The 72,089-nt window shown below is 36.8% G+C and overlaps 2 long non-coding RNA genes across 3 annotated transcripts in view; both read left to right on the top strand.

Moving 5' to 3' along the window:
* LOC141542548 (uncharacterized) overlaps positions 1-12,742 on the top strand; it is a 13,253-nt gene extending 511 nt beyond the window's left edge. The window contains exons 2-7 of one of the 2 annotated variants that reach the window (XR_012482197.1): positions 1,664-1,822; positions 4,157-4,315; positions 8,776-8,873; positions 9,197-9,499; positions 9,594-9,771; positions 12,221-12,742. This is a non-coding gene — a long non-coding RNA (uncharacterized LOC141542548). Of the gene's footprint in view, positions 1-1,663; positions 1,823-4,156; positions 4,316-8,775; positions 8,874-8,900; positions 8,989-9,196; positions 9,500-9,593; positions 9,772-12,220 lie in introns of both variants that reach the window. The other variant, XR_012482196.1, reaches the window with a different exon arrangement.
* A 38,180-nt stretch (positions 12,743-50,922) lies between these two features.
* Positions 50,923-71,628, top strand: LOC141542546 (uncharacterized). The gene is made up of 2 exons (XR_012482194.1): positions 50,923-51,027; positions 70,969-71,628. It is a non-coding gene; the product is annotated as an uncharacterized LOC141542546 (long non-coding RNA).
* The last annotated feature ends 461 nt before the right edge of the window (positions 71,629-72,089 follow it).

Genomic DNA, 72,089 nt, shown 5'->3' with positions numbered 1-72,089 from the left:
CCAATACCATAAAATAAAGGGTATAGAATAGATCATATCTAAGGTTCTATCTATTATCTTAGGACAAATAAATCTGAATCTTAGTTCCAAAATCCAGTTTCTCCTTAAACATGAGATTAAATGTTAGTCTAACTGAAAAAAAAATACCTATTTTTAAAAGCTTATTTTTTATTGATGTCACTTTTATTTCCAGATAATAGAAGGCTTTGCCTCCACCTAGCCAGTTATCCCTTGTAACAGTGACAAAAGAAAAAAAATTAGCTCACGTAAGCCAATTTTAGCCATCAATTGTGTCTGTCAATATATGTAATATTTTATTTTTATTATTTCCTGTCTTCCAAACAATGGAAGGATAACATTTTTTCATGGCCAAGCTTGGTTAGTATGATTACACAGTGATCAATTTCAATTTTTGTTTAGAAAAACCCACTTTAAGGAAACCTGATCTACTATAGACATATCTCAATTTATAAGATAGATAATTTAGGCAATAATCATCTACAGTGGGAAAGAATTCTTTAATTTAGAAAAAGGGATTCATATAATGGTCTTTTCTTTTTGGAAGCTCTTGTAATCTCCAGATGAGAGTCAAATAAACTTAAGCCTAAAATCTTAGCAGACACTGCCAACTAAGAAGCATTTATGATAGAACAGGGAAAGAAAAGAATCCTGAAATCATAATGGAAATTTATTGGGAAAATAGAATTTGATTTTCAGAAATACTAATTCATATGTAACATATTGGGATCTTCTTTTTGTTTGTTTTTTGCTTATATTTTCCCCAGTTACATTCAAAACAATTAAAAAAAAAAGATTTTTGAGTTCTAGGTTGTCTCCCTTATCCCCACCCCACAATTAAGAAACCACATATGTGGTTATGCAAAACATTTCCATAAAAGTCAAGTTGGAAAAGAAAATATGGATCTCCTACCCTAATGAAAATAAAAACCCTCAAGAAAAAAGAAGTTAAAAATAAAGATAGAGATAGAAAGAGAAATAGAGAATGCTTTGATCTATATTCAGACATAATCAGTTCCTTCTCTGGGTTAGGATGTTTCATAATTAATTCTTCAGAGTAGTTGTGGATGATTATACTACTGAGAATAATAGTCATTTACAGCTGGTCATCTCAGAACATTGCTATTACTTTTTATACAGTATTTTTCACTTTGTTCATAGAGGACTTTCCAGATTTTTTTCCCCTAAGAGCATCTTGTTCATCATTTCCGAACAATAATATTCCATCAAAGAGACTTATTTCAATTTTCTTTTTACAATTACTATTGCTAATTGTATTTCCCCCTATTTATTCTCTTTCTTTTCACCCTGTCCCTCCTCAAAAGTGCTTTGCTACTGACCACTCCTTCTCCCAATATGCCCTCCCCCCTTCCCATATCCTATTCCTATTTTCCTGCATAAATAGATATTCAATATTTCTATTGGATCCTTACTGAGTATGTATGTTGTTTCTTATTTGAGCCAATTCAGATGAGAGTAAGGTTCACTCACACATCCTTTCCTCCCCTTTATCCTCTCCACTGTAAAAGCTTTTCCTTATTTCTTTTTTTATGTCAGATAATTTGCACCATTCCACTTCTTCCTTTCCTTTTCTCCCAGTATATTCCTCTCTCATACTTTAATTTTATCTTTTTTTAAAAAAAAGATATTACAGGATCATATTTATTGAAGGAAATGAGGTATATCAGTATGTTAAATACTTCTAGAACCATCCTGACATTTCCACAGTGCCTGATATAGGAGGGATTGGCGGAGACACATGCTTCATTCCCAAGTCTGCCACTAACCCACTGTGTGTTTTTTGGTAAGTAATGCCATCTCTTTGGGCTTAGTTTTTCTTACCTATTAAATGACAAGATTGGGAGGAGAGAACATCAAAACTCTAAAGTTTTAGACTTTTCTCTGAGATATGACACAGGGTTAAGGAAGAGGAAAGATAGAGAAAGTAGCTCATCGTGGATAAGTACTTCTGGTGATATCAGATGGCTGGAAATCACAGAACACCAATGGCTTTCAAAATTTTAAATTGTGGGTTAAGCCAAGGTCAGTGAAGGTTATATAATGGATATGAATAGGTTACAATACATTTTGAAGGGAGAATTGTGCAAGAGAAACATTGGAAGGAATTTCACATAAAGATATAATTACAGATAAATATATAACTATATGTATATATAATTATATATATGTATATGTTGTAACTATATATAAATCTATAAAACCATATGGAAAAAAGGGTGGGCTTTGAGTGCAAGGTACAACTGGCTGATAGCTCAGATGCTCCATTATTATCTGCACAAAATCAAAAGATCTATAGAAAGCACCTCTTCCAACCCCCACTCCCTTTGGAGAACTGATGGGAAGAAAATGACCAAGACATTTAACATGAAAAGATGGGAATAGGTTGCAATGTGCAATGGTTTACAGTTTGCAATTTCCAGACTCAGCTGGGGTACCACTTTCTACATGAAGTCTTTCTTGATCTCCCCAACTGCTAGTATTCCCCTCCCTGAATCCTCTCACATTCATGTGTATATGTGTGAGCATATGAATAAATACACATATATGTGTGCATATTCCTGTAAGTGGATAATGTATCTCTTATTACAATGTAAGCTCCTTGAAACAGAGGCCATTTCACATTAATTTTTGTATCCCTGATGCTTACTTAATACCTCCCACATAGTAGAGGCAGGTAGGTGGTATAACACAGAGAAGTAGACTGTGTCTTTCTCTTTCTGTCTCTCTGTCTCTCTCTCTCTCTCTGTGTCTCTTTCTCTGTGTGTATGTATATGATATAATCATATACCTACTATATTAGGCACTTAATACTTATTAAGTGAGTGTTTGATTGAATAAGATGTACCCATCTCATTACCTTCTCCTCTTATAAAGATTACTATCTGGCTGCGTTTGGTTAGCACTTCTCATTTATTTTCCCCAGGACATTTTTCACACTCCCAAAATATTGAAGAGTCTTTGTTTACATAAATTATATCTACCAAATTAGACAAATTAGTCATTTTAATTTCATAGACCCTTAAAAGAGTTTTGGGGACTCACACTTTGAAAAACAACTGATTTAGATTAATGATCTTTGTGAGTTACTATGTCTAAAATACCCCATATCCAAGTGGTTGATCTCTCTCCACAAAAGTGGGCTAATTCATATAGGCTGCCCCATACTCTAAAAAGGAGTTTTTAAGCTGGGGTCCACAAACTTTTAAAAATTGATAACTATATTTCACTATAATTTATTTCCTTGTTATTTTATATGTATAAAAAATGGGTAACCAGACCATCAGAGGGAGATATAGAATATAGAAAGTTTTCTTCTGGTAGGACTTGCTACAACTTGTATACTGCTGAGATAGCCTTTGAGAATCTAAGGTCATTTCCATACTGAAAGAAGTCTTTTGATAAAGACAACTTTAAATGAGAGCTGGTTAAGTCAAACTGTCCGTTTCAAACCCAACATTTTCTTTTGCTGTTACTAACAGAACCTAGCTCTCTAAGTATTTGGTCAAGTGGTAGTTTTCATTTCATTAACTCTTCCAATAATGATTCTCCTGAGTTCAAAAGCAACAAGCCTGGAGGCTATCTGGACACCACTTTCTGCTGGTGAAGACAAAGAATCATCTGACAATAAAGAGCCCTGACTAATTTAAAGTCCCACCAAATAAGGATGGGAAAACTTTCAACTTTCTTCCCCTTGGGGAATAAAAGACAGCTGCTTGCAGAAGTTATGCATTCTTACTAAGCAGGGGCCAAGAAGAGTGAAGACAATTATAGCTTGAAGAGGAGCCTAACCACTTAGGTCTTTCAAATTGAGTTTTCTTCCTTTAAAAGAAAAAAATCTCTCTCTCTCTCTCTCTCTCTCTCTCTCTCTCTCTCTCTCTCTCTCTCTCTCTCTCTCTCTCTCTCTCTCTCTCTCTCTCTCTCTCCCCCTTTTCCTTTCCCTCTCTCTCCCACAAATTTAATGACCATCAGATGAAACAAAGTCAAACAAACAAGAGAAAGAAAATGAGATGGCAGATAAAACTAAAAATCTCAAACGGTTTCTATTTTGTCAAAGGGAAAAAATACATGGATAATAACAGCTAAAATTTATATAGTACTTCTCTCCCCACCCCTTTAGTGAGATAATTGGAGTTGTGACTTGCCCAAGATAACATGATAGCTGGTAAGTGTGAAGTGTTGGAACCACATTTGAACTCAGGTCCTCTATCCACTGCATCAAGTAGCCACTTCCTATAGAATTTTTCTTTACAGACATTTGGGCCAAAGACCTTGAGAGGTGAGTGCTATACTTTCCTGTTTTTTTTCCCCTATTTTGTGCTCTTTCTTCTCCTCCTTTTCTTCTTCCTCCTCCTCCTCCTCTTCCTCCTCTTCTTCTTCCTCCTCTTTCTTCTTCTTTGATTTTCTTCTATGCACTTATCCCATTTTATTGGGATAATTTAAGAAAAACACACAATTGGAATCAATATATGTGTTCTTCTGATTTAGTTTTATTAATTTTAGAGGTCCCTAGCATCAAAGATTTATAGGAAAAAGAGACCTCAGAAGGCATTGATCCCAAAGTACTCAATTAATTGATGAGGAATTGAAGAGCTGAGAGGGAAGTTCATTTACCCAGGATGACATAGATAATAGATGACAGAGATGGAATTTGATCCCAGGTTTCTGACTGTATGGGGGATCATGGTGCCATTGGATAGAGCTCCAGGCTTGGAGAGGAAGACCCAAATTCAAATCTTATCTCATATATTTATTAGTTGTGTGATTCTAGGCAAGCTACTTAATGCTGTTTGCCTCAGTTTCCTCATCTGGAAAATGAGCTGGAGGAGGACATAACAAACCACTCCAATGTATTTGCAAAAAAAACCCCAAATAGAGTCATAAAAAATTAGGCATGATTGAAAATGACAACAATCCAGATACCTTCCCACTCTGTTATATGGATCTGTACCTCTTAGCATTGACTTTCCCAAATGTATTTTTCTGTAGAGAGGAGACACAGGAGTTTGTTGAGTAGAGAAGAGTGACAAGGGCAGATCTGAGTTATAGGAAAATGCCTTTGATGGCTGAATGTTGTTGTTCATCCTTCATTCTGGAAAACTAATGTTTGAAAACCAATAATGTCAGGAAGGTGATGACTGGATTTGCATGTGAGTTGGATGGACTGAGTAGGATAAAGATGAGGCAGAGAAACAACCTAACAGGTTACTAAAAATACAATTATTCTTTCTCTATTGCAACTTTCCCCACTTTGGTTTTGATATATCACAGGTCAGCAAGAGAAACTAAATGGAATTTGCAGGGAGTTTTACAGAAGTCAATGACATGAATGACAGCAGATGATGCAAAAAAATTTTTTTTGAAACTCAGAAATGGTAAAATATGTGTATATTATATAATCTCAACCCAAATTTTATACTAAAGCACTGTAAACACACCATAAAAGAAAAAGAAAAAAAGTTTTCTTTCCTTCTTGACTCCCTTTCTCTAGATTGAGGCTAAAGGACTTAAGTCTAGAGGAAGATTAGGAAGTCATCCAGCATGATTTGATAATTTAATGAGAGTCTTGAAAATCTTGATGAGAAGTATTCCATGAGACATCCATGAAGGAAAACCCAAGAGAAAGCTGGAAGGCTCAATTTCAGAGCTTTTAATGATTTGGGGCACCAATGTCCTGGAAAAGTATATGTACATTTTCTAATAAAGAAGGAGCAAATAGCAATATTTTTCACCCAAGTTAAAGAGTGTGTGTGTGTGTGTGTGTGTGTGTGAGTGTGTGTGTGTAATAGATATCACCTAGACTAGAGCCCTGAGGAAAAGAAAAAATAATCAGGAATTTTTGCCTTTGAAAGTGAAGCCACTGAAGGAAATAATCCCACTGCTGGAGGTTAGAGCAGAATTGAGCAGGAAAAGATGGATGCTAGTTCATGAGGTTAGTTATATATATATATATATATATATATATATATATACACACACACACACACACACACACACACACACACACACACACACACCATGATATATGATATCTGTCACCAAGGAGCTGTGTGAATGTTGGTCAAAGCCCTTCACCCTTCTGGATCTCAGTTCCTTCATGTGTAAAGTGAGGAGATGGACTATGTGCTCTCGAACAATCCCTTCTCCCTTTGATCTTATGGTGGGATAATCCTGGAGGTCCTTTCCCTGAGTGATTCTAACTTTCCATTCCCATTTACAAAGCTTTATTCAGTGAACATGCTGATCTCCATTTCAAATTCCCCCAGGCTACACACCAGGCTGTCATATTTAAAAGTATATAAAAGCTCAAAGTGTTTTCTCTAGTTCATGAAAAAGATTAAAACTCTTTGTGAAAGTTGGTTCAAGCCAGCAAAGGAAGCCTTCACACCATGGTCAAGCTCAGACAGCCCCTTCTTGGTCCAGAGGAATGACTCCTTTTTTTATATATTTGGTGCTTGAGAATTAGAGCACAGACTTTAATTATTTTAAGGACCCATCATTAGAATACTGGCCATTAAAGCCAATCTGGTTCAGACCCCCAAAAACACTTATTAAGCATGTATTAAGTGTAATATAAGGCTCTACAGATACAAAAAAACAAGTAAAAAGTTCCTGTCTTCAAGGCACTTTCGTTCTTTTGAAGGGATACATTGTTGATAAGTAAACAGAAACTTCATACAGAGTAATTTTAAGAGGGAGAGAGAACTAACAGCTGGGGGGAAACAGGAAATTTCCTCTTAAAAATCTATTAATCTCTACTTTTGAAACTGCAAAACACAAGGGAGAGTCAAGGACAAAACAATCCCAGCTGGGTATTGATACAATGAACAAAAGCCAGGGGCTGAAGTTGGAAAAAGTTGAGTTCAAATGGGATCTCTTTCACTTAACTGGGCAAGTCACATAACCCTGTTTGCCTCAGTTTCTTCATTTGTAACATGAGCTGAAGAAGGAAATGACAAACCACTCCAGTGTCCTTTCCAAAAAAAAAAAAAACCCAAATGAGGTCATGAAGAGTCAGGAATGCCTGAAAATGATTGAACAATGCTAAACCTTTTACATGACACTTTAAAATTTATAAAACTCTTCATATACATACGTTGTCTCGTTTGATCTTCACAACAACCTGGGAGAAAGTATTATTATCTTTTCTTATTTCTTTTAAAAATAATTTTATTTTATTCTGAACTTAAAAAATAAGTATGTCTATAACATAGTAGAATAGAGGAAAAAAGATGCTTGCATAGGAAACTGCAAATCTATTATGTACAACTTGTTATTCTTTTAAAATATATAATTATTGTATAACCTTTTTTTTTTTGCTTTTTTCTTCTCTTCCCCAACCTAAGAAGGAAGATGCTGTCTGTATCCAGATAAAGAACTGATAGACATATGTATAGAATCTGATAATTGAATTAAATTGAATGATTTTAATTATACATTTATTTATCAGTTCTTTATCTGGGTGCAGATAGCATCTTCCTTCATAGATCTTTTGTAGATAATTTGGGTGTTTATACTATTTTATTATAATAATATAATATTCATCCTATAATTACAAGTATATAACATTACTATTATGCTATTACCTTAAAAAGTATTTCTTAAATTCATATCCATCTTACTACTCTTCCACTAAACAAATGAACACATACACAAATGCCTTAAAACCTATATCTATGAGATATCCAACTCATTGGAAAGATTCTCCTTTGTTTTCCTCCTTCATTTTACATGCTACAGTAGAGAGAGGAAGAAGAGTTCAAATTCAGCTTCAGACATTTATTAGCTATTGGCTTTGGGCAAATCACTTAATTTCTGTTTAGTTCCATTTCCTTATTCATAAAAATTGACATAATACTAATATCTACCTCCCAGGAGTGTTGTGAAGAACAAATGAGATAATATTTGTAAAGTACTTATCATAATGCCTAGAACACAGTAAATACTATATAAATATTAACTATTATTATTTTTATTATTAAACTTGGTTTTGTGATAGCATGAACTGCATGCTAGCAAATGGGAAATTAGATTTAGTTTTTTGAATGGGGAGAAAGAAGGCAATAGGGCAATGTATCCTACAAATGTTTTTCTAGGTTTCCTGGGTAATAGACATGAACTAAGAGTCCCAAAGTGTTCTGGGATCTTTATTTTATGAAAATTTCTAATATATGGATTATGTAGAATTAACACTCTATTTCTTAGCAGCACTTAGTAGTGAGGTCATCAGTTTTAGCCAGAAATGTAGCATAAGAAGAATTCAGAAAAAGATTTACTCTGTAGGCCTAGGAGACCCGAATCATAAAGAATTACCTAATGGGCCAAAAAACCTGATGTTATGGCCATGTGGGAGTTTTAAATTTTCATTGAAAAAACAAGTTATTTCTATAAGCAAAGTTCTAAGGATAGGAAATAAGTCTTAATTTAAGGATTTCAAACTAGTAAAAACTTAATTTCCTTAGGAATATAATCAAGTTTCTATTTTAAGAAATAAATGGGCAGGAGGGAAAAAAACCACAAGGTAGCCCAAAAGTCTTGATGTATTTTAAGTTTTTAGTGACAGAAAATTCCTCTAAAACCTTTGAGAAAAATTCCTCTAAACCTATCTGGTCCATCTTGAAAGGCAGTGTAATTTATGTATCAGGTACAGGATGGCCTTTGGAATAGGAAGATCTAGTTTTAACTCCTGTCTCTGCCTCATATGAGTTATATTAATATTGGTCTCCTTTGTCATCCTAGGTATGTTACCTAGATAATTTATTTTGTACATTTATCAATTTGAAAAAGGGTCCAGAGATTTCACCAGACCACCAAAGGAAACCATGACACATGAAAGGGTAAGACTTTTTGTTTACAAACTTCAGTTTGCAGGTTGGTTGCTAATCTCCATTGGCAGGAGTTTCTAATAGTGAGAAAGTTGGACTCCACACTTGGTTCCCAGGACTCTCATAGGTTAAGTCTTTACTCTTGCCAGCAACTAGGCGTCTGTGGCAGTAATCTCCTCCCCATGGCCCCATGTGGGTCCCCTCTCCCTTTTTCCAGAACCCCTTTGTATATTGTCTTCTGTCACCATATTAGTGCCTCTAACTCTTAGCACAGTGCATGACACATGACGAATACTCATTCTCTCAATTTTCTACCTTTCTCTGTCTCTCTTCAGAAATTCAGATCATTCAGTGACACAGAGGGCACTGAAGGACACTCTAAGTACTGTTAAGGGTTTGTAACATCGATTTCATCATTAACTTTCCCTTTGGCAAACCGTTCCTGCACTTTGTAGATGCAGTGCTAAGTTTCACCCTTTGATCTGGGTCCAGTCAGAGATTGGCTTGGATTTTCCAGGATAGAGTGCCTTACTCAGAGCTTGTCTTGATAGACTTGTGGAATAATACGAGCCTTCTGTAACCAAGCAGACCTTTGAGAAGATAGGATGAAGAGCAACCACTTTAAGTAGAACCCTCTGGTAAGTACATTAAACTGCTGGTTTCACCTAAAGGGCACCATGGTGGATATGGCCCCTCAGCCAAGTGTTGCCTAGTCTTTCTTTTTTTCAACAGAGATAAATTTCAGATTTTCCAGGCCTCTTCCCTATGCCCCAGTTGTTCAGTTGTTTTCCTTCAGTGATGTCTGAATCTTTGTGACCCCATTTGGAGTTTTATTGGCAAAGGTGCTGGGGTGGCTCCCCAATTCCTTCTCCATCTCATTTTACGGATGAAGAAATGGAGGCAAACAGTGGTAAGTGACTTGCCTAGACTCACATAGTTATTAAGTGTCTGAGGCTATATTTGAACTTAGATCTTTCTGACTCCAGGCCATGATGATCTACCCACTGTGCCATCTAGTTGCCCTCGTGTCTTAGATTTCAGACTGGGGAAAGCCCTTAGTGGTATTGTAAGTGGTGAAGGCAAAATTATCCTGTGAAATCCAGTGCTGTAAAAACAAAACTAAAACATGAGATTTCCTCAGCAGGAACCCAATGTTAGGTCACTCAGGGCTATCCATGGCCAAAATGCATGCAAATCAGAGGTGGTCTCTCCAGAGCTCTGCTCTGCAGATAAGAGAGAAAAAGACATTAGCTAAATCAGAGCCAGATGGTGTCTTACTCAAGCAGGTTTCTTAAACACAATGGAGTGTTTAAGAAACCACCAAAGAAAGAAACTTCCCAAACCTGATAGTTTGGAGATGGACTAAATTCAAATGATAAAAGTATTTCACAAAGTTTTGATTTTGTTCTTTTTAAAGGAACACTATTATGCTGCAATAACAGCAAAAGTCGTATAGAAGAAGTCAAGGTTCAAGGTCAAATCCTGATAGCTGTGTGACCTTGTCTAAGTCACCACCATCCAGAGCCATTTTCTCTCATTAAAAATGAACAAAACAGTCTGTGTAACACAGGACAAATGCTTTATAAAATTTAAGTATAAGTTATAGGTATCATTATGATGAACATTATTACATTTAGCTACTATTATATTACACTTATACTATTGAGAGGCTCCCCCTCCCCCCGTTCTACTACGTATTTCTCATGCCAAATGTACAGAGATCATATTAGGCTGACTTTTATTTGCTAATCCCAAGTGACATGACTGGTAAGTGCTAGACTTAAAGCTGATCCCATCTACAACATAAGTTACAATACCTGCCTTACAGGATTATATGGAGATTCAAAATAATAATGGATATAAGAGGATCTGAAAGTGTTTAAATTATATATATATATATGTATATTATTATGTTTCTTATCATTATCATCAAATATCGAGCTCCTATTATATGATGGGCGCTCAATGTTGTAAATACACTTTGTTGTCCAAATTGAAACTTCCCAGAGGAACTTGAAAGTGAATAAATCAAAGATAAAGATGCAAATAATGTAACTGAGAGCATTTGGCCCCATCCTCAGTCAAACAAATTGGGAGAAAAAGTTTCAAAGTGCCAGATGTCTCTGAATGCCAAATTTTATTCTTCCAATACTGACTAGTGTTGGGCCCACAAGAGACACTTAATAAAGGCTTGCTGAATAAGTGAATTAAAATCTCAAGCACTCCCATCACTGAAACTAACCTGAAATCAGATAAGAAAAGATAAGAGGTCTTTTGCCAGAGATGTTAGGGAAACATCTGAATTCTTAAAATAAAAATTGTCTTTTTTCTTCATTAGATTAAAGAGCACAGTTTTAAAAAAAAATGATGAGATGGACATCCTCCAAATGAGATGCCATTCTTGTTATGGAAGGAGAACAATTATTGTACAAGGGATGTTTTGGGACTCTGCCTAAATTGATGAAATATATTTTCAAACTTCACTTCAAAAGCAAAGTCGTGTAATCTGTTTTCCTGACTTGTGACATATTTGCCCATTTAAACAAGACAACAGATGAGTTATTTTAGCAGTTTGATGAAATGGAATATTGTGAAAATGTTAAGGTTTACACCCTCAGGGGATATCTCAGTTCTCAGAGCTATGTAATATTACAATCCTTTAATGGGTCCATAATCTCATTAATAGGTATGCTCCCTCCATTAGTGCAGATGGCAACTCCCTCCTGCTCCTGTCCCCCCAATGCTTGCGCTTTCCATCAGCTACTTTTTATGTTCTGCCATTAGTCTATGTAAGAGGATTCATTCATCCAATGTGGTGAAAGACCTCCTTGGTCAGAGGTTCTTAAATTTGTGTGTGTGTATGTGATGTATCACTTTGGCAGGCTAGACCTTTTAAAATCTATTACTTTCAGAGGAATTTCTGGAGGAACGCAGGGGGGCACCAATAATTGGAGGGGATAGCAAATAGGTGGCCTAAGGAGGTTAAGAACCACACAGTTTTTAGACTATCTGAACTATTAATTTAACTATTGACCTGGAATAGACTTACTTCTGGAAAATTGTAATCAGAGACCCTGACATCAAAATCTACCTCTGACACTTATTAGATTTGTGACTTTGGACAAGTGACTTAATCTTACTAATTCTCAATTTATTCTTTTATTGTATTATATGAATTGAGTCATATCCCTATTGATATTGATGCTGCAAATGAAACCAGAAGGTAACAGTAAGGTACAGCTAAATTATGGGTTGGCTTATAGGTTTTTGGAAAAACCAAGAAAGAAATGAGCTACATTGTTTTTATCTTGTATACAAAAATAATGAGATCTTCATTTCATGTGCTACTTGCCTTGCAGTGTTCATGATGAAGTTACATAAAGACCAATAATGATGATATCAACATCTGCTGTAGAAGATGAGGTGGTAAAAAAAAATTCTGTGAGACACTGCAAAAGAACCTCTAAATTTAATCAACATAAATGTTGATATTCAGGGATTTCATTATATAGGTTGTTAGCAAGAGGACAAATAAAGTAGAAAGTATGGTTCAATTTTAAGAAATGATAGAGGCTAATGGCTTATCAAATGCTCAAAAGGATATCAAATTTTTTTTTTTCAAAATAAGAGTTGAAAAATCACAAAGAAGACAATCACTGAACAATTATTTCAGAAAAGTGAAACTGAGCATTAAATTATAATTAATAAAAAATGACTGGTTACCAATTGATATGATTCCAGCTGTTTGTATCTTCTAGCAAAGGTAAAATGAATAGGAAGACAAATTAGAAGAAAGGATAAAAGTGAGACGGAGACATTGTACAATTATTATATCTCTAGTCTGATGTATTCCAACAAGCTATTGATGTTGCAGGAATGGGAGAAGATGAAACACATTGATTCTGATAATCACAATTATCTACAGATATTTAACCAACACAAAGCAATCACTACAACAAAGAGGCCAAAAGAGTTTAGGAACTCCTTTAGTCAGCCAATATTTGTTCTCTTTGCCAAGTGGAAATATGGTAACGAAAGATTACTGTTATTTAGAATATATCACTTTCAAAGTATTACAAAGACGGATGGCAAAAGATCATAAGCAGCATCACCTCACAACCTAGTGAAGAGCTGTGTGAGAGAAAGAAGTTTGCAGAAAGCTTGGCATGAGAACAAAGCTAGACCATACCAAATGGATTTATTGACAGAGGCAGAAAGACAACAATTAGATGAAAAATGGAGCAGATCTGCCAGTATTTCTATATGGAACTATTTGTAAGAGAAAATTTACAATGAGAGAAACTCTCTCTTTCCTATTTTTTTTTTGAAATTTGAATAGATCTGAAATTTATGTGATTACTCTCTCAACATTAGATATCACATCCTTCCCATATCCTCTCATCTTATATGACTCTTATCCATTCCCTCTTATGAATCTTCCACAGATGGTTCATCCAACATATTAGGGTCCTTCCTGTAATTTTATTTATAATGCATGGATTGAATTTCAGTCTATTCCATTTAACATAGATTTATTTAATAGATACTATATGCCTGGAATTATGATAGGTACTGAGAAGATAGACAAAAAAAATGAGAGTATTTGCTTTCACAAAACTTAATTTGTGGGAAGGGGGAAGAATAACATGTGCACAGATAAATGCAAAATACATACAAAATTGACTTAAAATAATTTTCTTGGGGGATCAGGCACAATCACTAAGAGCCAAGGAAATTAGGAAAGGTCTCTTTTAAGAGCTGGCACAGGAGTTGAGGCTTGAAATGGTGATACCATAGAGTCTCTCCCTCCTTCATATTCCTTCTTCCTCCTCCTTGCCTTAATATAACTCTAGAACTCCCACCCCTGGAGGTTTGAGAGGTGAATGTGAAGCAGGAGGGCATTCTAGAGATGGGGCACAGCTTATGCTAAGACAAGAAAAGGAATGTAATACTTGGGCTACGTTTGGCTAGAATGTAAAGTACCTAAGGAAGACTAAAGTACAATTATCTTGGAAAAGTTGATTGAAGGCCAATTGGGAAGGGATTTAAATGCCAAAAAGAGAAGCTGACATTTTTTCCTAGGGGCAATAGGGAGCCACAGAGGTTTCTTTAGCAGAAGAATGAAATAATCAGATTTACCAAGCATTCAGAGCATATATCTTTGTCCTGTCATAGACCATCCCATTTCTTGGTTGGCAAGATATTGCAGTCTCCTCACATCTTGTGTGTCTTTATCCCTCCTTGGACAATCCTTCACTTTAATTCTCCACAGCCTGTGGTCCCTGATAAATAGAAGGAAAACTCTAGTCTCCAGTCAGAAAAGGAAGTTTTCCAGTGTCTAAAGAAGGATATCTCTGCCAGAAGGCAGAAACAGTCCTGACAACATCCCCAGAGCTTTACAAGAGGTAAATTTCCAAGGAATATCTCCCTGGAGAAGACAGAGTTTTTTTTTTTTTTTTTTTTGAGGTACTTCATTACCTCAAAGATCCGTTGCTTCCCAATATAGAAGCTCCTTCCTCTTTACCATATCACCCCCTCCAGATGTCAGACTTAGAGATGGTTTTTAAGCATTGCTGTGGCTACAATACTTACTGGGTCAACTGGATAATGAACTCCTCAAATTTGGGTAGTCTGGTTCACCAGTCAGTTAAAAAGAACACGAGATTTGATTCAAGGATTTTGAATTTGACTCTTGACATTACCTCAATGCCTGTAAAAGGGGGTGATGAGTAATTAGATTGTTTTTACAATTCTAAATCTATAATTCTATGACAGCATAATTTAGGGGTTCTTAATCTGGGATCCAGAGATTCATGAATAGATTTCAGAGAGTCCAATGACCCTGGATGGTAATTTTGTATTTATCTATACACACATACACAAATACATACATATCCACACATGTATGTATGTTTATAGATATATATATATATATATATGTATATGAATGAGATGAGGTGAGATCTTTCAAGAGAGTTGAGAAAATCGAGTAAGGCTTCATCTACTTCAGAGTTTGAGTAGGCCTGAAGGACTTTGAGGATTGAATCAAGGGCATAATTGAATCCCCTTCCTGCTATCCTCCCATGACACAAATTCCTCCCTATTTCAGTCAAATATGGGCAACTATGTACTTATTGGTCAAGTTCAATTTCATGGGTAGATCTCGAGTTTAGAATGTAAGACTCTCAGCCAGTGAGGATGAGGGTCAGTGGTGGGAGGGGACGTTTTGGGTTAGGGATTAAAGGGGCTGTCCTGCCCACAGGAGGCGCTTCTTCTCTTCCATTGTCTTCTCTCGAGAATGTACAATAAATTTTACTTTATTCTAGAGATCTCTCCAGCTTTTTTATTAAATGGTGTTCCCTCACCATTTCCGTATCACACACACACACACACACACACACACACACACACACACACACACACACATACACATATACACATATAAACTAGACCAGGGCTTCTTAACTTTTTGTGTATCATGGACCCTTTTGGCAATCTATTAAAGCCTATAGAACCTTTTTTAGGATCATTTTTTTCAATAATTAAGGAAAATGCTCAATTTCTGTTAGAACTTAGTGAAATAATATATATATATATATACATATATATATATACAGAGATATACATATGTATATGTGTATATGTGTGTGTGTGTGTGTGTGTTTTGTGTGTGTGTGTGTGATAGTTTATCATTGTCACAAACTTAGGCTAGGATATTGACAGTCTCTCAGTACACATATCTAGGAAGCAAACTGTGAATGGACTTCTATTGAGTGAGAAGAATGTGCTAACTGAAGAACTATTAAGACATATTCTGAAAGGGGAAAATGTCATCTCTAAGGGAAAACTTGTTTCTTCAGGCACAGTCTTAATAGAAGGCAGATAGAAGAATACTCTTATCATGAGAACTCACCTCTTCTGCTCCCATTGTTCCTGACTCAGCTGCAAACTGTTGGAGCAGCTGACTAGGAAGAAAAAAGGCAAATTCAGACAAGAAGGCCAGAGATGTTGGTAATAGAAGGCAGCCAGCTCAGATATGGAGACACCAGCTGTTGCAATCTCACTCGATGCCCAGAAGGCATTCAGCATGATTAAACAGGACTATTTGAGGCAAGTGACTCTCTAGTTTGTATTTCACAAGGCCTTTTATTGAGGGAGATTTTTTTCCCCCTTTTTGCAGCTGCAGGCCTCCCAGAATTAAAGGTGCAGTTTCTGCTGGGCTTTCAATGAAAGGAGAACCTGGCAGGAATTTCCCCCTTTCTCCTCTGACTGGCCTGACTGGGCCTTTCAGCCCCTTCGGCACAATGGTTCAGACTTTTTCCTTAGTAGCCATGACCCCTAGCAGGCTGCTGGGAGCCTGAGGGCTGCACCTGCAGAATAGAACACTAACTGCAGCTGGACGTCTCCAGGCTACAAAGCCTGACTACCCTGAGGAGTGCTGGATGCCGGAAGTAGGGATGGACTTGGAAGTTGGCTTTTGTACAGGACTCTCAAGTCTTGACCCTTGTTGCCTCTCTTTAGACAAATCTCTCCCATGTTTGTTTATTGGCCTACTTCAGATCCAGTCTCCTCCTCATCATGGCTTTCCTGAGCATTGTAGCCCACACTAATCTCTCCCTTCTCTGAGACACCATTCTAATCTTTTTTTTTAATAATTTTTTTCACAGTATATATGCATGAGTAATTTTTTTAAATAATATTATCCCTTGTATTCATTTTTCCAAATTATCCCCTCCCTCCCTCTACTCCCTCCCCTTGATAATAGGCAATCCCATACATTTTACATGTGTTACAATATAATCTAGATACAATATATGTGTGTAAATACCTTTTTCTTGTTGCACATTAAGTATTAGCTTCCGAAGGTATAAGTAACCTGGGTAGATAGACAGTAGTGCTAACAATTTACATTCACTTCCCAGTGTTCCTTCTCTGGGTGTAGTTGTTTCTGTCCATCATTGATCAACTGGAAGTGAGTTGGATCTTCTTTATGTTGAAGATTTCCACTTCCATCAGAATATATCCTCATACAGCATTGTTGTTGAAGTATACAGCAATCTTCTGGTTCTGCTCATTTCACTCAGCATCAGTTGATGTAAGTCTCTCCAGGCCTCTCTGTATTCCTCCTGCTGGTCATTTCTTACAGAGCAATAATATTCCATAACCTTCATATGCCATAATTTACCCAACCATTCTCCAATTGATGGACATCCATTCATCTTCCAGTTTCTAGCTACAACAAAAAAGAGCTGCCACAAACATTTTGGCACATACAGGTCCCTTTCCCCTCTTTAGTATTTCTTTGGGATATAAGCCCAGTAGTAGTATGGCTGGGTCAAAAGGTATGCACAGTTTGATAACTTTTTGGGCATAATTCCAGATTGCTCTCCAGAATGGCTGGATTCTTTCACAACTCCACCAACAATGCATCAGTGTCCCAGTTTTGCCACATCCCCTCCAACATTCATCATTATTTGTTCCTGTCATCTTAGCTAATCTGCCAGGTGTGTAATGATATCTCAGAGTTGTCTTAATTTGCATTTCTCTGATCAGCAGTGATTTGGAACACTCTTTCATATGAGTGGAAATAGTTTCAATTTCATCATCTGAGAATTGTCTGAGACACCATTCTAGGTGGTACAGGATGGCTTACCCTCAGACCTGACCTAATGAATAATTCATTGAACTGAGCACGTTGTTTAAACATTAAGTAATTCTAAAATTTTGATTTTTAAAAGATGAATTTTGAAGAAAGAGAATTACAGATTTGGAGCTGAAAGGGACTTTGGAAATTATCCACTCCAATCATTTTGGAGGGAATTTTAACCTAGAAAAACTGTGAGTTGTACAAGGTCACATATAATTCCAGAATCCGAATTTGGAGCAAGATCTTCAGACTTCAGATACAGAGCTCTTTCCATTGTACTGTACAGCAGGATGATTCTGAAATCATGTTCAGTTTCAAATTTGGGGGTTAATCTTTCCCCACAGATATTGTTAGAAGGGCAATGAAAGCCCAGCCCCAATTCAAAATCCTGCCAATTCTGAATTAGATTGTGATGTATTTAATTCGTTTCCAGTTGAAGGACAATGGCTTTCCATGTGCAGACAATTCAAAGCCTGGAACCAGTTGTTTAGGTTTTTTGTTTGTTCTTCAGGGCAGGGCAGATTGAAACCTGCCAAAAACTCTGCTTTGGAAACACGAAATGATCTGAATAGCAGCTACTGTTCCCCTCTCTTTGATGAGGTGTAGGGAACAAGAATACCAAGACCCACAACAGGTCTTAGTGGGAAAGAATGAAATTCTCAATAGCCCTTTACTCTGAAAACTCTTGGCAGGTTCAATTCTCAAACTGAAAGGCACTCAATCCTAAGCTAATTAACTTTTCCCTTTGCTATTCAGAGAAAGAATTCAGGCAATATTAGACAGAGAGACTTGCATGCTATTTCTCTAGCAGAACTTAGGCTTGTGAATAGATGTTGATCTTAGAAAGAAACACTGGAAAACATTTCTGAGAGTTCTTCTGTATTTGATTCCCTTTTCTGTTTGCTATTAAAGACAGGAGTTTCCTGTCTTGGGAACAAAGTGAAATAATAAATCATCTTTAGACATTAAAAATATGTGTACGTGAATTCAAATCATGAACACCTGAACTGTACCCAAAGGGTCAAGGGGGAAAAACAGGTATTTTCAGTGCACTCTTCTTGCTTTTCTGGAGAAATTATGATTCATTGGGAGTTTTTCCAGTACTTCTAAATTAACTATGGAAAAGGCTTTGGGACACCAGTAGCTGGCATTTGTATGGCACATTAAAAATTCAAAACATTTTATAAATGTTAACTTATGTGGGTTTTAGAATAAACTTGGAAAGTAGGTATCCCAGGCACACCATTTCTGATTTTGTCCACAAAAATAGTGAAACTCAGAAAGTTTCCAAAACAACCCACATGGGATCATAAGGGATGAACAATAATGAAAATAAATGTCTATTTATTAAATGAATGACCTTAAATCTTTATGGGGAAAAGTCCCACCATAACCAAGGCTTCATTTCTCACCTAAAATTCTAGGTTTCAGAACCAAAACACTTTGATTTTGCATCTAGGCTTGGCCCAGGATTATATATAAGGCATCAGACACATGTCAAGTTTGGGACCAATGTGGCAAAGATCATTAATACCACACAATTTGTGGTTTTCGTTTCTTGGGAAACATTTGTGGTTACATCTTGAAAATTCAATAAGCTGTTAAACAACACAAAGAAGTGTAACCAAATTTCTAGTTCTGATCAAATCCAAAACACAATCAGTGCCAAATCCACATAAACTCCAACCAACATGATGTTCTGATGAGAACCACAATAACCAAAACTAGTCTGGCAATTTTTTTTTCAAGAATAAGTTTCCACACAGCTTTGTCAAATGTCTGTTCTTGCTAAAATAATATATGGGGAGGATACAGCTTAGTATTAATGGCAGAAGAGATAGCGTGCTCCTCTCCCCCTTGATTTTTCAGGTAGATTATGATCCTTTAAGTATTTATTCCAGCGTTTCTAATGAGGAGATTCTAAGTTCTTAATAAATAAATAGGCAAGTCATTTTTTAACCTCTGCGACTCAGCTTCCTCATGTGTAAAATAGGAGTAATAAAACTTTGTTCTATGAGCAAAGCAGAATTGAAGTAGCTTAAAAGAAACACAAGATGTATAAAGTTAGAGAATCTACCCCAAATGTTCATGTGGATTATTTGTGTTCAACCTGTGCTAAAGCATTCCAAACTCATATTGGACTGATCAGCCACAGTTGGACATTGTAACTTGACTCTTTCCCCATCTCTACTTAATAGAATTTTTTTTTCCAATTCCATATAGAGATAGTTTTCAACATTTTTGTAAGTTTTTGAACTCCACATTTTTTTCTCTCCTTCCTTCTCTCCTCAAAAAAATAGGCAATTTGATATAGATTATATTTGTACAATTATTTTAAAACATACTTCCAAATTAATACATATTTCTATTAGTCCATTAGTTGCTAAAGGAAAATTAGAGCAAAAGGGAAAAACCCTTAGAAAGAAAAACAACAACAACAACAACAAAAGTAAAAATAGTATGCTTTGATCTGCATTCAATTTCCATAGCTTTTTTCTCTGATTGTGGATGGCATTTTCCATCCCAAGTCTATTTAGAATTATCTTAAATCACTGTTTTGCTGAGAAGTTAAGTCAATCATAGTTGATCATCACACAATCTTGCTGTCACTATGTACACTGTTCTCCTGGTTCTGCTAACTCCATTCAGCATCAGTTCATGTAAGCTTTCCAGGTTTTTCTGAAGTTCTCCTGCTCATCATTTTTTATACTGCAATAGTATTCCATTACATTTATATATAACAGCTTATTCAGGCACTCCCCAATTGGTGGCCATCCTCTCAGTTTCCAGTTCTTTGCCATCATGAAAACAACTGCTACAAACATTTTTACACATATGGGTCTTTCTAACCCCCTTTTTATCTCTTTGGGATACAGATTCATTAGTCACTAGATCATAAGTATGTGTATATATATATATATATATATATATATATATATATACATATATATATATATGTATATATCTTTGGACATAGATGGTAATTTGAGTATAACACAATGATGTCATTTTGATCCTCTTCAAGAATGAAAGACAACCAACCAACCAACCTTCTCCAAGATTTCAGTTGTCTCTCCCCTCTAATTTGAAGGCTGGAGTGGGAGGCACTTAACTCCCCCCAAAGCCTTCCTTTACAGATCAGAGCAGCACTTACCAGGTATTCTTCATTTTTCACCAGCTTTCTGCTTGATTTGGACTCCCTAAAACATTATACTCCTTATGTTCTGTTTTCCACTTCTCCTTTTCAACTATATTTTATGTGTTGCCTTCCCCCATTAGACTGTCAACTCCTTGAAGGCAGAGGCTGTCTTTTGAAAGAAATGATTATTTCTGTCTTAAATTAATAACCAATTATAGAATTAGAATCAAGATTTTCCCCATTTTTTACTTCCTCACTCAAAAATCAGCCCTATAGGGTTACTCAGGCAGCCCTTGAAGTACAGAGCTGATAATGACAGGGAAGACTCAGATTTGTTCAAAAGAAATTTTAGTTTAGGTGAATTGATGGGTTGTTTTTCATTTTATTGTGTTTTACACAGAGAGGTTTGGGAAAATGCAGATTCTCCCTTTTGCCTATATTAGCCAAGATAGGGTAATATGGGTATAGCTAAGTCTCTTTGACCAATATTGAGTGATAAGAATCACCTTCCCTTCTCATTAATCATTAGCCAAACAGACTTGATTGCCATCCTCAGGAGCACCCCTCTTCTAAGAGCACATAAGTATTAAATAGATTCCATGAAGTCTTTGGCATTTGAGAGTATTACTGACCCCTTGTGTTAATTATATGCTAGAAAGATAATTAACTACCCAGAGATTATGTCTCTCAAATTTTTTTATGTGTCACACTTTCTTATTTGTGTCCCCATTGCTTTGCCTGGCAAATAATAGACATTTAATATATCTTTATTGAATTGAATTTATCTAAATGTCAGCTATTATAGCTAACATTTATATATTTATTTAAGTCATTATAATAGTGTTGATTATTATAATGTAATTGTGAAAAATCAGTCTTTTTTTTAACTAAAGGACTTTAAAGAGTAGGCCTTAAAAGAATTTTATTAGGAATACCAGCAGATTCTTTCACAATATGGCTAATATGGAAATATGTTTTATATGATTGTATGTATATGATCTATAACGCATTGCTTATTGTCTTAGGGAGGAGGGAGAAAATTTGGAATGCAAAGTTTTTTTTTTAAAAAAGTGAATATTAAATATTGTGTGATGATCAACCATGATTACTTAGCTCTTCTCAACAATACAATGATCCAAGACAATTCCAAAAGACTCATGATGGAAAATGCTATCCACCTTCAGAGAAAGAACTGATGGAGTCTGAATGCAAATTGAAGCACACTATTTTCTCTCCATTATCTTTGTGCTTTTTTTGCCTTTTGGTTTTTCTCTTTTTTCACAACATGAGAATATGGATTTTTTTTTTACACAATTGCACACATATAACTTATATCAAATGCTCCTTAGGAAGGAGTCAGATAATGAAGGAAGTAAGATGATTTGGAACTCAAAATTGATACTTAAAATAATGTTAAAAATTGTCTTTAAATGTAATTAGAAAAATAAAAAGAGACTTGACATTGATGTCAGAAAACCTGACTCCCTTTGCCATTTATCAGCTCTAAACTTCTGATTTCTGGGCTTTGTGTGGTCTCACAGAAAGCTGTATGATGAATGTGGGGGAGGAGTGGAGAGGGGAAAGTACACTCCCGAGTGCCCAAGGCAAATGCAGAGTTCTTTTAGCCTTCTGATCAAAAGAGGTAGTAATGATTGGGAGTGAGAAATGTAGAACTTTTTATTTACTAATGTTTTAGGCCAACTAGAATTGACATGGCCCAATGATTTAGAGAAATGAGTTTTAATGAAAATTCAACATGTGTAGCCTGGCAGATTGAGTAGCACTGAAGGGAAACCGTGGGATGCTCTGTATTTGGAGATTTAACTCCTGAGTGCTCTCTGAGCTTATGATGTGGCACATATGTAGAGAAACAGAGATGGAGGTGTGATTGGAAAGATCTAGTCCAGAGAGAAGGGGTGAAATTATGAAGCAGATAGGAATTCTCCCCACTGTTTTAGGGGAAAGCCAGACCTCTGATATACTTTTGACTCCCAAATGCCTGCACTTACCAGAGACCTATAGGGGCAGATTTCTCCAGAGAAGGCCATTTTGATCGATCTCAAATGCCAAGAACATCAGAAAGGTATAGTGACTCTGATCAAGGTGGGTATATATCAAAAAAAGTCAGTGAGTTAGCATCAGAATTAAATAGGAATAAAACAGATTGGGTTACTTCTGAGAAACTGCCCACTTCCTTTTTTCTGAAGTTCTCCTGCTCATCATTTCTTATACTGTATTAGTATTCCATTATATTTATACATCGCAGCTTATTCAGCCACTCCCATCTTTTTGACACTAAAATTCTATCAGAGCTATTATGCCTCATCTCAGTAATATAGGATCCAAAGAACTAAATGATAGAATTAATTTTAGAGTTAGAAGATACCTTTGGAGCTCTTTAGTCCATCCCTCTTATTCTATTGTTGAGGTGAATGAAGCTGAGGTGATATGGTATCTATATGACTTGCCAGAGATCATCTCAATTAAAGTTTCTTAAATTGTGGGTCACAACCCATATGGGATCTCATTACAGAATGTGGGGGTTATGAAACTAGGATTTATATTCAGCAAATGTTTTATTTGTATTGTTATTTTATATACCTATATACTCCAGGTGGCATAAACATTTCTCAGAAAAAAAGGGGTCATGAGTGGAAAAAGTTTAAGAAGCTCTGTCCCAGATAATATCTGAGGTAAGATTTGAAGGTAGGTGTTGCTGATTCCACAGTCAGTGCCTTTCCCTCTATAACAAATTGCTTCCAGCACAAGCTACAGTTACTACACTAATTTCAAGGTGGAATTTTTTTTTAATAATAATAGTTTTTATTTACCAGATATTTGCATGGGTAATTTTACAACATTGACAATTGCCAAAACTTTTTTTTCCAATTTTTCCCCTCCCCCCCCACCCCAGATGGCAGGTTGACCAATACATGTTAAATATGTTAAAGTATAAATTAAATACAATATATGTATACCTGTCCAAACAGTTGTTTTGCTGAACAAAAAGAATTGGACTTTGAAATAGTGTACAATTAGCCTGTGAAGGAAATAAAAAATTCAGGTGGACAAAAATAGAGGGATTGGGAATTCTATGTAGTGGTTCAGAGTCATCTCCCAGAGTTCTTTTGCTGGGTGTAGCTGGTTCAGTTCAGTAATGCTCTATTAGAACTGATTTGGTTCATCTCATTGTTGAAGAGGGCTTCATTCATCAGAATTGATCATCATATATTATTGTTGCTGAGGTATACAATGATCTCCTGGTCCTGCTCATTTCACTCTGCATCAGTTCATGTAAGTCTCTCCAGGCCTTTCTGAAATCATCCTGTTGGTAATTTCTTACGGAACAATAATATTCCATAATATTCATATACCACAATTTGTTCAACCAATCGCCCATTGAGGGGCATGCACTCAGTTTCCAGTTTCTGGCCACCACAAAAAGGGCTGTCACAAACATTCTTGCACATACAGGTCCCTTTCCCTCCTTTAAAATCTCTTTGGGATACAAACCCAGTAGCAACGCTGCTGGGTCAAAGGGTATGCACAGTTTGATAACTTTTTGAACATAGTTCCAAATTGCTCTCCAGAATGGCTGGATGTATTCACAGTTCCTCAGAGTGGAAATTTTGAGACAGCTAGATGGTACAGTGGATAGAGCAACAACCTGAGGTCAGGAACCTGAGTTTAAATCCAGTCTCAGACACTTAACACCTGAGCATGTCACTTAACCCCAATTACTTTGCAAAAAATAAACAAATGAATAAAAATCAAAGTGGAAGTTTTTCCTCTCTGAATGTGAGTTTAGATACTGAAAGAATTCTGGTCATTCACTGATTATTGTTATTCTTCAGTCAATTTTAGTTGGATCTAATTCTCTATGATCCAATTTAGGGTTTTCTTGGCAAAAACCCTGCAGAGGTTTGCCATTTACTTCTCCAGCTCAGAAAAGGAAATCGAGGCAAACAGGGTAAAATTGTGGAGAGTCTTACAGCCAGTAAATGAGTCCATGAATTCAGGAAGATGAGTCTTCTTGACTCCAGGTCCAGTGTTCTATGCACTATGGTGCTGTCTACTTGCTCTGGTATACTGATTTTGGAATAGCCTACTAGCATCTCTCTCAACCTTGACCATAATTCTGCCGCTTTCATTTTCTTTCAGATCAATCTTCCTTTTCTAACTCATTTGCCCCAGGCTTTTTCCCCAGATACTTTGTGGTGAGGATTTGCCTGGTGAATTGTGGGTGAGCATCCTGATGCTTTGGCATAGGTCCAGAAGGGGCCAGAACTTAGACTCTCCCTGGAGATATCGACCCGGGGCAACCCTGCCAGGAGGCCAGATGTTACGCCATCCATCACTAGACACTCCTGTCCTCAACTCCATCATGATTGGTTCCTCCCTTACTTTGTATAAACATGCCGTTCAGCCTGCTGATCTCGTTTGCTCAACTACAGATACCTCCAAACTCAGCAATATTTTACAAAAATCAACATGCAGGGTATTCCAAAGTCTTAGTTGTTAAATTTCTCTGGCCTTGGTTTCTTCATTTGTAAAATGAGGGGGTTGAACTACATGTCTTCTAAGATCCCCTTCAGCTCAAATCTACGATTAAAAGGTTGCCTTACACTCTAACAACACCTGAGTCCCTTCCCCCGCTCAGGCAAGGCTCAATTAGAGTAACCCTTGCTTGCAACTCCAAGGACCTCTGAAGTTTCTGGGAAGATGGGTCTCCCTGGAGGGAAAAACTCATTAATGTTTTTCCTTTTGTGTGGAATGTGATAGACAACACACTAGAAAGGAACAAAATTTGAATCCAACAGTGAAAACAACTCTCCTTTTCTCTTCATTTCCCTCTTTTACTTTTTTATTGAGATAATGTTGTAAGGATATTAATATCTGCAAAGAGCTGTAGCACACTGTCTGGAGATATAGTAGGTGCTATATAAATACTAGGTATTATTATGTTGTATGGGATAAAGCCTGTCCTATTTTCCATTATTTTGTAGAAACTTTGACATGACAAATGCTGATAATCTCAGAGGAATTCCTTGAGTGGGATAAAATAGACCAAAATCTAAGTGCTCTCAAGGGAAAATGTGGAAGGAGTGCCATAAGCCAAAGAAATATTTTTGAGAGACAAATGTCTGAACCTCCTTTGTGTAATGTAAAGTTGCAGTTATGGGATATGGGTTATAGATAAAAGTTGACTATGAAATGGACTCTTTTGAAGAAGGCAAAATTAAAGCCCAACACTCTTGCTTCCCCAACCTTAGCTCCATTATAAATGAATTAACATGAACAAGAAAACCTCCCAAGAAAAAAATTATATATCTCAAACAGGGACTCTCCTGGCAGTCTAATGAAGATTTTGGACTCCTCAGAAAAATGTTTTTTTTTAAATGCCTATAAAAATACCCACAATCGCAAAGGAGACAAATTGTATTGAAATTACAGTTATAAAAATATTTACATAGCCAGTTCATGGACTCCAGGTTAAGAACCCTTATTCTAAAAGATGATTTGGTATCATATTACCAACTAATAAAAATAATATCTGACATTTAAATAGTACTTTTAAGGTTTAGAAAACACTAGACAAATTATCTCTATAAATCATCACAATAATCCTACAAGTTAGGTATAATTATCCTCATTTTATGAGTGAAGAAACCTAATTGGCTAAGGGACTTACACATTACTACACAAATAGGAAATATCAGTGGCAGCACTTGAGCTCAGATATTCAAGATTCAGCACTTTAGCTTTTATACTATACTGCCTGTCTATGAGATTAAGGTTTTTCCTTAAAGTCCCAACTAAAATATTTTTACTTCTATACCCCCAAATGGCTGTAATTTTGGGCATTTAACTGTCCTTTCTCTTGCTATCCCTTTCCTTTTTTTTACATAAGGCTTTTTATTTTCAAAACATATGCATAGTTTTCAACATTCACCCTTGCAAAACTTTGTGTTCCAAATTTTTCTCCCTCCCTTCACTCCGCTCTACCCACTCCCTTAGATGGCAAGTAATCCAATATATGTTAAATATGTGCAATTCTTCTATTTCCACATTTATCATGCTGCATAAGTAAAATCAGATCAAAAAGGGAAAAATGAGAAAGAAAATATAATGCAAATAAGCAAGAACAACAAAAAAGTGAAAATGCTATGTTGTGATCCACACTTAGTCCCCACGGCCCTCTCTTTGGGTGCAAATGGCTCTCTCCGTCACAAGACTATTGGAACTGGCTCTAAAAACCTTGCTTTTGAAAAGAGCCACGTCCATCAGAATTGATCATGGTATGATCTTGTTACTGTGTATAATGATCTCCTGTTCTGCTTACTTCATTCAGCATCAGTTCATGTAAAGTCTCTCCAGGCCTTTCTGAAATCATCCTGGTGATCATTTTTATAGAATAATAATATTCCATAACATTTATAAACCATAATTTATTCAGCCATTCCACAACTGATGGGCATCCAATTAGTTTCCAGTTTCTGGCCACTACAAAGAGAGCTGCCACAAATATTCTTGCATATACAGGTCCCTTTCCCTCCTTTAAGATCTCTATGGGATATAAGCCCAGTAGAAATACTGCTGGGTAGGTACTGATAGGCCTTTGGGCATAGTTCCATATTGCTCTCCAGAATGGTTTTCCCATCCCTTTCAATCCAATCTTTCCCCATCTTCATTCCAACATTACACTCTAAAGCTACCCAATCCTTTCTGGGATTTCTGCAGCACAGTTAATAAACCAATTTTCATTATGAACCTTTTCTTCTCCCTGCTCCCCATTTTCTCAGTCTGCTTATATTCACTGAGACCTGTCTTCCTCCTGGTGAAACTGCTTCCTTGTCTATTCGCGCTGGGTATACTTTTGCTCGTACCCTCAATTCATTGGAAGGATGGTGAGTGACAGATTTAGAATCTTCTTCCCCTCTTCCCCCCATTACCATTTCTGTTTTTTTTTCCTCTACTGCCATTACTGAGTAATTTCTCATCCATTTTTATTACCAGTCAAGATTCTGGTTGCCTATCAACTTCTTCAGGGCACTCTCTCCTTCCTCAGTGAGTTTAATGTGGCTCACAGTCTTTCCTTCTTCCCCAACTCCTGTTCTGCTAGGGGACTTCAACAACTCAAACATATTAACCTTCCAAATTCTCAACTCATTCATTGCCTATGACTTACTTATCCACCATGCCACAGCTGCACACAGAGATGGTTCTATGCCTTGGTCTTGCCCTCCTCAAAGTAGTTTCATTTCCATCTTCATGAACTCTGAGAGTCCTTTATTTGATCACAGTCTGTGGTTAAGCCACTTCTCCTTCTGCTTTGCAATCCAAATGCTGTTTTTTATACTTAAGATATCATCTAACCTCTCCACTTCCAAGTTCTTTCTATTACTCCTGCATTGGTCACATTCCCTTCAATTCCCCATGTTGCCAAATTGGTGAACCAGTTCAATCCTACACTGTCCTCTTCACTGGAATCCCTTGCCCCTTTATTCTATCAAATATCTTGCCCTGCCAAAGGCCAGTCTTGGACTGCTTCCACCATCTATTTCCTTTGCTGCTGAACAAAGCTATTGAAAATCATAAAACCATGCTGAATGGGTCCACTACAAATTTATATTACATAATCTTACCAAAACAATGTAATCCTTTTATACCTCCCTAATCAATCTGCCATTCCACTGACTAGAGTGAATTTTATAAATCTTTGCATTCTTCAAATCTCCCAAAGCTCCTTCTTTCTAATTCTCTCATCTGAGAACTTTGCTTCATATTTCACTGAAAAAAAACTGAGGCTGTTAACCGAAAGACTTCATCCACATCTCATATCACTCAGATGCTTTCCATTACTATCTCCTACATCTCTGTTTCATATTAAAGAGGTGATCCTCTTCCTTTCCAAGACAATTCCCTCCTCACATACAAATGATCCTTTTTATCCCATCTCTCCAGCAGATTGCTCCTTTTATCATCCCTATTCTCTCACTAATCTTCAATCTAATTCCCACTAACTGTGTGTATCCCCCAAAGTTCTCTCCTGAACCTTTTACTCTTCTCCCTCTATTACTTTGTTTGGTGATCTCATAAACTTCCACGAATTTAATTACTGTGTTTATGCAGTTTCAGATCTATTTGTCCAAGTCTAATATCCCTCCTGATCCCCAGTCTTGCATCTCCAGATGCTTAATGGACATCTTGAATTGGATGTCCTGTAGTATTTTAAAATTAACATGTTATAACATGAACCCATTATTTTTCCCCAAATAGTCCTTTATTCCTAACTTCCTTATTACTACAGCAGGGCTTCTTAAATTTTTCCCATTCACGACTATTTTTCGCCTGAAAATTTTTTAAGTGACCCTGGGTATATTGGTATATAAAATTGGTATACAAATAAAATATTTTCTGATAATAAATCATAATTTTATAACCTCCAGTTTACTTATGAGACTCTATATAGGATCATGAACCACAGATTAAGAAGCGTGGCTATAAAGATCACCACCATCCTCCTAGTCAGGCAGGCTCAAGACCTAGATATTATTCTTAACTACTGACTCACTGTCTTTCACACATCCTATATCCAAATCAATGAGATCGATAAGAACCATTGTTTCTCCCTTCATACCACTTCTTTCTCTCCTCTGCCACTGCCATGGTATGTTATCACCTCACCATGGCCTTTTGCAATAGCTTTCCATTAATCTCTCTTCCTCAAGTCTCATCCCAAGTTCTTCCTTTCAGCTCTCAAACTGATTTTCCTAAAGCACTGGTCTGGTCACATCATCTCTTCTGTTCATTAAACTCTGATTTTACCGCCAGACTTTTATCTCCAGTATCACATATAAAATCCTTTCTGGCTTCTAATCTGGTTGCTTCTTATTTTTCCAGTCTTTTGACACTGTGCTCCACCTTTTAATCCAGAGGCATCTTTACCTATTTCCAGGCTCTAGTCATTTCTGCTGGTTGTCCCCCCCACCCCACCCCAGCACACACACCTGGAACTCTCTCCATCCTTAACTCCACCTCCACTTCCTAGTTTCCTTTCTTCCTTCAAGTCTCAGCTGCAGTCTCACTTGTTTCAGTAAGAAGCCTTGCCCAATCCTTATTCTTGGTGCCTTCCTCTTTCTGAGTCTATCTCTAATTTGTCCTTTATATATCTATTTGTACACAGCTGTTTGTATGTTGTCTCCTCCATTAGACTCCTTTGCTTTTTACTTTCTGCTTTTCTTGCATCCTTAGTGCTCAGCACAATACCTGGATCATAGTATATCCTTAATAATTGGTGATTGATTGACTGCTGGACTAATGAAAACATTGAAATGGAGCAGGGCAACCAGAAGTGTGATGATGTTAAGCACCACCTCAAAATGTATTTACCTTATGGGAGATATCAGAATGGCTCATGTGAGTGTTTAGTGTTTCTAATCAATTAATCAAAAAAGATTCATTAAGGTAAAATTAAATAACCTTTTATCTCAAGCAATTTATTTTCTTTTGCAGAACATAATAAATATATTAACATATAGATTTATATTATTTAAGAACATAATTTTATATAAGTAATATTAAGATGGTCCAAGGTGACTTGGAGGTAGGAAAGAAGTAGAAAGAGGGGATCAGGGGTTTGTATATCAGTTTATGGGCTTTTGTGCATCCTTTACATCGTATGCATTTTCTATGGGCTAAAATAAGGGCCATCCTATACCCCATATGCTGTGATTATACACTGAGAACATTTGTAGAAGTTGGAGACCCTATTGCCCACATCTGGAGAAACCTAGACGCATGTAATATCTCAACATCATCCTGGAGATTTCCTTGGAGTAAAACTCCAGGGTAAGGGCAATGAGCCAAAGAGAAAATAGGATTTGGGCGGTGGGAGTGGGGGTGGGGAATTGGGTACCCAAGGATCAGATCCAGTCCTTGTGAGCCCAGAATATTAGGGAGTACTGGATCATGGGTTGCCAATGAATAGAAGAAAATGTGGAGGCAAGATCCAAAGTGGAGAAGGGGCATTATAGTTATTACTAATTGTGTTGGGGCATGTTGTTAAAGCTGTGATCTGTAACAGAAAGGGCTTAAGTAGAACCCCATCTGATTTCAGCTATTCTCAGTCTCCAAATATTACAGATGTATACAATTTAAAGGGTCATTAATCCCTTTCCCTCCCAGTGTTCCTTTTCAATTTAAGGATAAAATCTGAAGAGCAGGACTGAGGTTTTGCAGCTTTTAAAGCGTGCAGCTTTATAATTGGTACAATATTACTCTATCCCTACCTTCAACCCTTCCTCAGTGAATCTCTTGGCAGGGAGGTTTAATATTTGTAGAGAGAAATATTTTTTTAATTGAAGACCTTTGTCTTTATGTTATTTCCCAATATATCCCTCCCCTTTAACTACCTAGAAAGTCATTCTTTGTAATGAACACTTAAAAAGAAAGAGAAAAGCAATTTGGCAAAGCCTACAAAAACACTGAACACTAGACAGTGGAGACAGCATTTCATATCCAAAGACCATCATTCCGCTCTTCGACAATGAAGGAAAAGGAAACTGGAAAAATTCAATTTTACCTGGAACATAAGAAATTAGCCATCTCTCAACATTTGTTAAAGAGATGGGAAAAGGGCACAAAGATCTTGTCCAACACTCATATAAATCACAAATCCCTGGAACAATATCCTGAACAAGTAATTATCCAATATCTTTAGGTGAACAGTGAATCATAGGGTTACTATGCATCTTGGAAATAATGTGTGGCCTTATTTTAAATTTTAATTAAAAGCACAAACACCATTAACCAAAAGGTGGCAAAGAACAATTAGATGAAGCAGAAAAACCACTAACTCCTCCATGTTTTTCTTCTCCAGTGGATTATAAAATCCTTACGAAATTTATTTGAGAGTTTAATTTTTGTTTCAACATCTTCAGTTTCTAGCCTGTTAACTGGCCTGGAACATAGGAGCTACTTAATAAGTACCTAGCCAAGTTTCCCAATCTAGTGATACCTTTGACATCTCATTCTCGCCCTCCATGTCCAATCTGTTGACAAATCCTATTGATTTCACCTATGTAAGATCTCTCAACTGTGCCCTCCTCTCCTGTGACATTGCTCCCTCTCTGATAGAAGCCCTCACCCCCTCAAAACTAAGTTACTTCAATACTCTGTCTTCAAGTCTCTCTGCTCTCCAGTCTTTCTTCTGTTGTTGATCTTCCTAAAGCACAGATCTGATTTAAAAAACTACACACCAGGAATCAATTACAAAATCCTCTATTTTGTACATAAAATTCTTTACAACTCTGTACTCTCTTCCTACTTCTTTGGTCTTCTTATATCTTAGACATCTCTACAAATTCTTTGATTCAGTGACATAGTGCTTCCTTGTTCATCATGCAAGACACTCCATTTTCTGATTCTGGACATTTTCCAGATCTCTCTCTCTCTCTCTCTCTCTCTCTCTCTCTCTCTCTCTCTCTCTCTCTCTCTCTCTCTCTCTCTCTCTCTCTCTCTCTCTCTCTCTCTCTCTCTCTCTCCTTGACTTTGCTTCTTGGCTTTCTTTAAGTGCCAGAAAAATCCTCACCTTCTATGTCTTTCCTCATCCCCCTGAAATCTAGTGCCTTCCCTCCATTGATTAGCTCCAAATACACATATATAATTTTTATGTAGTTGATTACATATTCTCTCCCATAAGAACTCTTTTGTGTATGCGTCCAGTGCTTATATAGTGCCTGACACATAGTAGACACTTAATATACTTGTTGATAATATTTATTGAATGAATATTTAGAGCAGAGTTTAATCTAAATTTCATGGACTAGCTTGCAGGGTTTCAAGGGATTCATCAACTTGGAATGGGAAAAAAAAGCCTTTATTTTTTACTAACCTCTCATTGAAATTTACAATTTCCTTTCATTATAAAAAAAAAACTAACTCATCCACTATAATACTATTCTGAGTAGGAGTCCAGACTATTAAAGAGACCCATAACACATAAAAGTTTCAAAACAAACCCATAGTTTAGGTAATCACACATCAATACTCAATAAGCATTTATTTAGCACCCACTATGTTCTAGATGCTGTGCTGGGGAAAAAACGACAAAAGTGAGATAGACCTTGTCCTCAAAGAGATTATTTACTGAAATAAGAAGAATTTATCACTGTAGTTTTATAAAATACACTCTTCTATTGAGAAGATGCTCTGATTTACTAAAATCAACCAATAAACATTTATTAGGTATCTTCTGTGCACCAGGAATACAAAAAGAGAAACAAGAAATAGCCCCCTCTTCAAGGAATAATAATCACACAAAGATAACAGCCATGGTAATAATACAATAAAAGCTGTCATTTTTATATGGTTTGAAGCTTTGTAAAGTACTTTATATCCCTGACCTCCCTGGCTCTACTCTGTGAAACAGAGAACTATTTTGACCACTGGACTTCCCTAGCTTGGTGAAAATGGCTCTTAAAAAATTCAACTTTGCTTCCACAGTCACCAGCACTTCTGAATGTAATTTTTTTCAGCTAGAGTTGTTTACAAGGAAAATGGAAGTAGTAATAGCAGAATCATGTGTCACGATAAAAGAACAGATTACCACTCCAACCCAAATTAGTCTGGCGAGTTTGGAAAGCCTGGCCCAATTTTTCCAGGTTTTGACGATCATAGAAGCTGAGGCCTCCAGGCTGAGAAGGTCAAAAGTCTGAACCTGTGTGTTCCTACCAAGGTGTAACAACTTATGAGACCCAATATAAATTCTTGCTAGTCCCTATAATCATCTCATTACAGGTAAGTGGGAGGTCTCAGCTCCTGTGAGCTATTAAAGAGCAAAAGGCTGTAAATGTGGCAATCCTGCCTTCAAAAGTGAATAAGGGCCCCAGCACTCATCCCTTAGGCTGAAATTCCATTGACAGATTGCTGGACTCAGTCAACCAAGAAAGGCCCTTCTGTTTGGGACTTTACTGAAATCAACTCTGGGAATCTTTGGTTCCAATTTATGAAGTATCTGCTGTATTTTAACCCCTTTTTAAAAAAATCCTTCAGTCTAGAACAGAAGAAAATGTTGGCAATTTTTTACAGCCAGTGTTTCTGATAAAGATTTTATTTCTAAAATATATAAAGGATTGTGTCAAATTTATAATTGATACAAATCATTCCCCAATTTATAAATGGTCAAAGAATGTGAACAATTTTCAGATGAAGAAATTAAAGCCAACTATAGTCATATGAAAAAAATGCTTTAAATCACTATTGATTAGAGAAATGCAAATTAAAACAATTTTGAGGTACTGCCTCACATCTCTCTGATTGATTAAGATGACAGGAAAAGATAATGATGAATGTTGGAGGGGATGTGGGAAAACTGGGACACTGATACATTGTTGGTGGAGTTGTGAATGATTCAATCATTCTGGAGAGCATTATGAAACTCTGCCCAAAGGGCTACAAAACTGCATACTCTTTAACCCAGAATTGCCACTACTGGTCTATATCCCAAAGAAATCATAAAGGATGGAAAAGACCCACATGTGCAAAAATGCTTGTAACAGCCCTTTAGTGGTGGCAAAGAATTGGAAAATGAGTAGATACCTATCATTTGGGGAATGACTGAATAAGAAATGGCATATGAAAATAATGGAATATTATTGTTCTATAAAAAATGATGAACAAACTGACTTTAGGAAAACCTAGAAAGATTTGTGTGAACTGATGCTGAGAGAAACAAGTAGAAAAGTAGAACCAGGAATACATTGTATACAGTAACAGCAAGATTGCTTGATGATCAACTATGACAGACTTGGTTCTTCTCAGGGATTCTGGATTCCAAGGCAATCCCAATAAATTTTGGATGGAAAATGTCATTCACATCCAGAGAGAGAACAATATAAATCTGAAAATAAATCAACACATGCTATGTTCACTTTTTCCTTTTTTTTTTTCCTCTCATGGTTTTTCTCTTTTGTTCTGATTTTTCTCTCAGCATGATTCATAAGGAAAAAGTATAAAGTGTAAAAAAGTGTAAATGTATAAAGTATAAAAAAGTGTAAAAAAGAAATGTACATATATAACTAAAATTTGTTTTTTTACATGTAATGGGACAATTTTTTTTAAGTTCAAGAAAAAAACTAAAGAAAAAAGAAGAAGAAGAAAATGTTGGGTATAGTTCTCTCTGACCAAAGACTTTCTTTTTAAAAAAAGTTATTTTATTTTTAATTTATTGAATAAATCATTTCTGCAACATTATAATTTTTTAAAAGATGGTTATATACAAAACTGCAAATCTATGTATAATTTGCTATTCCTTTTCAATATATAATTAAAACCATCATGCTAATTTATTTCCCCTCCCTTTTTTTTTTCTTCCCTCTCTACCCTATGAAATAATGTAGGTAAAGAAGCCTTTTGCAAAATCACTTTCTCCAAATGTTACGCTTTAACAACAGAACAATAAACAACGAAATAGGCTTAGAACTTTAAGGGATATCACAGGTCATCTAGTCCAATAGTAGATAGAAATGAGGGCCACTAAAATATAGCAGGTTGCATTTTGATTTAAAAAACCAAGTAGTAACATTATCTTTGTCCTAATGTAATTTTATTTATTTTGATAAATATTTCCTGATGACATTTTAATCTAGCTTTAGACTGCACTCCAGAGTGTTGCTGACCTCAGTGAGACACCTCTGATCCAGATTAACCCCCTCAATTTATAGAAATTGAAGCACAGAGAATTCCAGTCTTGCCTACTTCAGTGGCAGAACTGGAGTTCTCAAACCTAGCTACCTCTCAAATGCAATTAAATTGCAAGCTTCTTGAGGGCAAAAACTGTCATTTTCCTTTATTTGAATCCCTAGCACTTAATATAGTCTTTGGTATATAGTAGACACTTAAATGCTAATAACAGACCGAATAACTAAAAACTTTGCAAACTCTGGTTTTCTATGGTGTTCCATTCTCACTGCTAAGCTCTCTCAGGTCTCCTAACAACTTTGTCCGTACTTCAATATACAAGTCAATCACGATCCTCTAAATCTCCAGTGCCCCCCAACCCATTTTAATTGTTTCCTCCCAGAGATTTTTTTTTGAGTTGGAGGAAGTGTCCCTTACTTCATGTTTCCTTCAGAAAATTTTTTAAAAAAGTAATTATTTTTAAACTCTGAGTCTCTATTTCATTTTCTTTTTTGGCAGGGTGATTTATGCCCTATTATATTTCATCATGCAGCCAGAGCAGTTTTTATTATGTCATCAATTATTCATGGATTTAACGTATGAGTTCATGAGCTTTTCCAACTGAGAAAGCTGTTGTCTACATTCTGGACAACAGTTTTCTCAGGCTACAGCATATGGTATATGAGATACACACCTACTTCTTTGCTGGACTGGTGAACATTATGGGTTTCCTGTTGAGAGTTCCAATCGGCCAGCAAACTCAGCTGCACATAGCTAAATTTGCCCTTAAGAGGAAAAAAAAAGCAAAATAAAACAAAACAATTGGCTTATGTAAGTTTTGGCATGCTGAGGAAACTGAATGATCCCAGTTTGACTCAAATGGCAGAGTCTGTGATTTTACAGCTGAGAACACAAACCACACTGGACTACCCTGATGGCCGTGCCCAGGATGACATGAAGAAAATAGGATTCACTAGAAGATCTAATGAGGCTGAAGATGCTGAGGGTGAGACGGTCAGACTCTGAAACCCTTGAATGCCTCAGAATGGTATCTTGGCTCTGGAAATAAAAGGTTTTGGCTTACACCGGGATAGTTCCCTCCATTCCCCACTTCCAGCCCAGCTTCACAAATACCCTAGAGTTAAAAAGATATCAGCAATATTCTCTGCCAGTCCATTTTTTCCTCTTTCAATTTTCTTTAATTTTCCAGTCTGCCTCCTCTCCCTCCCATTGCTTCTTCACTCCTATTGAGAAAGCAAGAAAAAAATAAAACCTAGTTATAAGCAAAACATACCCAAATTGAATATGTCCCAAAATATATAGGGTTCAATCTGCACTCTGAGTTCTTCACCCCTCTACCAGAAACTGGCAGATAGTATGTTTTATCATCACTTCTTCTGGAATTATGCTTAATTGCTACATGGATCAGAGTTTCTAAGGTTTTCCAAGTTTGTCTTTTTTAATAGTGTACAAATCATTCTCTCGGGTGTGCTCATTTCACTTTGCATCAATTCATATGCTTTCCCAGATTTTTCTGAAGTTACTCCTTTTATCATTTCTTACAGCACAATAGATTTTCATCATACATATATATCATAATTTATTCAGTTCTCTTCAATAGATAAGTACCCCTTCAAATTCCAACTTTGCCATCACAAAGGGAGCTGCCGTAAATACCTTTGTACCTTCCAGTCTATTTTTGATGGGAAGAGGGAAGAGTGGGTTACTTTGGGAAAACAAAAGCTATAGGCCATTTGTTTTTAGTGGAGGTAAGAGAATTAGAAGTCAGAACCTCCTGGGACAATAATATACTTTCCTGAAAGATAAAATCTCTTTCCTGCAGGGAAAGAAAAAGGCTTGTTCTGAGACCTTCTGTCACCTTTTAGAGATGCTGTGTCATCCCAAGATGAGCCTGTCTTGGCAAATATTAGTGTATATTGAGTCTGTTACAAATAATGATGTAATGTGGTTTGGAATAGATGGCTTCTGAGCTCCTTTCTAATGCAAATTCTGTGATTCTAGAAGGCCAATGGCATTTCTGGAAATGCCCCATTCTAGGACTGCCAAACTTTAATTTGTACATGAATGATCCCTAGTGTGGAACACAAAGTTGCTCCATGTTGACAATGTGTACCTTGTTGTCTTTACAATATTGTCAGCATGGAGCAAGGACATAGTCCAGGGGTCTTTCAGAAATAAGCTAAAACTTGGCAGTCCTAGAATGTGCATTCCCAGAAATGCTATTGGTCTTCTAGAATCACAGAATCTGAGTTAGAAAGGAGCTGGGAGGCCATCTATTCCAAACCACATTACATCATCGCCTGTAACAGATTCAACAAGAACATTGCCGTAAGGTGCCTTCTCAAATCACCTCTCAGAGCTAGCCAGTGACAGGGATCTGGGAACCTTCAAGGAGCTGAAACATCCTGGAGTTTTAATGGCTCTCTATTACCTTTAGAAGATTCCTTCAGGGGAAGGATGATTTAATTTTGGTCTTTATATAGGGCCTGGTCCATAAAAAGTACTTCATGTATAAATGATTTATGGGGAGAAGTATGGGGAGCACTTTCTAGAGCCACTAGTAAAAGAATCTAGAAGGATGTCACTAGGAGCAAGAAATAAAGTTTGCCCTCACCATCTGATAATGAATCATACTTGAAAAAATATAGTCCTTTCTCTATTTCTACTTTTTTTTAAATAGCCTTTTAGTTTTCACAATATAAGAAAAGATAGCTTTCAACATTCACCCCTGAAAAACTTGTGTTCCAGGTTTTTTTCCCTTCCTCTCCTTCTCCCCCCCCCCCCCCCCAGACAGCAAGTAATCTAATATAGGTTAAACAAATGGAATTCCTCTAAATTTCCACATTTGTCATGCTGCATGAGAAAAATCAGACCAAAATGGGGAAAAAACATGAAAAAGGAGAAAAATACAAGCAAACAAACAATAACAACAACAAAAAAGGTGAAAATACTGATGGGGGTTGAGATCCCTTTAAGATTCCTTTTTGAATTCCAATGATATCCAGGCTTTCCCCAGCCCCACTGGATCTGAGCTACCCCCACAGTTTCTTCCTTATCTGAAAACTCATTGAATTCTATTCAATGCTGACCCTAGCTAAAAACTGGTCAGGAGCCTGGGACTCCACCCACCTTCAAGATCACCAAGAGCCCCCATTATAAAAGGGGCAACCCTGTAGTCCATACTTTGCAGAAGTCCTAAGCATGGCATTCTTATGTCGGTCATGTCAAGGGTTTCTACCCACTGGACCTATTCTGGTGCCCTTTTATCCCTACCCTTTACTTTACTTTACTAACTAAACTTTATTTCTAAACCCCTACAATAAACTTTTTTTTTTAAATCAATCTAGGTTTTCAGGCCTGTAAATTCCTTTACAGGGGACTCTGTGCCGTCACGGGACTATCCTTGTGCCAACCCAAAAGGAGTTCCCCCTTTCCTAACTCTTATCAATACTATACTTTGATCCACATTAAGTCTCCATCGTTCTCTCTCTGGATGTGAATGGCTCTTTTCATCACAAATATATTGAAATTGTTTTGAATCATTTCAGTGTTGAAAAGAGCCAAATACACAATTGATCATCACATAATCTTTTTGCTGCTATGTTCAGTGTTCTCTTGGTTCTGCTCACTTAGCATCAATTCAGGTAAGTCTTGCCAGATTTTTCTGAAATAATCCTTCTCATAATTTCTTTTAGAGCAATAATAGTCCATTAATTCAAATACTATAACTTATTCAGCCATTTCCCAACTCTTGGACATTCACTCAGTTTCTAGTTCCTTGCCACTCCACAAAGAGCTGCTATAAATATTTTTGTATATATGGGTTCTACTTCCTTTTGGAAGATCTCTTTGGAATTCATGAACAGTAGAGACACTGCTGGGAATGCACAATCTGATAGTCCTTTGGGAATAGTTTTATTGCTCCCTAGAATGGATGGATCAGTTTACAACTCCACCAACAATGCATTACCATCCCAGTTTTCTCACATCCACTATTTCTACTTAAAGGATGTGTATCAGGGAATAAAAATTAATGGTCTTTCTTTGTACTTTTCATTTAATAGAGAAAACAATAATCCTATACTATTTTTAATATTACTCCTCTTCAATCAAGAAACCTGGGAAAGATAGAAACCCCAATATACCAGTGAAGGCTCAGGTCAATCACAGATACCCTAAACAATCATCTAGCCTTCAGATTCTAGGGAAAAGAGGGGTATATGTAATAGGCTAGTATTTTTAAAGTTAATCCTTTGAAGTAAATTTGTTTAACCTACTGAATTGGGAGATGGGGGTTTATATCTCAGAGAACAAGGCATAATATTCTCCCACTTTATGTTCATTCATTTCTACACGTATTGTTTTAGATTTTCTTTTCATAAACATTAAAATAGGCTAGGATTACAAATATGTCAATGCATTTCTAGAATTTGAGATGGCTGAGATAATATCATGAGGTGAGTTGGCTATGTAAATATTCAATTTAAAAAGACATCTTACTTAAAAATAATCACTGTTGAGAGGCAGCATGATAGAGAGCTGGCTTCTGATTTAGGGTTCATATTCTATTTTTGACTTTGGGCAAGTCACTTAAACTTCTCAATGTGTCAGTCAATTCTCTAAAACTGTAAGTTGTAAATAAAGTACTGATCTACATTGGTAGAAGGAATTTTCTTACTAGAAGTTTCCTATACCAATGAAATCACAGGTTTAGTTTAAAAAAATTCTGGTTTTGGTTCGTGGTGACACATTCCAATAAGAGAAGACTGCTTCTTTCTTGGAAAGGGGAGACCAAAAAAGGGAATAAATTATCCGTATCATGTGTCTGAATGGTATATGCCAGAGACAGTGCAAGTCCATTTCCCAGGCAACTGAACTGAAAAACAAGAAAAATATTTTAATAGTTCATACATCAAGTAAACATGTACAAGATCCACTCAATTAAACCAGTAGCATCATGGTGACCTAACTAGCATGCTGCCTTCATCTTCAAGGCTCTTTATGACTATTCATGAATTGACAAAAGATCAGAGATTGGCTGGACGTTTGAGACTTGTGATTTTGAAAAGAATGGATGGGACACAGATCAAAGAACAGCTCCTTGCTTTGTTAATGTAACTCTTTGATGTCTAAAATAAGCATGAAATGTTGATCCTGTTTAGATTTCCAATGGTGATTTTTTGTGAAGACTCAATATGTGGCTGTAAAGAATGGAAAGGTCCTTCCCCAGCTTTCTCTAGTTACAATCTAGAACCTGAACATTATACTTGGTCTGGGACTCTAGGGATTACCTTGATTAGAAGAAACTCCCAGACTTCAATTTGGAGTCCTGAAGTACTCCAGTTTTTAGGTCTATTTACCTGGGTCTATTTACCTAAGAGGCTATAGACCAAAGCTACTGTTTGAATTGGTACCTCAAGGTCAGGGAAACTTTTATATCTCATTATTTCATCATGTACAGGCAGGAAGATTAGATTCAATAAGCTTAGATTAATTTTTTTTTTTACTTAGTTGCTACAATGATTTGTCTAGAAAGCTATTTCCTGGACCAAATAATTAGGGAAATTCCATGGTTGGCTTAAGAGTGAATTGAACCATAATGGTTTTATATTTACATGATGATTCAGGAAACTACTCCGAAGGGGTTAACCCTGACCCTCAGAATTCTGAATTTTTCTGCATCATGGATCCTATAAACAGTCTGGAAAACTTATGGACCTCTGCTCAGAATGGGATTACAATAGTATTCAATTATATTGAAATAGACTTAATGAGAATTAAGGATAGTAGGTTAAGAACTATTGTAGAGAAAGTCAAGAGAACACCTATTATGATTTGTTGCTAAGGGAAAGTGGAATATGTATCATGGATCTTTTCAGTCTTTTTCTAGCTAGCCCAGTCTTTGTAATTTGCAAAGAATAGAAGAGCAGAAATTGGGGAGATTAAAAGTAGATTTTATTGCCACAATTTATCACAGTTCTGTTCCATTTATAGATTAGAACCATAAGGATCTTTGCCTCACCCTGGAGATATGATAAAGACCTAAGATATTTCTAACTCTAAATCAAAAGAAAGTCATACTTAAGAAGAGGCAGGAGAGGAGTGAGAATATTCACAGAAAAGTTCCAATAACAGATATGACGACAGAGTGCCAGGCTGAAGTCAGAAAGATTCATCTCTGTGAGCTGGAATCCAGCTTCAGATACTTATAAATTGTGTGACCCTAGGCAAATTACTCAATCCTGCTTGCCTGAGTTCCTCATCAGTAAAATGAGCTGGAGAAGGAAATGGCAAACCCCTCCAATATTTATGCCAAGAAATACCCAAATGGCATAACAAAGAGCCCTACACAACTCAAAACAACAATCTTTACCAGGAAATCCATGAAAATTGGAAATGATTGAACAACTAAACAGTTGTTCATTTCATATATGTGTATATGTTTGTGTTCATACACACATATACTCTTTATGTATATAAAGACTTGTCAACATAGCAGTTTCATTCTTTTTGTTGTTTACTTGCATTTTATTTTGCTCCTCTTGTTTTTCTTGTGCAGCATGATAATTGTATAAATATGTATACATATATTGGATTTAACATATATTTCTCCCATGTCTAACATATATTGGGCTACTTGCCATTTAGGGGAGAGCATGGGGAAAGAAATTGGAACAAAGGGTTTTGCAAGGACTAATGTTGAAAAATTGTCCACACATATGTTTTGAAAAATAAAAAGCTTTAATTAAAAAAATAAAAGACTTGTGTCTTTATATTGTGTGCCATACACAAGACAGAAGATAAGCCCCCTGAGGGCAGTCATTGGACTTACATATAGGAGGGAATTTATAGATCTTTTCTTTTGGGTGATTCCCAATGATATTTGTGATACAGTTGGTTTTTATGAGAGGATTGGCTGTGTATGGTTGTGTATGTCTGAAACAAATGGACAGACCAGAACAGAAGCATGAGGTTTACCAGTAGACCAAATAGCCCCCAAAAGAAAGTGATAGAATTCTGAATTTTTTCTTGTGGTAGCTGAAGACGTTCAGCTTTCTTCCTCTGTGTTTGTCTTGAAATCTCAGAGGCCTGTCCCATCCATGCCCTGCTACACTGACCTAGCCAAACAACTTTGATATTTCTGAGAAGTGGAATGGGGCGGCTAAAAGTCCATAAATTCACACATATAGAGGTCATTGAATTTAATCTCTCATTTTATAGATGACCAAACCAAGGTCCAGAGGTTAAGTGCATTGTCCGTGGTGCTATAAGAAGTAGACCTGGGTTCACATTACAGATTCTGTGATCCTAATTCCCATGCCCTATCCACACTTTTATATCGTCTCTCAAAGTGGCTCCCTGCACACTTTTTTCTCTCATTCTGGACCGTTAATAGTATCCAAACAATGGAAAACTTATGGACCTCTGCTCAGAGGTCCATAAGAGACTTAATGAGAATTAAGGATAGTAGGTTAAGAACTATTGTAGAGAAAGTCAAGAGAACACCTATTATGATTTGTTGCTAAGGGAAAGTGGAAGTCAGGGTCTCTAGTACGTAGCTTTACATTTATACTTTATGTAAATATACTTAGTATATTTTGAACAAACCAAAAAAAAAAAGTCTGAGTTTTTGGCAGTCACTTAATAGAGGGTGATGGATTAGGATTGGAGTCAATGATGCAGCCAGGTAGTGTACATGTGGGAACCAGCAACACATCTGTGTCTATTTAGACATCTTAACATTCCCTGCTTCTGACAATATGCAGGCTAAGAGTTTGGGCTAGGAGAAAGTTTTCCAAAAACTAAGTGACTAGAGTTGGCAGCCCCATATAATTAAGGAATTCACAGGCCTTAATAGGTCTCTAGACCACCCTGCCTTAAAAAAATAAGCACACAATATAACAATATAGATATTTTCTTTAATTTCTTGAGAGGTCAAGCCATCAAGACACACTGGGAGATGATAAACCTCGAGCTTGTATATCAGTACAAAAAAGTACCAGAATGTTACACCAGCTCTTTCTCCCTCACAGATTCCATAGGTTGGAAAAAAGTTCTTAGGATCAGACATTTAGAACCAAAAGGGATCTTAAATGTTCAATCTCACCCAACTCCTCTTTTTGCAGGTTATTACTTTTTTCTTTTTGTTTTTCTTCCTCCCTCCATTCCTCCTTCCTCCCCTCCCTGCTCTCTGTCTTTCTGTCTGTCTGTCTCTCTCTGTGTCTCTCTGTCTCTCTTTTCTCATTTTTTTATATTGCCAACTATCTCCTCCATTCCAGCCCCAAACCTTCCTACAAGTCCTAGGTTTACTTTTAATACCCCCATACTTACACAGCCATACGTGATATACTGAGTATACAATAGACCACAATCATTTCAGGGAACATAAGTAATGCTACCAATAAAATTTGCTGAGAGAAGATATTTGTAAAACACTAAGCCTCTTTCCAGAGACTTTCTCCTTCAGGGGCCTCCTATTTGGAGTCTGTCTTCCCCAGAATCTACTTAGTTCTGGGATCCCCAGTTAATACAGGCAAAAATCAGAGGCAATGAGAATTTCCCATTTAATAAGGTCAGGGGGGAGGGCTCATTCAGCTGGCTTCCAGGAATCTGGACCCCATCTTATGGCCAACACTTCTTATCCCTCCCATCTTACCTGAACTTCTCAATTGGATTTCTACCTCAGCTTTGACACACATAGACAGAGATATACACAGATACACACACAGGTTAAGTCTTTAACTTTTTCTCATTATCACAAAACCAAAACCTGTGCATCCTTCTCCTACACCCCCATTCCTCACAGACCAGTTAAAAAAGCAGCAAAAGAGACAGAAAGGAAGAGAGAGTTGTATCGCCCCAGACTACATCTATATTTATGTAGAAGAACGAACAAATAAATTTAGTGGTTTCTTTTGTGATAAAGAAAATACTCTCCGGATACTCTCTGGATCCGGCTGATCCAGATGAAGTCATCTGGCCTTAACACAGTGCAGATGTGGAGTTCTGTGGAGAGGCTGAGTCTTTCTTGAAATTCCCCCGACACCCCGATGACAGTGATCTGCCTCCATATTGTTGTTGGCATTGCTAACAGCATCAGCAGACTCGATCTGGCTTCATATTTTAAACTCAGCTTACAGGCCTAATTCATTAAAAAAAAAAGAAGAAGAAGATTTATGGACATTGCAGTACTTTGCTATAAATCTAATTTCTAGTAGAGCTTGAGGCTGCACTTCAGACAGAAGAAGGGCGGGCAGGGAAGAGCCTTCTAACCACCAAGGGTAGGATTGGGGCACTCGCCAATGGTAAACATTCCCCTACCTAAATAGGTTTGGGGCCTGTGGGAAAGCAGAAAAGGGCTAGAGTCACCTGGTTCTTTAGGTTCCCAGGGCTAGGGAGGGCAAACTGATACAGTAAGCATACCGACTTGATCTCGGTAAACACTGGCCACGTTAACATCATCTTCAGTGGGTATTAGCAGTTGCTAAGCTCTGGGGCGACAGAGAACTATGAGCCTCCCCCTGACCTCCAGGGCTTCATAACCTAGCTTTGGGAGGTGGGGCAGGACTGTGACGCATGAGACTCGTTCTGCTTTGATTCACGGAATCCTTTTCATTGTTTGATGTACTTGTGGATGTACCATGCATTAGTGAACAGAAGCTAAATATTGGGAGTGTCAGACATAGAGTGTCAGGAGGTGAACAGGGACGTGCCTGAAAAACCCAACCCACTCCACAGAGAACTGTCAAAGGGGTGATTTCCATGTGACATCTTATAAACCATAGGTATACCTTTTCACCTAACAAACAGGGCAAGTCATTGAAAGTCGCCACCACTTTAATGGTGTAATAATGGTAACTGTTCTTTGCATATCACTTTCTATACATTACCTCATTTGAGCCTTGTGAAGATCCTATAAGGATATTACTTTCCCCATTTTCCAGATGAGGCGGCTTCAGAGAGACTGAATAGCTTATCCATTGCCTCACAGCTAAGAAGTATGAGAAGTGGGATTTGAATTCAGATATTCTGGACCTCTAGGCTAATACTCTACTTGCAATATTTCACATTATCTGGCTCTTTTCAGCAATGAGGTGATTCAGGCCAGTTCCAATAGACTTGTGATGGAGAGAGCCATCTGCATCCACAAAGAGAACTATGGAAATTGAATGTGGATCAGAGCATAGCAGTTTCACCTTTTTGTTGTTATTTGCTTGTTTTTTCTTTCTCCTGTGTTTTCCCCTTTTGATTTGATTTTTCTTGCATAACATGATGATATGGAAATATATTCAGAAGAATTACACATGCGTAACCTATATCGGATGGCTTGCTGTTCAGAGGAAGTGGGGAAAGGAAGGAGAAAAATTTGGAGCACAAAGTTTTACAGAGGTATGTGCTGAAAACTATCTTTGCATGTATTTGGGAAAACAAGACAAACTATTTTATAATAAGGACATGAGTAGAAAAAAAGTTCAGAAACCCTGACCTGCTGCATCCTGCCTATCGCAAGCCATCCTGACTTTTCCTGGCACAGACTTCTATGACTCTGGAAGAGAGAAGACAAGAACTTTGTACAACACTGCCTCACTTAAATCCAATTCATGAGCATGTCAATATGATGTAACTGGTTTTCTTCAAAAGCAAATAACAAACAAACCTAGTTATTAGCATATTGTGTCTCCCATTAGAATGGGAGCTTCTTGAGAGCAGGAATGATTTCTTGACTTTTGTTGTATTTCCATCATTTTGCTAGTTCCTGGTAAAGAGTAAGACTTTAATAAGTTCAGGGCAGCTGGATGGTGCAGTGGATAGAACACGGACTCTGCAATCAGGAAGACCTGACTTCAAATCCAGCCTCAACCACTTAACATGCATTAGATGTGTGACCCTCGGTAAGTCATTTTACCACAATTGCCTTCCAAAAAAAAAAAGAGAATTTACTAAATTCCTGTTGACTGATATTTACATGCCATTTTAGGGTTTGCAAAGAGTTATGAGCCATCATTTCCTGAGCCTCACAGTAACCCACAGGGATAGGTGCTAATATATCCATTTTATAGATGAGGAGCCTAGAGCTCACAGCAATTAAATGACTTTTCCAGAGCTCACATGGTAAGCATGGGAAACAGGATTTTAACCCATCATACTGATTCCAAGCCCAGTACAATCCATTATTCCATACTGTATCCAATCCAATTTAATAAACATTTATTGTATGAAGTTTGTACAAGTCACTGGGGATGCAAAACCAGGAAAAAACAGTCCTTGACCTTAAAGAACGTTTAATGTTCTCCATGAGGAAAGAACCCAATAAAAAGATAAGTGTACACATGCTATATTGAGGGTGAAAAGGTAAAAGCAGAGATTAAAAAGGAGCTTCTTTGTTTCAGCTGTTACCAAGCCTTAATCACTGATTGGGTGCTGCCTCAGACAAACTGAGACCTGTTGACCTTAGCTTAAGGTCTCCCTTGCATCCAGGGCCATCTCCAATTGTTCTGCTCTTTATCTGGCCACAGGATCCAGATGGGATCCCCCCAGATGAGGGGAAAGTGAAGCAGGTGACCTTGTCCAGCATGTCATGGCATCCCCTCCCTGATGTTTGAGAATGAAGGACAAACAACAGCAACAGGGGAGACTTCACTTATAAGCTTCCAATAGACTGAACATTAAAGGAAATCACAGACTCCAAGGTGTAGATTGGAGAGGGAGTTCATTCTAGGCTTAGAGTAAGGGGTGGGGACAACATCTGCAAAAGTACAAAGCTGGAAGAGCAATGTCCAGTTTGTGGGACAGCTAATAGTCCAGTTTGGCTGCAATGGGGAGTGTATAAAGATGCCCTATCCAATCTCATCATTCAGGATTCAAGATCTTCCCCCACATTCCCACCAGGATCATATATTTTTTTTGCCATCTAGAAGATTTGTATTTAGCAGTTACTCAAAAAATATTTTTGAATGGAAATGTTTGTTGAATTTGTCAACAGCATATATGAGAATTCTTTACATGTAGGTCATTATCTTAAGTCCCACTCCCAGAAATATCCTTTGTTGCTGTTGTTCAGTCATATCTAGTTTTCTGTGACCCTGTATAGGGTTTTCTGGGGAAAAAAAACAAAACAAAACTGGAGGGGTTTGCCATTTCTTTCTCTGCTGGATTATGGCAAATAATTAGGTGACCAAAATAACACGGTAAATGTTGGAGGCTGAAGAAGATTCAAGTCTTTTTGATTCCAGGTCTAAAACTCTATCCACTGAACCACCTAGAAATATAATCTTACCTGAAATGGAGAGTTCTACATTGTTCTTAGAGTCCAGAGAACTGCTCAAATTTCTATATTCCCCCTGTCTGTGAGGAAATAGTATCTATCCCTGATCCCAACATGTTGGCCAATGTTAGCATTAATACTCATGCTAATGCAGTGGTTTCTGCCCAAGCAACCCAATGCATTTCCCTATCATTGCTTGATCTATCTCATTGACATCTGCCAAGAAGTGGTGCTATGTTATGGAAATAAAATTCTTTGGTGTCTTGGAATTGCAGCAACGGTCCACTGGGAGATAATGAATGGACAGCAATGAAATCACCAAGCATGTGTAACATCACAGAAGCGCGGAATATCAGAGATACCTATAGCCAAAATTTCAAGAAAGATTAATGTCCATTTGAGTGATCATTGGTAAATGATAAAAATTGAACCATTTTGTAAGTCAAATCTGGGAGATTATATCAGTGACTTGTATTCTAAAGGCATTGAAAGGGAAAAAAGCCCCCTCCCCAAAACATTTAAATGTCACTGCATTTCCTCTGGCATTGAGTGTTGTTTGGGGTTTGCTTTTTGGGGTTTGGGGTTTCCTTTTCCTACTTAACTATCATAAGTGTGTGGGTGTATTTTCACACACAAGAATATAAGTGGGTTTATTGAGGCCTGGAATATCACAGCATGTTCTTTCAGAGGTACAATATGGATTTGTTATTTCTTTGTGGTTTCAATAGACATTACTAAAGCAACTTTTAAAAACTAGTACAATGCAAGGAGGGAAAAAAAAGTAAGATTAATTCATTTCAGCTCTGAAACCCAACATTTTACTTAGAATTTCACAGAAACACATAGTGAAAAACAAACAAAAAAACCAACAAACTTTAATCAAAAATTAAATATACATTTATTTTAACTGACTAATTTTAGGTGGATGTCACTGTTTCCTAAAATCATGTCTCATTTATTTGCAAAAAACTGCCAGAGCCCCTTGAATTCCACTCTCACTCTTCCAATTTCAAAATTTTGGCATTTATCTTCTCAGTTGGAAGTGCTTATTCTTTAAGTCTTATCTTTGACAAAACTAGCTCCTTTCTTGACCAAAAGAAGATAATAAATGCCCTTGAATCAGTAGAAAAAAATTCTCCCTTTAGTTTCTACTGTTTGAAACTGATCCCCTGCTGAGATAAATAAAAGTCACTGATGGAATCAATTAGGATGGAAGTTAAACAATCCTTAATGACTTTATTCCCAAAATAATGCTTATGATAAAGTTTTAGTGTTTTCCCATTGCCCCTAAGATAAAATGTTAAATGAATTCATTTGGCATTTGAAACCATGCTGGTTCCAACTTATCTCTCCAATTCAGATTTCATATTATTTCCCTGTTATATGCTCAAAAGTGAGGAATTTGTTGTCTCTTCCACTCAATGCAACATATGTTATCCCCCATCTCATTTTTTATTTCTTCAAATGCCTGAAATGTATTTTCTGCTCATCTCTGCCTAGAATCTGAGCTTCCAAAGCTCAGTTTAATATCCTTTTCCAATACAGGGCCTTTCCTGATTTTCCATTATTAGTGTCCATCCTTCCTTATCCCCATCACCACTCTGTCAAATTATATGTTGTATTGCCTTATCTGTGGATGCTTAGTTTATTCCTCAGTAAAGTGTAAATGCCTTGAAGGAAGAGTCAGTTTTCCATTTTGTTTTTGCATCCCCAAAAGTCAATACCTCCTTGCAAATAACAGGGATTTAGCAAATGCTAATTAAAGAATGAATGAACAAAATTAAAATTAAAACAGAATGAATGAATGAATGGTTCAAATCTAAATCTTAATATGGAGCAATAACTGAACTCTAATATTCCTTAAACTCTTTATTGGTTTCTTTTTCTTCTTAGAAAAGATAAAAAGGATGTATAAATAAGACCATAAGTAGCCCCATATGTACAGTACAGATGACCTCCCTGCACACTCTAATATGTGGGCTCCCAAATGCTCTTTTTTCTCATCTGCAGCACAGGGAGTTAGACAGATGACCTCTAAAGTCCCTTTTACTGTTAATATTCTAAGATTCTATAAGACAATGAATTCTAGGGATCATTAGTTGTTGTTCAGTCATGTTTGATTCTTTGTAATTCCTTTTTGGGAGATTTTCTTCAGAGACACTAGAATGATTTGCTATTTCCTTTTCCAGCTCATTTTACAGAAGAAAAAACTGAGGCAAAAAGAGTTAAAGGATTTGAGGAGGGTCACATAGCTCTTAAGTGTCTGAGGCCAGATTTGAATTCAGGAAGATGAGTCTTCTTGATTCCAAGCCTGGTACTCTATATACTATGTACCACCTGGCCGTTCAGAATCATGGGGATCTGGATTCCGATTCTATATTTTATACTTAAGTGGTTATGTGACTATTAATAATCATTTGCCTGCTCTGAGTTTTAGTTTTCTCATGTGTAAAATGGAGAGAACATTAATTTTTAATACCTATCCATCCATCAAGGTTGTAAGCATGAGCACAATCAACTTGAGAGTCAATTGTTAACCTTTCATTGTAAGCATTTGTACCTCAGAAGTCAGCAGATGCTATAGGTTGGAGCTTGATTCTCTGCTTTATTTGCTATCTGGTCTTAAGAAAAAATTGGAGAAAAATTTAATATTGCAAAGCTTAAAACATATCCTATATATATGCAAATATACAAATATATGTATATATGTATAAATACATAGTCACATATATGTTTGTAGTATAAATATGTATACATATGTGTGTATACATGCATACGTATATATACTTACATATATATGCATATGAATAAGCTGGTTGTTAAACACTTATCAGCACTTCTCTGGTTGTGATATGTTAAGGGTTAACAGGTGCTCATGTCAAGTACTTTGCAAATCTTCAAACAACGTAAAAATGTCAATCATTATGATGAAGACTTAGCGGCTATTCTGTGACCCTTCTTCGTCTTCCTTTCCTTCCCTACTATCGCTTGGACATAGTGGACTTTCAGTCACAAAAGAACTCATCTTTCTACCATGTCACCTTCTGAGAAAATGAATGCATTGCTGACTAAATTAGGGTGTTCTCCAGATCTCAAGAAACTAGAGTGTTTCTAAAATCTCAAAGAGACTTCAAAATCACTAACATAAAATAAACTGTGACCTAATTAATTGTGACCAATTCCAGGAAATGTGGTCATAAAAAGGTGGTAGTCTGCATGGTATTTAGAAAAAGAACAGCCAAAGAATGAAATAAGCATCTGGCTGAGGTTCCAGAATTGCCCAGGGGAGATGATACCCTGGCCAACTGTCACAAGGGTTCTGATTCAGTCTGATTCAGTCAACTGGCAGAATGCAGCCATCATAGCTGGATTACACTTTCCTTCAAGACAATCCAACTCAATACTACAAAATGTAAGAGCTTAGGACCACATAGTCCTACATTTTTCAGAAATTGAGGTCCAGAGAGGAAAACCGAGTTGCCAAGATGGCAAAATGGCTAAGACAGGTCTTGATTGTGGGTCTACTGATTTCTAATTCAGGACACTTTCAAATACTCTACAATGATGTAGGTTGGTTTCTCTCAAGTTTGGTTGGATTATTTGATTATTGTGTACACTTTTGTATGGACTACAACATATGGCTTAGATCAAGGTTGAAAGTCTGCCTCACGCACATATGAGCTGTGTGACTATGGACCAGTGTCTTAACTTGTCCTTGGCTCAGTTTACTCATTTGTACAAAGACAACAGCACTGGTCTCTTAGGGCTATTGTGAGGATCAAATGAGCCCAAATGGGCTGCTCCCAATCAATTCCTTATTACGCTTTATTTGGGTTTAATTTTTTGCAGTCCAAATGCTGATAACCTGAATTTTCTTCCCTTCATTCACCCTTCATCCATGATATACACAAATGATACCTTGGGGCATTTGAAGGAAACTTAATTTTAAACAGCTAAGCCCCTTGATTTAGAAAATTTGCTCAGCCTGAACATTGACTTCCCATCACACATAGCCAAGTAACTGTTGGAAACAGACATAAAGGCGCTGTTTCCTTCTTTGGAGGAGAGACCTGCTATTCATTTAGTCAATGCACTATAAAGGAAGAGGAATTTATACAGAGGGATGGGATTGCTCCCCAGTTTCTTGGATCAGCAGTGAGCTGCCTAAAACACGCTTGAGCTGGATTTTGACACTTAAGAACGCATTGCCTCATTGAAGGAGGGTTGGTCAATTCAATGATGCCTGAGTTGCTTAGGTTTTATTTTTCAAAGTCAATAAACATGTAAGAAAGAGAAAGGAATCAATATGGCAATGGTCAAACATTTCTTGAATGTTAAAATGGCACAAATAATCAGTCAACAACCTTTATTTATTAAAGGCTTATTTTGTTCTGGAGGTGTGCAACGAAAGACAAAAATTAGTTCTTGTTCTCAAGGAAGTTATATTCTAAAGATGGAGACAATGTTTAAATAGGTAGATCCAAGATATATAACAATAACAATAATTTTTACTGTTGTTCAATTGATTAAGTTACATCTGATTCTTTTGGAACTGTTTTGGGAATTTCGTTTCTTTTTTCTTTGAATTTTATTTTATTTTTTAAATAAGTTTCCCTCTAGTTACATGTAAAGACAATTTTTAACCTCCCTCTTTCTTAAGATGGTAAGCAATTTCATAGTAGTTATATATGTGCAATTATGTGAAATATATATATATATATATATATATATATATATATATATATATATATTTCAAGTTGTGAAAGGAGAAATAGAGAAATTTAAGAGAAAGAGAAATAACCATGAAGAAAAATAAAGTGCAAAAGAGTATGCTTCAAGCAACATTTGGACTTCATTAGATCTTTTTTTTTGGATGCGGATAGTATTTTTCATCATGATTATTATTTTGGATTTTCTTGGCAAAGATAGTGGAATGGCTTGCCTTTACTTTATCCAGCTCATTTTACAGGTAAGGAAACTGAGACAAACGGGGCTAGGTGACTTGCCTAGTTTAATACAGCTAGTAAGTGTCTGAAGGTAGATTTGAACTCAGCAAGATGAGTCTTCCTGACGCCAGGCCCAGTGCTCTATGCACTATGGTACCACCTAGCTGCCCTGCTAGGTAATACAAGATATGTAAAATCAACACTGACAATAACAGCTAATATATAGAGCTCACTATGTGCTAGCATTGTGCTAAACACTTTATTATATTATTATTATAATGTTATAATATAGCATTAAATTATAATATATTGATTATATATAAATATATAATATATATTTATATATGTATATATAAAATAATAAACATATAATTATATACAATTATATATAATGTAATTATATATTATGATTAAGTAATAATTATAATATGATATAGTAAAATTTTATATAAATATAGTTGTATATTTTATATAATTATATATAATATATATTTATATAAATATATTTATTTTGTTTGATTCTCATGGCAACCATGGAAAATTGTACATTATTATTATGCCCATTTTAAATTGTACATTATTATTATGCCCATTTTACAGATGAAGAAACGGAGGCAAATAGAAGTTAAATGACTTGCCTAGGATCAAATAGCCAGTAAGTCACTGAAGCTATATTGAAATTCAGGTATTTCTGACACAAGGCTCAGCATTCTTACTCCTACACCACCTTGTTACCCTTACAGAACAAATGGGAGGTAATCTGAGAAGGGAGAGTATTAGAAGCTGAGGTTACTGGAAGAGTAATTCTACCTCACTTAAATTCAAGTCACAGGCAAGTCAAGACATCACCCTATGGTGTCATTGATCCACTTCTAAAACAAAAGATGAAGCAAGACTGAAAGAAATCTCCTGCTGAAGGAAGGATTTGAGCTAAGTCTTGAAGGAAGCCAGGAGAAGAAGTAAATAGTGCAAGAAAATCAGCATAAAAAAAGACATAAGAATTCTGAATTATGAAATGACCAAACTTGACTCTCGGCTGGGGCTTCTTAAACCCTTTCCACTTGAGACTCCTTTTTGCCTGAGAGAAATTTTTACATGACCCTGGGTGTATAGGTATGTAAAATAGGTATAAAAATCAAACATTTGCTGAAAATCACAATTTTACAACCCAACATTCAGTTACAAGACCCTATATGGGTCAAGAATCACAGTTTAAGAGACTAGGTTCTGAGTGACTAATGATAAAACATACCTCCCTCCTTTTGGTAGGGAAGTGGCAGACTCCAAAGAAGAAGGTGCATTTCAGACACAAAGGACAGGTAGTAAAATGTTCCTTTCGAGTTATGAAGTAAATTACATGAGCTTCAGAGGTCATTTCATTCTCCCTCTAAGAACCTTTGTATGGAAACTTCATCAAGAGGCTAAACAACATCCAATTTAAGGCCATCAGTGTTAGGAAATTCATTCCCACTAGAGACCTTTCATCCCATGTTTGGGCAACTCCAAGTAGGAAGAAGCTCAAATCTGCCTCTCTGATCCTTCCAGCCTTCTGTCCTGTTTCTGTCCTCTGGGGCCAAGCAAAACAAGTCTAATCTCTTTTTCATGGAATAAATAGTCTTTCTGGTACTTAAAGATAACTAGCCTGTTTACCAAATTTCTCTTCATAAGACCAAACATCTCTATCTCCTTCAAAAAATATTTGTAAAGTGCTCAGCACAGTACCTGATACATATTAGGCACTATATAAATGTTATCATCATCATCATCATTAGTAAAATTTGCAATATGATGAATGCAAGATGAGTGCTTCTAATTTGCAATTGCGATATAATTAGCAATTTGGGACATTTTCTCATGTGGTTGCTGATATTTTTTGAAAATTGCCCATTCAGATAGTTTGACCACTGTTCCATTGGGGAATGGGTTTTGGTCTTAAGTTTATTTGCATCATTATGCACTTTGGATGTCAGATTGTTGTTAGAGATTTTTCTATAGAGATTCTCTCCTTTCATCCCCATCAATGACTGTTTTTATTCAAGTGAACAGATTTTTTTCATGAAAACCTTTTTATTTCATATAATAGAAATTGTCTATTTTATCTGTTATAATCATTCATGTCCCTTGTTTAACACTTTCCTCCAAGCATACCTCCTTTTATTCTCTAAATTACATCATGTAGCTGTTTATATTAAGGCTCTTTGTGGAGTTTATACCAGTACATGGTATAATTTATTGATCAAAGTCTACTAAATTGTTTTCTAGTTTTCTCAGAAGAACTAATTGAATATGAATTCTTGCCCCATTACTTTGTGTTCTTGGAATAATGATGTACAAGACTATGATGTTCTATCCATGCTTGATCTATTCCACTGACCAATTTATATATTTAAATTTAATTTGTAATTTTATCACTGTAGGGAACTTCAAATGAGAAAATTCTCTCAGACCAGTGACTACTGTACAACTTATAATCTTAGAAAATTACCTAGGGAATTGATAAATTAAGTGATATTTTCCACCAGCATATGTCAGAAGTACATTTAGAATCTAAGTCTAAAGCTAGTTCTTATTTCATTCTGCCACAGGACTTCTCTATTTGACAATTATTGCTTTATGATAGATTTTGAAGTATTATTTCCTCTCTATCCTTTCATTATCACTTTTAAGATTTTTGACCTTTTGTTTCTCTTGATGAATTTACCTGTTATTTTGTGTAGTTTTATAAAGTAATTCCTTGGTTGTTTTGTTGGAATGACACTAAACTGGTAAATTAGTTTAGGTAAAGCCATTATTTTTGTTAGATTGGCATGGGCCAGCAATGAATAAGCCAACAATTATTTAAGTCAACCTTTTTTTCTACAGACAGTCACTAATAATTATATTTCTATAAGTCTTGAATCTGTCTTGCGTTTCAATTCAACATTTTATAGTTTTTACAGGAATGTCTTTTTCTATGTTCTCTGGCTATTAAAAATGAAATATAGAAAGAGTGGTGATTATTATGCATATTATATGTCTGCTACTTTACTGAAGTTATTGTTCCCACTGATTTTTTCAATGAAACTATTATTCTTCAAGAAAATTATCTTATCATTTGAAAATAAAGATGGTTTTTGTCTTCTCTTTGTCTAGGCTTATTCTTTCAAATTATTTTTCTTGTCTTATTGTATGGACATTTCAATAATTACATTAAGTAATCATGTTGACAAGGGATACCTTTGCTTTACCTATATTATTGGAATGGATTCTAATGTTTATCCCTTAAAGATGATGCAAATTTAAGATTTAGACAGATGCAATGTCCTTTTGGATTGGCTATTCCCATAACTGGAACACTTTCTCACTTCATTCCCATGTTTCAATTTTCTCCGTTCCTTTTAAGTCTCATGTATATCCTACCTTTTGCAGGTGGCATTTCCTGAGCTCTCTCCCCAATTGCTAGTGTCTTATCCTTTGAGATGACTTCTCATCTACTATATATCTATTTTCCATATATCCAATTATTTATATATGTTATCTCCCATTTGAATGTGAGCTCTTTGAATATTGGGACTCTTTATACTCTTCTTTGCACATGATAAAATTTTTTGGACCAATTTGTTGATTATGTTTATTTTCTTTTAAAAAGGTCCACTTATTCTTGTGCTTTTTAGTGTTTTTAAAAATAAATCAATGCTGTATTTTTGTCAAGGGATTTTTTAATTTTTTATTGAAGTAAATGACTTTTAAAAATGAATATGATTTATTTGACATAACCTTCATATGGGATCTACTACTAACTTGAGAAGGACAGAAGCACTTGAAAAAATTCAAGCTAATTTTTTTGTCAATGCCATAATTGATGGTATTAGATCATTCTCTGTCTGTAGCTCTTAGGAGCCATTTGGGTTTGAATTTAGGCAAAAGATAAGGTCTAAGTGAGGTAGCTTGTTCCAAATCTTGCAGGCTTGCAATCACTTCTTTACCAGATTATTGTTAGGGACAATCTATGGAGAGTATTATATAATGTAAAAAAACATGCCCAGCAATGAGGTCTGCACATCTCAGGCTGGTTGACTTCCCTTTGCCAATGTTGACAATCTTACTATCCATCTCTGCTTTTGCATTATTTGTTGCAAATCAACAAAAAAATTGATCATAACCATATTTATACCTCATAACGGGCAGATCACAGCACAGAATTCACTTAATTGCCTCAACCTGGGTTTCTCAGAATCCTGACTTCTCAAAGGCTATATCAATAAAACTAGCAAGAGCTTCCTGGGAAGCATGCTGATTTGGGAGAGAGAGATACACTGAGTCCAAGGTCTCTAATTCCCTAATCCCTAATAATAGATAGAGATACCTTACTCCAGAGAATGGGTAGTACTTTGTGGGGAGGAGAAGAGCAAAGATTTTGAAAAGCATGCAATGGAAAAAGAACAAAAAAAAAGAGATTTACATAGATAAGAGCTGGTTCTATTAGATATGTAACTACACAAATATATACATACAATCCAGTATCTGGCATGTAATAAATAGCAAATTTTTATTGAAATGTATGTTAAAATAATAATAGCTCATATTTATATAGGAACGTACTATATGCTGAGCATTGTGCTAAATGGTACAGATATAATCTCACTTGATCCTACAGCAACCCTGAGAGGTAGATGCTATAACAATAACACAGCACAATTTAGATAGCAATCTTCATTTTACAGATGAGGAAACTGAGACAAACAGAGCTAAGTGATTTGCCTAAGCTGGTAAGCATCTGAAGCAGATTTTAAACTTGGGTTTTCCTGATTCCAGACCTGAGACTAGATTCATTTTGTCACCATAAAGCTGCCTCTAGGTGCTTTAAGACAATTGAAGAGGGCCATAAAATATATGGTTCTTGATGGTAGAAACTTAGACTTTTATTTTTGTCTCTCTTGCTTCTAGCAGAATGTGGCTGGAACATAATAGATCATAAATATCTGTTGTGATTGGGGTGGGTTAAAGGAGGGAAGAAGGAAATACAACATGACCTGCCATGGATCTGCTATGGTAGTTGTTTCTACCTTCAGAGATAGGTTTGGCAACATAATGAGAAGAACACCAGACTTTGGGATGGGGGCGATGTGCCCAAATCCAGATTATACCACCTGTTACATTTAGGCTTTCTGAGCTTCAGTCTCCTTATCTATAAAACAGCAGATCCTTACTAGCAGAATGACTCTCAATTGCCTTAAAAAAAAAAGACCATTAGTATAAACTGTCAATTAGCCAGTCAGCAAACATTCATCATTCATTGAGGACCCCTGTGTGTCAAGTACAGTGCTGGGGTTACAAAAAAAAGCAAAAAACAGTCTTTCAAGGAACTCCCAATTTAAGGGAGAGACAATATGCGAACAACTTTGTACAAACAAGTTGTATAATGGATAAATGAGAAAAACCAAAAGGGGCAAGGCACTAGCATCAAGAAGGACTGTGAAAGGCCTCTTGTAGAAGTGGAGATTTTAGCTGAGACTTGAGGAAAGTCAGAAACGAAGCTTGGGAAAAATAAAACAACAAAACCCCCAGAATTGGAAAGAAAATGTAGGCGATGACTCAGAGGTCAGAGAGGCAGTGTGTATGCCATGCTTTATATCTTTAATATGTTCTTGAAAAGTTGTACTGAAATCCAATCATTTTTTAAATGAATGCAAAAATTTGCCATCTGGACGGAGGACCTTTGCATTTTCAAAGCAAACATTTGGCAATGTTAATTGCTACCCTTGAATGTATTTGTTTTCTAGACCAATTCAATGGAAGCTCCTTGAGTGTGTTTGTATGAGAATTGATCTGTGAACAATAGGCTACAAATGTATTTGCATTATGTATTTGCATATGTATGTATCCTGTATGTGTGTATATATACACACACAGTATATATTTGTACCCTGTACATGCATACTTATATGTGCATTGCATACACATGTACATAGATTGTACATATACACAATGTATATGTGTATCCTATGCATTCTATACATATGGGTGTCCTGTACATACATCCACATCTATATATCCTACAGACTCATATACATGCATGTGCATGTGCAATGCATATATTTATATCCTACATATACACACATATACATTTGTAGTTTATATGTATACACATACACCCTATGTACATACATACATATGTGTGCATGTACATCTATTTGTATCCTATACATGTGCATACATACACACATACATATATATATATCCTATACATATATTTGTGCCCTATACTTATACACACATATCTATATATCGTATACATATAAATACAATACATATATATCCTATACACAAACATATCTACACACCCTATACCTATATATTTATGCCCACATGCGCATGTACAGATATGTGTGTATATTTGTATCATATATATATATATATATATATATATATATATATATATATATACACACACACACATATATTTGTATCCTATACATTTATACATACGCACTCTATACATACAGGTGTGTATATATTTGCATCATATATATTATATATATTTGTGCACTATACATATATATCCTATACACATACATGTGTGTATACATTTGTATCCTATATATAAACACTTATTTGCATTCTACACATTTTATATATATACGTGTGTATTTTTGTATTTATACATATATTTATGCTTTATACATATATACACATATCTACACATCTTAAACATATACATACACATGTGTATATATTTGTATCCTATACACACATTTTTACCCTATACATACACCTATATATCTTATACATATACATACATGTGTGTACGTGTGTGTGCATTTGTATCCCATTTATGTCCTTAGAAGCTAGCATAGTGCTTGGCACTGGCACATGGTAGGTGCTCAATAAATGCTTGTTGGATTAGGTTAAAAGAGGGTAACCAGACTTGTATTCCCTCTCTCTCAGAGCTTTTGAGAGGAGAAGGGTCATAGACTCCTAGCTGGAAGGATTTTAGAGACCATCCCGTCCAGGTCACTTTATGATGACTAGAAGTTTAGGTGATTTACCCACTATCATGAAATTAGCAAGCATCTGAAGTGAGATTTGAACTCAGATCTTTTTGATACCAAGTGCAGCAGCTCGGCTTTGTAAGTCCGAGAGAGCTATAGAAATATACCTTTCTGGAGGACCAGCCACGGATCCATGCTCATCGTGAGAGTCCAGCACTTCAGAGGGACCTGCAGGTAGAGAGGCGTGGTCTCCCAGAGGAGGGGGAGAGGCTCCTTCCCCCAAACTCTGACAAGCTCTCTCATCAGGCACATTCCATCCAGTCCTGGCACCTCATTACAAGAACGCCGCAGCCACCCAGGAGGGAATTCAGAGCCAAGTAACAATTCTGATTAGGGAAACGGACAGGTTGATTTATGAGGCAAGTTTCTGAAGCAGAACCATGATAACGGGCCATAGATAATTGAAGGGCGAAGGCGCCACCAGGGGAGAAGAAATGTGTCTCTATGTGTGTGCGTGAGGGAGAAGTGGGGGAGCCGTCTCTTGAAACATAACGGGATGAAAATTAAAAAGAAACCATGCAACTGGCTTTGGGGAAAACTGTGATAAGCAGAGGGTAGGAACTGAAATGGGCTTACGGGTCATCAAATGCAACACCTTCATCTTACAGATGGAAAAACCGAGGTCTCACGAGACTGAATTACTCAGTTACAGGAGTCGTAAGCAATAAAGCTCAAATCAATCCCAAGTTTGTTGGTTCCAAATGCATTACTATTTCCACTGGGTTACATTGAGGTTAGTTGGGAGGGATTGTGGGGGGTGAGGTGGGCAGTGGTGAATCCTTAGAAGCAGTGGGATTTCTGAACTTGGCAACTGAGATGATCAGTGTGGGAAGCGATGGCCTCACCCCTTCCTTCTCATCCTTCATTTAGAAATTGGAAAATCAGAAAGGCTAAGGCCCTGGCAACTGTTACAGAAGAACATTCTCTGGATTAAATGAACACAGCAGGCCATCCTCCTTCCACCCGACATTGCTGGAGAATTACATTCCTTTAGTCTCACCCTTTTCAAAGTGAAGGAAAAGTGATTAAAAACTGAAGTTGCTCTGACTGGTGGAAGCACAGTGCCAAATAAAAGCCAAGTGGAAAGTAAATATCGACATAGAGGGATGATTTCTATAGAATGACATGAAAGATCATGAAATAATTATTATAATAATTGGACAAATTATTATTAAGCAATGTAGTGTCTGAGAAAATTCCTTGCCTAATGGTCAGACTTCTGGTGATACGTTTCTCCAAATTCCTCCAGCTGGACCTTTGGTGGAAGCACAGAATCCACTCCTAAGCAATCTTGGAGTCTTTCCAGCTTGGCAAAACCTGAAAGATCTAACATAGCTTTGGAGAACTCAGAGCCATCTCCACTCTATTTGGTTACTTTTCATTTTTCCTTCAAGTTCAACTTGATCTTCTCAGACTTTATAAAAAATATTCTCTAATTTTAGGCCAATTAAATTACTCTCACTAAAGATGGAGTGAATTTTTAAAAAACAAAGAGTGAGCCTGTAAGTTTGTAATATTATTTTAATGCCCATGCAGTGCTTCATATTTTTCCAATTACCCATGCTATCTTCTTTCATCTTTGTGACCCCATGAGATAGGTAGACAGCTCTGATTATTTCCATTTTTGAGAAGAGGATATTGAAGTCTCCAGAGTATATAGTGTGCTTATAGTCACAAAGTGAATTAGTGACAAAACTCATTGTGTCTCCTGATCATGCTTGCCAACTAGGCAATTCTCTCCAGGGACAAAGTGGAAATGAAAGTAAAGATAATCACAAGAATAACACATAATAGTACAGAGAAGATGCTCACCTGCATTGGTGGAAGGAGTTTCCTCTTCCTGGAGTTTACTGATGAAGCCACAGGTCTAGTCCTTAAACATAGTTGCCTTTTGCTCATGACTAGGGACTCTTGGTACAGAGAACTTTGCCCCAATCTGTGAGTATTTAGGGAACCACCTCTCTGGATTTTCTTTTACTTTTAAAAGGTAGAACCTTCCATGCTCACCCACCCGCATTCTTCATGTCCCACAAGTGTGACCAGGATCATGAGTTTTCATATAAGGAAGGAAAAAACCAGCAAGTCAGTTTTGTACATGTGTCTCTGACAGGATGGGCATTTCTCCCACATACCGATGGTCTTTGTGAGATACTCAGCCTGGGCTCTCTGGTCCTTAAACATTTATCTTTCCTATTCCTTTTGTCTGTGTCTGGCACAGAGTGGGACCATATGCCAAACCTGAGCATTTGTCCAACCTTGGTGACATCCAACCCTCCCACAATTGCCAGCCTCCCAAACAAAAAGCTAAATTCTGGAGCCTGAAGGCCAGTGTTCTCTTCTGTTCGTATGTGATGAAGATGGGACACTAAATGCAGACCTCAAATGACCACCTGATATGTAGGTGGGCAGAATATAATCAAGGCCCCCATGGAAATATCCCATGGGAATAATTATCTAAAAGTGAAGTGAGGGACCAAGATGGTGAGTGTCCTGAATACCAAGTCATGTGAAAACCAATTGAAAAAACTAGGGCTTAAATTTAGGGGCAGCTAGATGGTGCAGTGGGTAGAGCACCTGGCCTGGAGTGAGAAAATCCCAAATTCAAAATTGTCCTTTGTAACCCTGAGTAAAGCATTTTTCCCCGTTTAACTTAGTTTCCTCATCTGTAAAATGAGCTGGAGAAAGAAATGGTAAACTATTGCAGTATCTTTGCCATGAAAATCCCAAATGGGTCATGGAAGAGGGTGACTTAACTGCCTTTATTTGGCATGGAGAAGACCTAAGGGAAACACAATTGCCATCTTTAAGTTGTTTCCACAGATTTCTCTCAATTTCATAGAGAAAATTGGAAGATGATAGAGGTGATTAAGGTGATAAAGAGATGGCTGGAGATTTTAATCTCCCTGGAGTGAGTTTTGTGGAGCACTTCCAGCAATGGGCCAGTAGGGGGGAGCATTGCAAAGGTTTTCCAATCTGAATCTAAAAGGGTTTGCAGTTATTTGCAAAGAGAGGAGACTGCAGGAAAGAATAAACCAGCTCCTTAGAGCTAAGTCTCATCACCATCATCATCATCATCATCATCATCATCATCATTATTGATACTTTTCATTTTTACATCATTTTCATTTCCAAATAAATCACTCCAATTTATTTTTCTATGCAGAAAATCATGCTTTCAGGTCCCAGCTAGTTCTAACTGCTGCAAGAAGCTTTTCTCCATCCTCCTAGATCTTTGCTCTGAGACTGTCTCTAGTTTATCCTGTCTATATGTTGTTTGCACGTCATCTCTCCATTAAACTATGAGCTTCTTAAGAGAAGGGATGATTTTTTTTTCCATTTCTAGGTATCTTCATGATTAGAACAATACCTGGAATATAACAGGAGCTTAATAAATGCTGACCCACTTGACTCAAAACAAAGAATTATAAGAAAGAAAAAAGCAGTAAGAAAAAAAAATAAGAATAACAAATAAACAAAATAAGAAAAAAATAAGAATAACGAAAAAAAATAAGACTTTAATCAAGACTAGTGGTATAAACTACCTTCCGTGTTCATATTCCTTCACTTCTTCAAACAGGGGAGAGAAGTTAGCAGGAAATTTTTATGGGCTGATAAACTCCTGAGCTTTAGAATGGTCAGCAGCCTCCACGAAAATCTTTATAAACTTATTGAAAAGATTTTTTTTTTATTTTTATAAAACAGATTAGAATTTCAGGACATATGGATTCTAGTTCTGACCTTGAGAGTAACTATGCAAATCACTTCATCTTTCCTGGCTCTGGAATCTTTATAAAGGAACTGAGAAGAATATCACAGACACATTTTTATTGCTTTTAGCAAAGATCCAAATAAAGTACCTCATGCTATTGCTGGGAAAAAGAGGGAAAGATATGGTTTAGATGAGAAATCAACTAGAAGCTGTCATAACTGGTTATATTGTAGAACTCCAAGAACAGTTGTTAATGGATCAATGTAAACATTGAACAGTGCTTGGGACTTGTCATTTTTGTTATAAGTCGTTTTCAAGCATACCTCTCTCTATGACCCTATTTGGGATTTTCCTGGCAAAGATATTTGAGTGGTTTGATATTTCCTTCTCCAGTTGATTTGATACACAAATAAATTTAGGCAAACAGGATGAAATGACTTAACAAGGCCATATAGCTAATAAGTGTATGAAGCCAGATTTGAATTCCCAAAGACAAGTCTTGCTGATTCCAAGCCCAGTGCTCTTTCCACTGAGCCACCTAAGTCTTTATTAAATGCTCATTGATGGATAAATATGCCAAGAAGTTTCTGGTGTATTATTTCAGGCTCTATTCATGATCCTGTGTTATTTCATGTTTTTATCAATGACTTGGATGAAGACAAAGATGGAATATTCATGACATTTGCAGGTGACACAAAGCTGTTGGGGCAGTTAATACACTAGAGAACAGTACTGGAGTCTAAGAGAATCTTGATAGGCAAGAGAATAATGGGATGGAATGCAAGAGTGATAAATGTAATATCTAGTACTTATATCCAAAAAGAAAAAGAAAATCAACTTCATAAAGAGAAGATGAGATAGTTAAATAATGATCTTTCTTATAAAGATCTGGGATTTTCAGGGGACAAGTTTAATATGAATCAAAAATATATAGTGGCAGCTAAAGCATGTAACAAGGTTTGAGGTTTCATTAAAAAAAAGTATCTTCTGCATAGACCCTTTCTCTGTGTCTCATTAGACCTCATCTGATGTATTGTGTCCAGTTTTTGGCACCAGTTTAAGACAGACATTGATATGTCATAATGTCAGAAAAGAGCAGCCAAGATAGTAAAGGTCTAGAATTCATGATTTGAGGATTGGTTGAAGGAAATGGGCATGTATGCTTTGGGAAGAGAAAAAAAGAGGGGTGTTGTGACATTATCAGTTTATGTCTGACGTTGCGATCTCTTTTGGGGTTTTCTTGGCAAAGATTATTAGAATGTTTTGTCATTTCCTTCTCCAGCTCATTTTACAGAGAAGGAAAATGAAGCAATTTGCCCAGGATCACACATCTAGCAAATGTCTGAGGCCATATTTGAACTCATGAAAATGAGTCTTGCTGATTCCAAGCCCAGTGCTCTATGCATTATAGTTGCCTTACAGCTATTTTCAAATACTTTAAAGTTTGTCTTGTGGAGGGGAAAAAAGATGATTAGACTCAATAGAACCAGGAATAGGCAGTTGTATAAAGAGACACATTTAGTCTTGATGTCAGGAAAAAATTTCTAATAATTCAAACTTTCCAAAAAATTATAATGGACAATTCCAAGAGATGGTGGACCCATCTCCTTGGAGGTCTCTATGCAGAGGCCTGACCATTCTGGCAGTGAGGGATTCTTTTTGATCATAACCTGGACCAAATGGCTTCTGGGATCCCTTCTAATTCCTAAAATTCTGTGATTCATCTCCAAAATGAAAAAGGTTGAAATGAGTGCAAGGCTTCTTCCAGTTTTACTATTCTATTTTATAAATAACGGTTTTATTAGCACCCAGGTTATAAACAACCCTGAAAAAGAAAAACCCATGCCTGTTGTGGATGCATGAATGAAAATGATGATAGTGATATTTGGCTCCCTTCCCTGGGACACCTGCTAAGGCCACAGGCTCCTCCTACTTTGATGTCTTCCATCATTTTGTGTGTATATTTCCAGCCAGAGGCTATAGAGTGTCCAGCATAGTGCCTCCTGACTACAAATCAGTCAGTCCTTCAGCGATGGTTATTGGTGATTATCCTTCATTCTCAGAGGACTCAAATGTCGTCAGGCTACAGTAACTCCAACTGTGGCTGATCAGACCAATGTGATCTCAGAATGCTCTACCGAAGGTCAGGCAAATTCAGTGTAAGTTTATTGAGTGCCTAATATGTGCCAGGCTCTATGCTAAGCACTGTGAATATTTTTTAAAAATGAAAAAAGGAAGACAATTTCCCTCAAGGAACTCACAATCTAATGGGGGAGGAAAATCTACAAAAGGATGCTGAAAAGGGGAGTGTGGAAGGTACTTGACATGAAGGCCAATCCAGAGGTATGAAATGAAGAAACAGTTGGCCTGGGAGCCCTCTTTAAATGGGGGGATGATGAGGTTCCTCAAAACTCTATTGCGATCACCTTTAGCAGGTCCAGGACTATACACAGACAGAAATTGCCCTACAGTAGAACAAATTGGCTTGTGCAGGTTTGGTATTTGTCAACGTTTGGCATTTCTATAATTATAATGGTTAATACTGACATAGCACTAGATGACCATCCCATCCCATTTGATCCTCATAAGGTAGATGCTATCATGATCTCATTTTACAGGTAAAGAAACTGAGGCAAACAGAGGTTACCCAAGATCATATAGCTAGTATGTGCCTGAGGTCCCGTTTGAACTCAGACCCTGCCCTCTGTGCACTATGGTGGTACTTAGGTGCCCTTCCTTTGCATTGTCCTGCCACTATGCATTCAGAGAATTAAGCCAGCTTTGAAATTAAGGTAGCTTGGAAACCATCCAGTCTAACCTTTAATTTTATAGATCAAGAAAGTGATGCTCTGAGAACATGGACACACCTGTGATAAATATCTAAGCAGAGATAAAAATGCAGGTCTTGCTTTTTTCTGTCCAGTTACCAAGAAGGCTTATCTATCTCTTGTTTTCTCATTGTTTTCAGTCATATCCAACTTGGGATTTTCTTAGCAGAGACACTAGAATGGTTTGCCATTTCTTTATCCAGCTCTTTTACAGATGTGGCTGAGATAAAATCATTTGCCCAGGGCCACCCAACTAGTTAAGTTTCTGAGGTTGATTTTGAACTCAGGAAGATGAATCTCTCCTGACTCCAGCACTAAATCCACTGCAGCCTCACCTACTCTCTCTACTTTCTTTTCTTTGTTTCCCTCCATCCCCATATTACTGGGTGAAAGGATATGACATGTGCTTAGCAAGCATATTCAGGGATCTCCCTTAGAATTTCCTCTTATAAAAATAAAACCACAAAGAAGACAAAGCCAAGAAAGAATCTTTTATCTTTCTTAATATTATACTCTTCAGCTGAGGTTCATCTGCCAGAAACAATGTTACTTGAGTTATCATAATCTATCCCAAGTCTTTTCTAACTGACGACAGAAATATCCAAAAGGGCACATCTCCTTTCCTCCCAAACAAGACTGCTCTAAAGACTTCAATAACACAGGAATCTTGGGGGGGAAAAAAAGTTAAAATACAATCAAGGAAACATTCCAGGATTGAGCAATCAGGTGACTCTCCTTGTTTCTGGGCCACTCCCAGGGAGGAGTCAGTGAGGTTCCTCCCAGAGATGATATCTAGACTCTAAATTGAATAGGAAGCTAAGGAGTATCACCAGCGGATTATCCCTCAGGTCAAAAAGAAAGGATTTTGTTCTTTAATTAATTCATTTGAGAGGTCTTTTTTCCCCCTTTAGTCTATCACTTACCTTTCCAAGGGACCATTCCCACAGAAAGGGCTTTAAGAGAAAATATTTCTTAGTATCTCTAGAGAAACTATAACAGGATTTTACTATTCTTACACAAAAATCCATTGCTTTCCCCCCAGTTCTTTATTCATGAAAATTACTCAGGCAGGAGAGTCTTACATGAACTGATGCTAAGTGAAATGAATAGATCCAGGAGAACACTGTACACAACAGTAAGATTATACAATGACCAATTTTGACAGAATGTCTCTTTCCAACAGCAAGGTAATTCAGCTTAGTTCCAGTGGTCTTGTGATGGAGAGAGCCACCACACCCAGAGTGAGGACTGTAGGGACTGAGTGTGGATCACAACATAACATTTTAATTCTTTTTGTTGTTGTTTACTTGAATTTTAATTTATTTCTCATCATTTTTCTTGTTGATCTGATTTTTCTTACGCAGCTTGATTCTTGTGGAAATATGTATAGAAGAATTGCACATGTTTTAACATGTATTGGATTACTTGCCATCCAAGGGAAGGGATGGGAGAAAGGCAGGTGAAAAAAATTTGGAACACAAGGTTTTGCAAAGGTGAATGTTGAAAACTATCTATGCATATATTTTGAAAATAAAAAGTTAAAAAAAAAAAAGGGAAATTACTCAGGCAGAGAAACTCTTGTAGCTGCCATCAGGGCTTCCTCACGTTTTTTCTCTTATTAGACCCCCCAATACAAGGTCACTTGTCTTCTCATTCTATTCTCCCTCTCCAACGCTTTTTGCAAGACCTAAGACCTTTGTTGTCTAAACTTTGTATGCTGCCCAGAATCTAATATTGTATATTGCACACACCCTTTATAAATATTTTTTGAATCATGGAATCAAGCTCGTGAGAAGAATTTAAAGAGAAAACATTACCACATAGTCCCTTTGTTCTGGTCAGCAGGACTAGTGAATACTTCTTCCCCTCCCCATCTGCCCATCTGATGTGAGTTGAGCCCTGGAACTCTGAAGGCCAGGACTGAACTAGAGTTTTAAGATCTATGAGTGTCAGGACAGCTCGATTGGATATTGGATAGAGAAGCAAGCCTGGAGTCAGAAAGACTTGTGTTCAAATGCAGCCTCAGATACTTGGCACTTATTAGCTGTATGACTTTAGTCAAGTCACTTAACCCTCATTGTTTCATTAACAATTTCTATGATCCTGGTACAGCCATCACACTGTTTCTGTGACAATCCAAAGGAGAGATTTACCAAACATGTTGTGTAGTCATAAAGTTCTATATAAATAATGGTAATATTGGAAAAGGAACTTTCTTCACCTCGATTTCTTTATTTTGATGAAATCATAGGTTTGGCCAGGAAAAAACAAACAAACAAATAAAATAAGCTTAGCACTAGTCCTTCTGCCGCTGTCTACTTACTCCCTTTGTGTGTAGACACTACTAAGTAACATTCTAGTCCTGAATTTCTCTTCTGTAAAATGGCAGATCAGGTAAAGGAATTAAACACTTCCCACTACTTGCAATTTTTTTTTTTCTTTTTAGTTTGATAGAAAACACTAAGATTTTCTATTAGCTTTTAATTTCCCCCCCTAGCATTGGAGGAGAAAAAATCTGAACTCATTTCAAAACTCAGATATAACAAGAACTACTCAGTACAGTGAAAATGTTTGAAGAGAGTCATCTCTGAAGTCCTTTTCAGACTTAGGAGTCCACAATCCTATCCACTGTAAAACATTGTCTATTATTTCACATTTACCTACCCTTCCATCTTCAAAAGAAGGAAGCTCACCAGCTTCTCCATGATGGATCGTTGAACTTTTTAAGGAACCAACCAGGCTTTGGTCACTAGGGAAGCTGCATGTATTTATTTAAGATTTTTTTGGCTTTGAGAGTAGGGGTCGGGGAACAGTTAAGGGGCTGCTGGGAGTGGCGATGGTGGTGGTCCCATGGGACTTTCTCAAACTATTGCAGCGAAGTTCTCACAACTTGGATGGATGGTCAAATGATAGTCCGAATTCATTTGGCAACCACCACATAAACACAATACCAGAGACCATGGATTTTCCCATCTATTAGACATCAATCTTCCTCTTTCTATTTGGATGCTCATTCTTGGGATGTGTTCACACTGCCCTCTAGTGTGTAAAAGTCAAACTGAAGCCCCTCGCCCGACTTTGTCATTGGGTTCAGGGTGCTTGCTCACTCAGCGCAGGCTGCTGTAACTTGTCAAGGGACCCTAGTATCGCAGCTTTAAGAGCTGGAAAGGATTTTCAAGGTCATCTCATCTAACTCACTTATTCTACACAGAAACTGTCTCTGGCACAGGATGAGTGACATCATACCTGGAATTTTCACCAATCAAATGCTGGGCTTTCCCCAATGGCTCCTAAACTTCCTGCCCCCTAATGGGAAAAATCAAACTCTTTCCCTTGCTTTATTGGGGAAATATTTTACATTAGGATTTGCTGAAATTGCGTCTTGCTAGAGTTCCTCATCCCTGTTTCTAATGAAAAATGATGAAGTTTGACAGGACTTTCCAAACCTCTTAGGTTCACCGAACTCCAAACACATTTCCATTCACCCTTTCCCCTTTTACAGAAATCATCTATGTTACAAGGCAAATTCAAGCCATATGTAAAGGACAAAAACTTTCCACTGCTTACAATATGGTTTTATAAGACTTTTTAGCTTAAAAAATACAACCGTCCCCTCAAAACAAGAACAACAACACGAACTTAAGATCTATCAGCTCCTAATCCCCCCCTCCCTCAGACTGGAAGAGGAAAAGAAATATCTGGCTTCAGTTTAATAATCGGGCATAATAAGGGCCATGTAGTACAGTGGAAAAAGACCTAGACTGAAATTTAGGAAAGGCTTGGGGTTCAAATCCCAACTATAACATGTCCTGGCTTTATGACCATGGTGGGAAAAATCACTTAACCTCTTTGAGAATCTGTTTCCTCATCTGTAAAATGGGAATGATATTCATAACACCCACCAGTTATCTTGAGGAGCAAGTGAGATAATGTAGGTAAGGTGTTTTGCAAGCTTTAAAATGCGATGTAAATATCAAATATGATTAAGATATGAATGATGCACGGCAACTGCAAGATTATACAATGATCAATTCTGATGGACATGGTTCTCTTCAATAATGAGATGATTCAGGCCAGTTCCAATGGGCTTGTGATGGAGGGAGTCATGTCATCTAGAGAGAGGACTGTGGTAACTGAGTGTGGACCATAATAACATAGTATTTTCACCATTTTATTGCTATTTGCTTGCATTTTGTTTCCTTTCTCATTTTTTTCATTTTTTGATCATTATGTTTGTGGAAATATGTATAGAAGAATTGCACATGTTTAACATATTTTAGGGGTGGGAAGGGAGGGGAAAAAACTTGTTTCAGAAACTATGGCAAAGGTGAATGTTGAAAATTATCCATGCATATATTTTGAAAACAAAAAGTTTCAATTAAAAAATTAATTAAAAAATAAAAAAAAAATTGATATCGGTAATACATTTATGCCAGATGCCACTTGGAAGTTAAGGATGGAGCAAAAGTGCTGAATGAAGTTGGTGGTGATACCATAGAGGAGATTAAAAAAAAATCCACAGTGTGGCAGCCATCTAGGTGGTACAATGTCTAAAGAACTTCCCTTGAGTCTGGGTTCAAATTTAGCCCAGATACTAAGTCACTTAACCTCTACTTGCCTCAGTTTCCTCAAGTATAAAATGGGATAATAAGAAGAGATCATAAATGATAATAAGATAATAAGATGACAATTAAATGAGGGAATATTTATAAAGCATTTAGCACAGTAGCTAGCATATAGCAGGTGTTACTAAGCACTCATTCTTTCTTCCTTCCCCTCTCCCAGTGGGGCTGCCTCTCCTGCGCTCCTTCTCATCCTATACCCAAATTTTGATTCTAGGCAACTGCCCTGATGGAGAGACCCTTAGCCATCGTCAAGGAAGGTCTACCAAATTATCACAGTCTCCTCAAATTTTCCACATAGAAAACAATGTGACGTATGGAGAGTGATACCTCAGGATGCTATGAAAACAGAATCTGGAGGAAGAACAAAAGGAAAGTTCTCTATAGGCAACATCAAATGGATTTGATAGAAGGGACCTGCCCCAAATGAAACAACTCGATTATGCAAATTTCATTTACTTTCTGCACAATCTCATGGAATTGGATTGATGCCATATGAAGCTTTGTGGTTAAGTGGACTATTGTACAATGTCAATATTTTTTCTCCATTGATCTCCTGTGGAGGCCTTTGTTCTTTTTGAGGCCCCTTTCTGGGACTGTATTTTGCCCAAAGAAATGAGAAGACTACCATGTGGAGGCCTGTTTCTCCCTTTCTTGCTGACTATGGACATCTATGAACAGACCTTCCTGGTGGCAAAAGCCAAGTATCCTCCTGCATGGAAAGAACTGCTAAGTATTCTGGGTAAACAATGGTGCACAACTGAACAGAAGATGGGCTTGCTTTGGGATCTAGCAAAGAGGACGACCTGTGTCCTGGGATTATTTTGCAAAGACAATATGCTTCTATCTTGAAGCCACCAAAAAAAAAGAAAGAAAATTGAAAAGAAGCATATAGTGCTTTTGATGGTTTCTTGGGCTCCTTCATTGCCTTCCTGATCACCCTTGTTTAACTAAGTCACTTCCATTAGAAGTTTAATTGTTTAAGAAAAACCAAAAACCAAAACCCACTATCCCTGATGCACTCCTCCAAGCTGATTGAACTGTAATGCTTATAAGTGTATGGAATCCCAAGGGGGCTAGTGTCTTAACATGAGTGCAGAGAGGGTAAGCAACAGATAAAGTGCCTGAAGAACTGAGCAATTCAAAAGCCCGCAGTTCATAAGAGATGCGTTTTAGTGCAAAATGAGACAAAACTTTTGGATGTGGCCAAGGTGGGAATTTGTTTTGCTTCCCTATGTATATTTATTGCAAGGGTTTTGTTTTTTATTTTCTATCTCCTCTCCTGATGGTGGGGATGGGGAACAAGCTGAGTGAGAGAAAATTTTACTGATTGAAGAA

Source organism: Sminthopsis crassicaudata, chromosome 5 (assembly GCF_048593235.1).
Source record: "Sminthopsis crassicaudata isolate SCR6 chromosome 5, ASM4859323v1, whole genome shotgun sequence".
In the NCBI taxonomy this organism is placed as follows: Eukaryota; Metazoa; Chordata; class Mammalia; order Dasyuromorphia; family Dasyuridae; genus Sminthopsis; species Sminthopsis crassicaudata.
The sequence above is the reverse complement of the archived record's forward strand: the minus strand, read 5'-3'. Positions and strand labels throughout refer to the sequence as shown.